The sequence below is a fragment of the Camelus bactrianus genome, chromosome 16 (genome assembly GCF_048773025.1).
Source record: "Camelus bactrianus isolate YW-2024 breed Bactrian camel chromosome 16, ASM4877302v1, whole genome shotgun sequence".
Lineage (NCBI taxonomy): Eukaryota > Metazoa > Chordata > Mammalia > Artiodactyla > Camelidae > Camelus > Camelus bactrianus.
In genome coordinates, this window is record NC_133554.1 from 11,807,366 (window position 1) to 11,874,380 (window position 67,015).

At 41.4% G+C, this 67,015-nt stretch overlaps 1 protein-coding gene, 2 long non-coding RNA genes and 1 pseudogene across 3 annotated transcripts in view; all 4 read left to right on the forward strand.

Moving 5' to 3' along the window:
- The first annotated feature begins 7,246 nt into the window (after positions 1–7,246).
- Positions 7,247–10,757, forward strand: LOC141573516 (uncharacterized). Its single transcript, XR_012499304.1, has 3 exons — positions 7,247–7,429; positions 9,377–9,477; positions 10,565–10,757. It is a non-coding gene; the product is annotated as an uncharacterized LOC141573516 (long non-coding RNA).
- A 3,418-nt stretch (positions 10,758–14,175) lies between these two features.
- On the forward strand, positions 14,176–50,084 carry HEATR6 (HEAT repeat containing 6). The gene is made up of 20 exons (XM_010949174.3): positions 14,176–14,401; positions 16,522–16,629; positions 18,792–18,932; positions 19,397–19,512; positions 20,330–20,444; positions 21,875–21,976; positions 22,947–23,084; positions 24,799–25,097; positions 25,892–26,069; positions 31,271–31,477; positions 31,886–31,985; positions 38,121–38,476; positions 39,514–39,636; positions 39,994–40,080; positions 42,319–42,453; positions 43,232–43,354; positions 44,042–44,166; positions 45,009–45,105; positions 46,139–46,343; positions 47,982–50,084. Exons 1-20 carry the CDS (start codon positions 14,183–14,185, stop codon positions 48,518–48,520), a joined length of 3,513 nt encoding a protein of 1,170 aa, XP_010947476.2. The 5' UTR covers positions 14,176–14,182; the 3' UTR covers positions 48,521–50,084.
- On the forward strand, positions 26,670–29,687 carry LOC141573507 (polypeptide N-acetylgalactosaminyltransferase 1 pseudogene; annotated as a pseudogene).
- A 13,132-nt stretch (positions 50,085–63,216) lies between the features above and the next one.
- LOC123615097 (uncharacterized) overlaps positions 63,217–67,015 on the forward strand; it is a 12,454-nt gene continuing 8,655 nt past the window's right edge. The window contains exon 1 of the long non-coding RNA XR_012499449.1: positions 63,217–67,015. This exon is cut by the window's right edge and continues 196 nt beyond it. This is a non-coding gene — a long non-coding RNA (uncharacterized LOC123615097).

A 67,015-nucleotide genomic window follows, 5' to 3' on the forward strand; every position in this document is an offset into this window, starting at 1 on the left:
ATGGAAAGCTGGCACATTGCACCACAAATGTTCTCAGGAGTTAGTAGAATAGCTCAGGGTCCTGTTGGGCCTCTGGAGGATGATGCCCAAGGTAATGACAACTCAACTGTGGTTCTTTTCACGGTACCAATGCTCCGTAGAGGTTGTGAAGAGCAGCCTCTTACCTTTAGGAGTTTAAAACCCAACTGAGGATAAGGGGAACATTTAGAGGAGAATAAAAATATTTTATCTGGTGTATTATTGGGTGTTAGATATTTTACCTACATTACTTCCTTGTCATTACAACAGCCCCATGAGTTGAGTATGCTGAGCCTCTGACTCTTGAAGAAGACATTCTTTTTTTTTAGATACACAATTTTATTTTATTTATTTTTAATGAAGTACATCGAATTACAATGTGCCAATTTCTGGTGTGCAGCACAATGTCCCAGTCTTGCATATACATACATATATTCATTTTTCATATTTTTTTGATTAAAGATTATTACAAGATATTGTGCACAGTTCCCTACGCTATACAAAAGAAACTTTTTTTTGAGATATAGTCAGTTTACAATGCTGTGTCAGTTTCTGGTGTACAGTGCAATGTCATACATGGATATACATATATTCATTTTCATATTCTTTTTCACCATAATCTACTACAAGATATTGAATATATTTCCCTGTGCTATAGAGTATAAAGTTGTTTATCTATTTTATATATATGAGTCAGTATCTGCAAGTCTTGAACTCCCAGGTTATCCCTTCCCACCTCCCTCCCCTCTGTCAACCACAAGTCTGTATTCTATGTCTGTAAGTCTGTTTCTGTTTTATATATAAGTTCATTTGTCTTTTTTCTTTTTTAGGTTCCACATATGAGTGATATCATATGGTATTTTTCTTTCTCTTTCTGGCTTACTTCACTTACAATGATAATCTCTAGGCCCATCCATGTTGCTGCAAATGGCATTATTTTATTATTTTTTTATGGCTGAGTAGTATTCCATTGTAGAAATATACCACAACTTCTTTATCCAGTCATCTGTCAGTGGACATTTAGGTTGCTTCCATGTCTTGGCTATTGTATATAGTGTTGCTATGAACATTGGGGTGCATGTATCTTTTTGCATTAGAGTTCCCTCCAGATATATACCCAGAAGTGGGATTGCTGGATCATATGGTAAGTCTATTTTTAGTTTTTTGAGAAATATTCATACTGTTTGCACCAAACTACATTCCCCACAGCAGTGTAGGAGGTTTCCCTTTCCTCCACACCCTCTCCAGCATTTATCATTTGTGGACTTTTGAATGACAGCCATTCTGACTGATCTGAGGTGATACCTCAGTGTAGTTTTGATTTGCATTTCTCTGATAATTAGTGATATTGATCATTTTTTCCTGTGTCTATTGGCCATTCGTATGTCTTGAAGAAGACGTTCTGGATGAAGAAACCTAGAGAGATTAATTGTCAAGGTCATATGGCCAGGATGTAGTAAAACCTGCATTGAAATCCAGACCTTATTGGCTCCAAAACTCCCTTTTTTTCTTATACTATGTCCCCTCCACAAATGAAAATGCAGGATGGATGTTTATCTGGAAGTTTGATTCCAGTCAACCACTTTGAAGGGTATTGTGCTCACCACTCTTCCATGGTGGGAAGCACTTGTAGTGTTGGGGCCTTAGGAATGGACACTGAAGGGTCTCCTAATACTTGGTTAGTGACTTGTTACAGGATCTTGGTTAACATTTGGGCAACTAAGAGCTTGAAAGACCTGGATCAATTACATAGTCTCTGTGCCAAGCTGATTAAACAGTGCCTAAGAGAGAGGCTATAAGTTCTAGGACCTCCTGAAATGCTGAGAGATAAAGAGAGGACCTCTGAGGTTGTGAGACTAGAACCCTCTCAACTGACACTGGCTCGCAGTATCCCTGGAGTCTAAAGGCCACATGATGCTACCTGGGGAAGCAGCTGCTTTCTGACTCCTATAATTGGATCTGTGCAATGGAAAGTCACTGGTGGCCCGGAAATCTGTACTTATTTCAAGCCTGTCCAGTTCCAAAATATTTGTCTACCCTACCCTTTTCTCCTCTCCGCTGAGCTTCACTTCCTCAATCTCATGCTGAAATCCCAGGGCTCACAAATATTCCCTTCCCTATGCCAATAAAATATACAGTGGCGTCACCCTAAAGTTCTTGAGCCTCACCGGCCTGTAAGGAAGGAAAGAAATTATGTCTGATTAAGAGCATTGGCTGGTACTCTTTAAACACAATATGACTGTAGTATTCTGTAACACCATTATTCAGAAAAAATTAATAGTGACTTTAAGAAATTGGAATTCCCCCCAAAAGGATAACCATTCTTTTTTTGGAGTGGAGTGGGTGGGTGGGTGTCTGGGGAGGGGTACAGAGGGGAGATTGGAGCAAGAGATCAAATGGACTTGCCAAAAGTGATGTGACTAATTAAAGATTTATGAATTAGCTGCTGCAACAAACCCCCAAATCTCACTGGCTTAATTCAATTAAGGTTTATTTGTCCCTGGTGTGAAATCCAAAATGAGTGTTCTTGAAAGGCAGGTAGCTTTCCTCCAAGTGGGGATTTGGGGACCAGGCTCCTTTTATCTTGCAATACTGACCAGCTTCAACACTTGGCTTCCAGGGTCACTTGCCTAAGTGCTTCAGGCTAGCAACAGGAAGGAGATGGGGGAGGATTGTGCATGGGTGGGGGCAGGGGAGTTAGGGGCCTGGCCCCAGAAGTGGTGCAGTCACTTCTGCTCACATCCCACTGCCTAGAACTGAGTCACATGGCCATGGGCAACTGCAAGGAAATCTGGGAGCTGTAATCTACCATGTTCTCAGGGAGGAGAAATGAGTTTAGTAAACACCCAGTCTGTCACTCCTAGACCTATCCTTAGTGATCAAATATTCTACAGAGCCACCTCTGCAAAATGAAGATTTTTCAAAATAGCTTTGCAAAAGGAAAAATGCAAAATGCATACATACAAACTGGAGCCACATTTCTGAGGACCTGCAATAAAAGGAGGCTTGAGGATTCTGTCCAAGGTGGAAGGAGGGGGAAAAATAGGATGATACTCAGATATGGGGTGTTCCTCACATCTGAACATGGCAGGAGGCTTATTTACCTAAGGAAATTTCAATTTATTAGCAGTTCAGGTAGTATGATCTAGTGAGGAGTTCTAGATAGTTCCATGGAGGTTGAGGGAAGAAGATGAGAGAATGCTAGTCCCCATAACTACCAAGCCCTGAGCCCTGTGATACTAACATTTGGATCTAAAATCAAATGAGTGCGAACACGTAAGGAAAAGGCATAAACTGTGTTGAGTGGAGGAGAGAGCTTGGGGTTTGGAGTCAGAAAGACTTGGGTGATTAAAAAGCTATGTGAACTGGGGAAGTTATTATCTCTTCAGGTGTGCAATGGAGATAACCCCTGAGTATTTTTGATCTTTCAGGAGTGTAGATAATGAATGTATATAATTATACATATTATTTAAAATTCATATACATATATTAGTGTCTGTATGTATTTGTAAAACCTGGCACACAGAAGGGCCCAATAAAAACCAGGTCTTTTTCTTCCCACCTCCTTTCCCTCTATTGCTCAGAGTGGCCTCCATTCTTTAGTTATCTTGATTATTAAGTGGAACAAGCTATTTCTTTTGGTACAGGGAGCTTATGGGAAAATACGACATTACTCAATGCTAAGCCCAGGTCTACGTCATCCAGAAAGGTCAGCTGTCTATTGGGGATTAAGTGTGCAATTACCTGTGTTTTGATCCAGGTTCCACATGCTGCCAAGCTCAGAGAGGAGAAGTATTGCTCTCAGCCCATCTCTGCCCACCTGCGTCATCATCAAAGGAGACTTCACTCAGCATGATGTGAGGGGCGTCTTCCTCCCCATCGTCCACACAGAGCTGCAGGAGCTGCCCTCAAAACTCGCAAGGTGGTTGGCAAATCCAGGTAGCAACTGTCTATTAGTGTTGGAAGGAGGAAGTCAGGCACATGGTGTGTACAAATACAAGAAGGGAAAGGGAGTGGGAAAGACAGGGGGCACAAGGCATTCTATATGACATAAAAGGGCAGGGGGACATCTCAAGTGCCACCTCTGCATCTGCTCACACGTTCGTCCCTCAGCTACACTCCCCACCCTTCCCATGGGCCTCCTCTGCTTCTGCACACACCTGTATTCACCATGGTGCCTTGCTGGGCACATACTGAATGCCCAGTAATACCAGGAATATGGTTCATTTCTTTTAAAGGAGAAACATTCATATCAGTGGAGTTTCCAACTAACAACTCTTCTCAGAGATGAGGAATCTGGAGTCCCATAGAGAGGGCATAACTTACCCAAGGTCACACAGTGGTGACTCAGAGACTTAATCCCCGGGTGCACTGCATTATAAGCAAGAATTCCTCTTTAAAAGAAACCTCTCATGAATCCTGGAAACAGCAACATTTGTTGGGTGGTTGCTGTCTTCCAGGCATTGTGCTGAGTCCTGAATATAACTAGCGAATTTAACTCACACCCCAACACTGTGGGGCAGGTACTATTCTTAAGATCATTCTATAGGGGAGGAAACAGAACTCACAGGGGTTCTATGATTTGCCCATGGTTACACAGCTACTAAATTGGAGTCAGAATCTGACCCAGGCAGTCAGGTTCCAGAGCTCAGACTCTTGCCTGATGCATGATCTCGATGTGGAGCAAAAAGAGGTTTAGGTGGGCGGACACGTGCTTAACATTTTCGTGAGGTCCAGATCTTACCCTGCAGTCCCTGCTGGTAATCTCAACCTTGGTCTCACGCTCTAATTTCAGAGCACAGGGAACAAATAGTGGAGCTGGTATTTGGAGCAGTCACTGCTGATAACAAACCCCTGGGATTGCTGATAACAATGTTTCAAATGCTCTCATTGGGAGCCGAACTCCTTGGGTGGGGACAGTACCTTTTAGACACTTGCAATGCTCTTTACCACCTTGTGGAGAAATGATACAAGATTATTTGTGACTTAAGGGACCCTCCTCTGGCTACTGACTCTGTAAACAGAAAATGGTCCCATGCTAAGCTTCCTGACCTCCATACGGGAATCATGAACCCATGCAGAGTCATCCAGTTGTCAGTGATACCAGCTTGAGCCCTGGAATTTCTTTATGGTTCAGTTAATAATTTCTAGCAGAATAAAATATGGGAAGGTTCTGATCCCTCTTTCTTTTGTAATATTTACTCCATGAGCTGATACAATTTTGCACACATGGTCTAAACTCTCATTCATTTCTCATTCTCTCCATCATGGGCTTATTTAATAATTACTGAGCACAATAAACAGCCATCATTCAGCATGGAAGACAAAAGATAAATAAGACCTTCCACCTCCCCCCCTCCATTCTAGCCATCAAGATATTCACAGGAGAGAAACATTTAAAAATAATAATAATTAATTAATTACAACATAGTGTGCTAAGTACAATGACCAGATAAGTACAAAAAGAAAGTTAATTCTCCCAGGGTAGAAGTTGAGGGAAGCTTCAGAAGTGACATTTGTGCTGACCCTTGTTAGATATGGCAGAGAAAGAAAGGAAAAAGGAATTCCAAGTTCAAGGAGCTGCCTGATCTGTTTCACAGGGGCGCGAAGCCCTTGGCAAGAGGCAGCAGCCAGAGCAGTCTGATGTGTCTGGGTGGTGAGAGATGGGGGGAAGAGGCAGGGGAGCAGAAGGGGCCCCATTACCAAGGCCCCTGAGTAACCCAAAGGACAGACTAAGCATGTGCTTAGGGCACCAGCAAAACAGAGAACCCTAGATAAAGTCAGAAAAGAGGACATCTTAAAAAGAAACAAATTTAATTTCAACATATCTTTGAGTTTTGTGTAATTTAAAAAATGCTTTAGCATTTAAAAAAACTTGGAGTTCCATACAGAGACTATCACTTTACAGTAATAGTCTTTTCAGGGTTTAGGATCTCTAGAAGTTTCTTTCTGTCTCTGACCCCAATTATAGAAATTAGATACCAACCAGTCTTAGCTTTGGGATAGGCAGGATTGAGTTAAGGCCATTTGCAAAACTGCCTTATGAATAACCCATAAATGTCCCCCTTAATCCACCTCAGGGCACTAACACTATATGAGCTCTGTCTTTTGCCCAAGGGACCTCTAACTGGTGCATTTCAGGAACTGTGACAAATGGAGCTCAACAGGGAGGATCTCTTCCTGTAGCCCAAGAATTAGGAACCAGGGCTCCTGGTGAAACATCAAACACTCCGCTTTCTAAAGAGAAGTCAGCCATCTTCCCAGGGCCTTATTAGGAGGCTACGAACTGGTCCTGCCATTACCAACCAGCCCAGGCATCCTTATCTCACATGAAGATAGACATCTTATGGGACACAGTGTTCACAGCCAAAAGTTATACAAGCCTCCTTCCATCCCTGCTGCCATGGGGGAAGGAAGAGAACACATCCCTCCAAAAAAAACAAGAGGAGAGTGTGTTTCAGAGAATCACTCCTCTCAATTAGAAGTGTCTACACAAAGCCAGGAAATGAAATCTCTCTCCCTAGCTGACTGGTTACTGCAGCCCCATCTCTTTCCCACACCAGTGCTTCCTGATGAGAAACTTTCTGGAAGAGTTGAACATGTATATTGGGCATTTGGGGGTCTCAGAAATGAAGGTGGACAAGATGAGGTGGAAATCCATCCCAAGAAAATTACATGTGATCATATAGGCAAAGACCACCGCACCTGCCTAGGTGCCCAGCAGTAGCGAGAATTAGACCAATCCAGAAGGAGATTAGAATCATCTCCTTACCACCAGGAGGGGGCCTAGGAGCACCCCTGCTGGCTGTCCTACTGCCCCACCCCCTGCCCTTGATACCAGAGATGCCGGGGCCCAGAACAGGGAGGGGTGAAACAAAAGAGCAGACTGCACTACACTAGCTGGCACCCAGTTCCTACACTATAATTACCATAAGGACATATTCCTTATGTCCAGCACGGGCCTGGCCCAGAAAAGACATGTGATACTTGTGTTGAAAAATGAATGAATGAATGAATGAATGAATGAAAGTATCCTCACCCCAATACACTCCGTTTCTCAGCCACTCACTGCTTTCCTGGTTTAGGAGTGTTAGTCAGAGGAGGGTGTTCCCTTGGCTCAGAGACTTGCTTAGGTAACAATGTGGCATTACCCAAGGTACACATGGTGTGTATTCTCCAGAAATGTCAGCTTCTGGGCAGGGCTTGGCCCTAGTCCCACCCCTGGCGTTTCATCTCAGCTCAGTGGGCAGAAGAGCATAAATTGCAGCTGCTCCCAGCCCTGCTGTATTTTTACCGAAGACCTCCAACGGCAACATGAAGTTGGCAGGCTTTCTCCTCCTCGTGACCCTAGCCATTCTCAGCTCAGAGGTACAGGAGCTTCAGGCTGCAGTGAGACCGTTGAAACTTTTGGGTGAGTCCGTGCGGAAGGCAAACCCATACTTCTTTGAATGAGTAAGCCAGAAAAATAAGCCATCAGGGACCAGCGAGTGCAGGAGCAGGAGGGGAAGAAAGGAGAGAGGGAAAGATATTCTCATCAGGGAGCCGTTTCTGGGACCTACCTTGCCTGCAGGATCTCTCTTCTGCTTTTACTCCCTCTCCTCTTTCCCCAGGTCACCCTCCATCTGGACTCTCTGAAAGGGGAGACTTTTGTCCCCTCATCAGCCACCCTCCATCACCCCAGCCTCTCTCTCTCCACCAGATTCTTTGTCTCTTGCTACAAATAAGTTGGATCGCCTAGAGAAAATATTTCCTTAATTATATGAAACAAATTATATAAATATTATATATTATTATATTAATATTTTATTATAATTATATTAATCATCTCAATCTCTTTGTTTCCTTTTACCACCAACATTCTCAAAGGAATAACCTTACTTCTCTGCCCTCTCTTCCTCATGGCTCATTCCTTAATCCCTTGAAGATGGACCATAGCCTCCGTTGCTGCTCCCATCACTCTCCCAGATCTTGACAAATCTCTTGACTCTCTTCAGTAGCCAAAGGCTGTAGCCTCTGCAGCATCTGAGGTCGTTTGCCTCTCCATGAGTCCTCCAACTTTCTTCTCTCTTGGATTATCTTCACTGTAACTTCTTCATCTCCCTAAATATCATTGGACTTAACTCTTACCCCTCTCTCTTCTTTGTTCTCCTTCCCCTATATTAAATTGGTTGCCAAATACCATTCGTTCTCTGAAATTGTTTTCTTACACATGTTCCTTCCTTTCCAACCCCCATTGCCACACTGTATTTCCAGGCCTGATTACTCGATGCTTGGGCCAGTGCGACAGCTTCCTAATAGCTCTCCCTGCCCCTCTCTTCCTTTTGAAGTTTGCTTGCCTGTTGAATCCTGGCACAGTCTATGCTCTGACACCAGAATAATCTTCGGAAGTAAACTGCCATCACATCACTCTCTTGGCCTAACCAATGAAATCCCAACTCCTCAGGTCCCCAAGGTCTGCCCTCAGTAACGTTGTCCCTTGCCTTTCTTTCCTGCATGATTTCCAGCTGCTCCCTAATACTTATCCAGCCTTCTATTTGCGATTCTTCCTGTGTTCCTTGTATTCCAGGGTGAAAAGTGAAGAGATAAGGCACCTGGGGTGCAAAATTAAGGAGCTGCTCACTCTTAGGGTTGTACAAGTGCCTTCTAATCTCTTGATAACAGCTGAGTAACCAACCAGAGTTCTGCACACATTTTGGTAGAAACCTTTATGGGATCTTAACCAGCTTCTTGGACCTGTTTCATTGGCCCTCAAAGAATAATCTTGAGGCTCTGGGAACATGGGGAACCTCCACTCAGGTCAGGAGTGACTCTTTGAAATCTGGAGACGTGTTCTTTGTATCAGGGTAGGTCTTGCCCCATGGGATGGCAGAGGGAGCTTCGCCTAGGGGCCAGGCAGGTCTGGGTTGGACCCCATATCCATACTTAACTGTAGGCAAGTCACCTCTGCTCGTTCCAGCTGTCACACCTGTAAAGTAGAGCCAGTCAGACTCACTGCTCAGATGACTGCAGGGCACCCTTGATGGTCTTCAGTAAATGTGTCTCCCCTTCTCTGCCCCTTTCCCTGCAGGGTGGAGACATGAGGACATTTAAGTGGGCTTCTTTGCACGTCCCCGCCACTAAAACAATTATCCTCTTCTTGAAAGGAGGGCTTGCTTTGTTGAGATTGTGTGAATGCCTTTTTTTTTTTAACGAAAGTATATAAGATGTAAATGAGTATTATTCTGCAAGGAATCATTTATAAACTATATTATGTATTGAACTAAAAGAAGAAAGTGAAATTGGCTCCTTAATCAAGGCCTGGCCTCTCTAGCGCTTGTGTCTAATGCACACAGTTTTCAGCTGGTCTGTTCTAACGTAGGCACCTGCGTTGAGCTCTGCAGTGGTGACTGGGACTGCAGTCCAGAGGCACGCTGTGTCAGCAATGGTTGTGGCCACGTCTGTGTTCCGGACTAAGGACAGGTAAAAACATCACTCCCTTCCCTGCTTCCTCAAACCTGGTCCAAGCCACGCAGGATGTACACTAAGCCCCGACTGGACTTTCCAGAAATAGATAGGACAGAAGCTTGTCTCTCTGTGGCCTCTCACTTTTCACCCACACTTCTCAAGAAGCAGAAGCATCTGTCACAGGATGGTGGTTTCCAAATCTTTAAAATAATTTCATTACACGGTATATCTTAGAGAAAAATCAGACTGTTTATTTGAACAAAAAAATAAAAATCACCCATAATCCCCCATCCCAAAATGATTTTGCATAACACTTTGGTGCATATTTTAAACACATACACACATGTACAATATTTATATAAAAATGAAATAATCTTGTACCTATTTTGATTTCTTGATTATTTCATTTAGAAATAGCTAGTGAACAAATTTTAATTCAACATTGATGCTTCTGTACCATCATCTTTAATAGCCTTTGTGAAAAAACTATAAAAAATTAATTAAAAATAAACAAATAAACCTAATTACCCCCCAAAAAACAAATAGTCCTCATGTCTGTTCCATATGTATGTTCATCATGTACGCTCATTTACTTAGCAACCTCCAATAATATGCATTTTATATATTTCTTTTTTTAATATCATTAACATGGCTATAGTGAATACTAAATTGGTATACATGCCCTTATTAATTTCTTTGGAAAAAATTGTAAGCAGTATAATTGATGATCAAGGAGTCTGCTTTTTTTTTTAAATGAATTCAGCAACACAGTTTTTTCTTTTAATTCTTATTTTTTATTGAAGCGTAGTCGATTTACAATGTCAGTTTCAGGTGTACAGCAAAGCAATTCAGTTACATATACACACAAGGAGTATGCTTCTTTTAAGTCTTGGAAACACATTGCCGTATTAAACTATAAGAACCCCTTTCTTATCAAAATATTTCAGGGGCCTCACTTGATAATTTATTTGCAGTAGCCATTGATGAAAAAAAAAAAGCATAATAAAAAGTGTTTGTATTATACTTGTATATAGCTGTTTTCTGTGGATCCAGGTCCGCCAAACAGCAGGTCTCATGCATAATTTTTTTGTCCCTCCCTCAGATGAAGACTTATACTAAGGGCCATCGTTCTCTAATAATTGTTCATCTTTTCCTGGAGTTCCTGTCTTCAAAAATGTGATCATTTGAAGCTCCTTGCCCAGGAAGACAGACGAAAATGAGGACGTGGGAATGGAGATGAGGGGTGTGGAGGGAAAGGGAAAATAGTTGTTTCTTTTAATAAATCATGATCATGAAAAGCACCCAGACTACTTGACTTATTTGGTGAGGAGTGATAAGGAGGAAGAGGAGACGGTGGGGGACAGATGACATTTGTGGAGCACTTGCTATGCAAGAAGGGCTGTGTTATATGCCCCACAAGTATCATCTAATTTATCTTTACAGCAGCCTTGTAACTATACTTGATATCAACACCATTTTACACATAAGGACACTGAGGTTCTGAGAAATAAGTATTTGCTCCAAGTCATAGAGCAGGTAAGTGTCAGGGCCTTGACTATATTTCCATGTCAAACTCTAAGGCCTATACATAATAGCATAGTGGTTAGGAAATCTTTGAATTTCAAACCCAGGCCCACCACACAACTGTGTGACCTTCAGCAAGTGTCCTAACCTCTCTTATGTTTCAGTTTCCTCATCTATATAACAGCATATACTTCATAGAGCTGCAGGGATAAAAGAGGTTAATTCATGTTAACTGCTTGGAATAGTGCTTGACACAAAGGAAATATTCAATAAATGTTAACTGAATGAGTATTATTACCAAATTGATGGGCTGACAATCCTTAGTCCTAATTTTCTAAGACTCTGAAACAGAACCCAAGACTCATCCTCCTTCCTAGCCTCTCTTGGCTCACCTGGACATTAAAAGCTGGTCCCTCTCTCCTGGGTTTCCCCCTTACAAAATGTGGGAGATTAAAATACTTACAATTTCTTGTCTATGTTTTTCACAGTCACAGACTTCAGATTTCACTGGCCCGGGTTGTAGCCTGATTTTGACTGACTACCTTCATCGTCTCTGACAAGCCATTTATACTATTTAAATGTTTTCTCTTTCAACCATTGAAACTTTCCTCAGATGTATAAAGGGAAAAATAATACTGTCTATCTAATTTAGATGCTAAGGTTTATCGAACTTTACAGTTTACAAAGCACTTTCATAAACACACCATTTGATTTTCACATCAACCAACAGATTGCAAATAGGAGGGCTCTAAATAAATAATAGTGGATTCATTCATTCTGTCAGCAGGTCTTGGGGGTTGCCTGTTACACCCCAGCTGTGTGCTAGCACTGGGGATATAATAGTGGACTAGCCAAATGGTATCTGTTCCTTCACAGAGCTCAGGAAGAAGAACTAGATAATAAATAAGTAAACAAATAAGATAACAATACATTATAGTCAGTGTTCTGAAGGGAATAAACAAGGACGTGAATTAGAAACTGGGGAGAGGGGTAAAGTAATGCCTACTTTAGTTAGAATGATCCAGGCTCTAACGAGTGATAAAAATGAAATCCTGACAGGGTTCCAAAACATGAAAGAAGTGAAATTCCAGAGTAAGGCCCCAGATCACCTTATGCAGAATTTATAAAAGAAAATATCTGTGAACTTACTTCCTTACATCCTTTTAAGGGCTCCAGTCACTGTAAGATTATGAAAATATTGAGAGTGAGGAAAAGTAAGGATGTGTGAGGAGTTTTTTCTTGGGAGAGCTTTTGTCAAGCTGTGAGTTTCCACAATTTAGGGTTTACTGTCAAAACATAAGCCAATGCAGGGGGCCGTCAAATTTCTCCCTGAGAGCTTGATATATGTTTCCTTCATTTGGTGATCACCATGGAGTAGGAATGTTCATTTTCTTGGGGAAACCACACTGCCATCCACAAGGGTATATTCCATCAGAACTCAACAGACTGGTATCATTTCCAATATCTGAGTCGTTCAGTCTTGAATAACACTAAGTGTGGGTCATTCACATTTCCACTTGAGATGAGCCACACCAAACCTGGTTCTTTCCCATGGTTTCTTTCACACCACCTTCACTGTGGTGATGACCAGGCTTCACATCCTTCTAGCCCAGTGTGTTGGACATCTCCTATGCACTGCTTCAAATATTCTTGGCCTTATACTCTTACTCAAATCATCGCTATAGAAACCAGTTTATCTCATTCATCTACTAGCTCAGCACAAGCTAATTTGTGAAGGTCTTGGCTCAGACTTGTACGAACCCTAGTAGCCCAAATCTCTCACTTTTGCCTCAGGACTTCTTTGTCTATGCAACAAGTCTCTGGCAGGAATCACTGCATACTGATGTGTGCTTAACTCAGATGCATTGGAGAATTAATGTCTGGTGGGGCAACACTTGACAACAGAGGTCAAAGGCTGGCAGATACATGCTTCCCCCTTCCATTCCTTGGAAGTGGAGGGGGGAGGGTTCTGAAAGCATTCCATAAGGCGTCTCAGAAAGTCCTTGAGGATTAAACACTCACTCACACCCTTACAATGGCCAACTCAATAGCACCTATTTGTATTAATTCTCCTTTCTTTCCTGTTCATTCCTGAATTAGTCATCCATATATCAACCTCATCTGAGGCTCTGCATTAGGAGAATTCAGACTAAAACATCAGTGACTGGTTCTCAGCTCCTGATCGTCTCTGAGCAAACATTTCAATATTACAAATATACACACATACCTATGTATACACGCATCCCAATAAGAAATAATATACAAGCATAATGAAATCTAAATTAATACATAATATAAGTATTTTCCCCCAAAGAATCCCAAAGTCTTCAGAGAAGTAGCTCTTCTAAAGCATATGCCCAATTTTCATTGCTAAAAGGAGGTGTTTTATTCTCAGGATAAAACATGTACATTTAGGTGACTTTAAGGGTTTCTCTAAGAGTCATGGGTGAGAATTTTCTTTATATTTGCATAACTCAAAGGCCCTAGGGATGGTTTACTGTCTGCCCGAATGTAAATTTCAAGCCTTCACTTCTGGGGCGACTGAAAACTGTTTACAGCTGTTTAAATGACTATTTTCTTTCCAGCTTCTTGCTTTGAAGGTTTCAGAAAATCGTAGGGTGTCCGATCTCAACCAAGTAACCCTTAACCAGGTTATAGTTTATATGATTCATTTTGAACTCCCAAACTGATTTTTGTGTGGTGATGTGCTTCAAGAGCCAAAGGATTCGTGGCCAGCTGCAAACAACACTGGGGAACACAGCCTTTATTCATGGTGGTTTTGTGCCTGGGGAAAAAAATCAGGGGCACTAATATGATGTAAAAAGAGGAGAAGGTTTTCGAACTAGCAGTTTCTGTCACTCCCATCCACAGCGCCCTCTCTACAACCCCAGTCCTAAGTTGAAACCCTTAGTACTAAACAAGAATGCCGGCCCTGCCCAGCAAAAAACTCTCTGCGAGAACAAATAAGACTCCTCGGTTTTCAGTCAGGGCTCAAGGAGGGGTGGGGGTGGGGGGGCGACAAAGTCTCCCAGATAATTTCTGATATGTATTCGCAGGACACTAATTTGAGAACGAGTCCTGCGCTCTCGAAACCCTTTCAGCTTCGGATTCTGGCCGGAAACAGTCATTTCCGGAACTGGAGAGCGGAGGCGGGGAATGCCCCGGAAGTATTTCCCTGTCCTCCTACGTAGGAAATATGGCGACTGCGCAAGTCAGGGGTTCCCTACCCGGCGGGCAGCAGCCGGAGGCGCCGCGGGAGCTACCCGTCGAGCAGGGCCATGGGTTCCGCCGCTTGTCGGCCAGGCTCTGCGCCTTGCGCCCGGATGACAGCAGCTCCGGCCGCACCGAGATTCACCTGCTCTTCGACCAGCTCATCTCCGAGAACTACAGCGAGGGCAGCGGCGTGGCCCCGGAGGTAGGTCCACTGGACGCGGCCGCCGCCTGCGGGGACTTTAGCTGGTGGCTCCCGCTCGCCTTTCCGGGCTTTTCTCACCTCCGCTTCACATTGCTTAGTTCTAGGCTCTCTCTCTCTCTCTCTCTTTTTTTTTTCCCCCTCCAACCGTGGCACATTCTCTGCCCTCTTTCTGGAAGACCCTGCAAGTGCCTGGCAAACTGGCATCGTTCAAAACCCAACTTGATGGCTTCTGCCCTCATTATACGTCGCAGGTGTCTTCTCTGGTGTGACCTTCCCGCCCTCTCCACTCCCCGCATCCAGAGCACTTTGTATATAAAATTCACTGCAGAAATTGTTGAGTACATGGTACACGGACTACGTACTGTACTTCACCGTGCACCGTTCCAGGGACCTTAGAACGTGGGTATTACTAGGTTTGTTTTACTGATAAACATACCAAGTCTCAACAAAGGTCCAATGTCATATTGCTGGCAAAAGGCAAAGCTAGAATTGAAACTAAGTCTCACTAAGCCTCAGTCATTTTCTGTTCCTCCATGCTAGCTCCGTCCTCTCTGCCTCCTCTTTAGAAGTGCTGTTTTTGACCCTAATATTTTTCACACACATCAGGCCTTGGATACTACTTACTGAATACCCTGAACTCTTGACCCAGTCATACCACTGTCTACAGGCACCTCAAACTTGACAGTTCCTAAAGATAGTTCATAATCTCTGTACACACACTCCACCCCCAATCTGTCCCACAACCTAGCGCATACAAATGTGCACAGTCAGCCTAGTCACACAGGCGCAGACACTGGTTCTTCCCCCTCCCAGCTCCTGTCCAATCTGGATTCTTCAGAATCTATCTTAGAAGTGTTTCTCACGCCATTCCCTCCTCTCTTCCCATTGCTAATGCCTTAGACCTCAGGCAAGATGACTCTTTCCTGGACTGTTCCCCTGGTCTTCTCTAATCTGCCTCCATTCGAGCCCTTTTCGAAACCATTCTATGCTCTGCTGCTAGAGTGATCTTTTCTTTTTCTGGAAAGAAATCTCATTAGAAAAGTAGAACTCGGATTTAGGAAGATCTTCAATACATATTGATAAAAGCATATTACATAAAAGTATGAAGGTTACAGTATGCAAAGAGTTCACAACAATGTATGTAAGAGTTTACAATAAAATAATAGTGTGTGTCACTAGGGAGCAGAGTGGAATTAAGGAAGGAGTTGGGGACTTTTGCTTTACTTGTATAATTTGTTATTTTTGCACCAAAAATATGTGCTTTTCCAGTTTTCTGACCCACCATTCCTGCTTTTGTGCTCTGTGTGCAGTCATTTAAAACTTGCTGTTCCTCAAGCGCGTACTGGTGTTTCACACCTACTGGTGTTTCAAGTCGGCCCACCCCACCCCCCTTTGCTTGCAGTGTCTTTCAGTGCCTTGTCTGTCTGGCAGAGTTCTACTCATCCTTCAAATCATTCCAGATTCTGCTTAAAAATAACCTCCACAAAACCTCCCTAGTTACTATTCCTTCCCAGAGTTTGTACTTAACTCTTTCAGCGCTTAATTCACTTTAATTGTTTGTGAGTAGTATTTCTGTCTCCCTCACTGAACTGTGAGCTCTTTGAGGTTCAGGAATATGTTTGCTCACATTTGGAGCCCAAAGACCTGGCACATAGCAGGTGCTCAGAGCCTTTTAATTCAGTAAACATCAGTGGATGAATGAATAGTGTGATTTGCAAATAGGTTCCTCCTTTTTTTTTTTTTTAAAGCATTCCTAACTTTACAGTAAATTTGTACAAGTGTCATTTCTAGTTTTCCGAGTGGCATTGAAAATTTGGTTTGCTTACTTTGTGGTATTTTTAATTCATTGTGTCCTTTTACATTCTGGACTCCTTCCTTTGGTTATTTGTACTCTATGTATGTAGAGGCTTTGGAGTCTTGAGCCTGACAAAAATCGTATTGATTCTTTTCCTTTTGAGCACATGCAATTTTTATGCTGCCATCCTACTTTCTGCCTCCAATTTCATCATTCCTATTTTGAGTGTGAGTGTTCACTTTGTTTTCCCATATGGCTGTGTTTGGGGGTGGGCCTCACTTGACTTAAGGTATATCACCTTTTCACTGTCTTTATTTTTTTGTAGGATGTCAGTTCTCTTCTTGTTCAAGCTTGCCGACTGGTGCCTCTTAATCAGAATCATCTTGTCAGCAAACTGTCTCAGCTTATCCACCATTTGCTTAACACATTACAGGTAATCATGTAGGCAACTTTAGAATTCAGATCATGAATTTTGACAATAAGTAAGTACCTTTGAAATACTACATCTGTGGTAGGTATGATAGGCCAGTCTTTTGGGAAGATGTGTAAATACAGAAAGCAAATGCCTTTCTAAGAATGATATTAAAACAAATATAACTCTGACCAAAAAAAAAAAAAAAAAAAAAAAATACTCCACAGGTTTGTTTGTTAGTGCTATTTGGTTTGGTCCAAGAAACCAGTATCATAAACCCCCAGGTCTTAGAATTTTTCAGGGAAGATGTGTTTGACTAAGATATATCTTAAGAATAAATTGAAATAACTTTTACCCCTTTTCTACCAATGTTTTTTCCTCTTTCCCAATGCTCCCATTTTTGTTGTCTACTTTTGGTTTTCGTAAAACATAAGAAGTAGCTTGGGGGCAGGGGGACACTAGATAAAAAGATCCCTGCTGTTTATACTAAGGTCTGTACCATAGCTCCTCGCTCTTCAGAATCTTTTCCAGCTTGCTAAATAAATGCAGTTATTTTTTAAGGAACAGTCCAAAAATTGAGGCTGTTAACATGAGATACCACATGAGCATGTGAATATAGTTAGCACAAAATTTGTCAATTAGCATTATGTAATCTAAGATGCTTTGGGCTATAAGAAACAAAGGGGCCACCCCAGAATAGCTAAACAAACAAACAAAGAAAAAATATATTATCTTACATCACAAGCCCCAAGGGAGGCAGTTTGAGGGGCACTTAATAATTAAGAGGCTTTCTGGTATCTTTCCATTTTGCCATCTTCAGTGGTTCGGCTGTCCTTTGCTAGCATTTCTCACAGTCATAAGATGCCTAAATTCCAGGCATCTCATACAAAATAAATAACACCCAGCAGAAGCAAAAAAACTATTTATTTTGTGTCTCTTTTAGTGAGGAATGAGGAAGCTAGACTCCAGCAGACCTTCCCTAATATCAGGCTAGAGAGATGTAGGTCATATTAGAACTCCTCTACACCAGTCTGATCAGGGGAATGATATTACCATGAATGGCTTAAACCAGGGATTTCAGCCTTTACTACACATTGGAATCACCTGGAGGACTTAAGCCCCCTAGATGATTACCATATGCAGCTCAGCCCTTACATCGGGATTTCTCAACCTTGGCTCTACTGATATTTTGGATCGGATAATCCTGTGTTGTTGGGGGGGGGGGGGTCCTGTGTACTAGAGGATGTTCAGCAGCATCTTAGCCTCTACCCACTAGATGCTGGTGGCATCCCTCCAGTTGTGACAATCAAATATGTCTACAGGCATTGCCAGGTGTTCCCTGGGGAGCAGAATTGCCCCTGGTGGAGAACCACTGTCTTAGCAGAATTAGGATTTACCTTCAGGTCTCACGTGGAAAAGGTGGGCACTCAAACAAGATTAGTGCTCTGCCAGCAAGGAAAGAGGGGATGAATGCTGGAGGTAACCAGCAGTGTCTTCTGCGTGTGACTTTCTAAATGAAATAAGGCTATTTTCAAGTTTAGGATGTTTCAAACTGTGGTGGCTTCTGAATGTTTACTGTTCTCAGCTGTATCATCCTTGTAATGCTGGCAGTTGGAAAAGTTCCTGATTACATATGACACCTACAGCCCTTAACCAACCTTCTAGCGTTTGATGACAGTTTGTTTCAGTTGTTCATGAATTGATACTTGGATTAGCCTACTTTAACCCAATAAGATTATAAGCTCCCTGAGGACAGGAATATGCTGTCTCTTCCTGTTACAGTCCCCATTTGGTGGCAGAGACATAGTAGCTATTTAGCAGACATATTTGGCCACAGTGTATTTGTTGAGCATTTACTGTGTATAAGGCAATTGAGTTGAATTTAAAATTTTCAGTGGATTGAGTTTCACATATCTGGGTATTTACAGCTGCCAGTGTCTGGTTAGTTCAAGGAAAAGTTACAAGGACTTTGCCAGGTTCTACTTTGAGTGGAGGGAGTAAAGGAAGAAGTGAGCAAGGCCCTGGGGCAAGAGAAGGTCATGTCTCAATCAGACTTTCAGGGTCTTTAAAGCTGATCTTTTTGACACAAAAAAGATGGACACATGCTCTCTGTCACACACACAGCTTAATTCAGGTGAGCATTCATGTCTGAAAAGGATTAAATTTTTTTCTTCTATCGATAGGTGATCGTTGATGAGCAGAACTTGGATTTCCTGTTGGCATATACTATTTCTGCTATTCAGCAGTGCAGTTCCTGGACACACATGCAGATTCTTCAAGCCCTGGCAGCTCTGGTTTACGGCAATGGCTCAAAGTGTCAAAAGGTAGTTTAAACTGTGTTCTGTCTTTCCTTTGAAAGGGTGGGCGCACAGGCTCTGAACCAGCAGGCCTGGGTTCAGGTTTCTATCCTGCCATTAATCAGATGCGTAACTTTGAGTAACACTTACTGAGTCACTCCGAACCTAGTTTCCTCATGTGTAAAATAGTTCCTCTGAGGATGAAGTCTCGCTTGTAAAGTGCGTGGTAAATATTAAGCATGGTTGTCATTGTCTTTAGCCTCCATCTGTGCTGCCAAGATGAAAGAGCTTCAGCCACAACCTCGGCTGGGAGTGCTGAGCCTTACTGCTGGTTTTTGGCATATTTTTGCATGCCTGTCTGAAATATTTACCTCGCAGCTGATCTTGTGGTACTCGAATGCCCTTTAGTTAAAAAAAAAATGTAATCTGTCTAAAAAGTAATATTTTCCCAGAAGCTTTTCTTCAGCCAACATTAAGTTATTTTGTTTTAGTACCTCCCAGACTTGCTAGGCAAGAGTGGACTCTTGATGAAGTTGAGTGACTTGGCTCAGTCAGACCCTGAAGTTAGGAGAGCTGCAGTGCACTGTATGGCAAACTTATGTCTCAGGTATGTGGATTCAATCAGATTTCCCTGTCATAGTAAGATAAGGCCTCTCCTGGGCCCTTTGTGGGTGGTTCAGTCTGTCCGAAGCTAGAGCCAACTTAGAAAAATAACCTACTTTGCATTTCATTTCTCATGGTCTTTGCTAATGAGATCATCTTATATTGTTTATTTTTAATTTTAACATTTCTTGCAAAGAAAGCTCATACAGAGGTGAAGGAAAAATAGACTAGGATCTTATTTCTAAAATATGGTCAAAGTGATATATGTACAATATGTCAGGGTTTTGTTTTCTATTGGTATAAATTCTAACTGTATGGAGTCTTCTAGAAGGGTATATTCATATGAATTTAAGCTGTGGTGATATACATCTGTCAAGGCTAGTTTCTTCTAAGAAAATGGAACCAGTCCCAGCGCCTGGTTCTAGATTCATGTAATAGAAAATGAGCATCACAGACTTGAACTGATGTGTGGTATCCTGTCTCTGCATTGCAGTGTTGTCCAGTGGTTAGGAAGGCAGGTTCAGTGGTGTGGGTCTAGCTTGACGGGACCTGTCTGCATTATTTCCCTCTAAGAACTGAAAAGCAGAATAAAAACGATTTCTCTCTCTGCATCCTAGGTTCACTACAGAGTTCTCTAACTTTTCCCTGTGGAAACCATTCTTCCTATTCATTCCAGCCTTGTGCCTGTCCACAGCAATAATAGTTAATTAGCCAAAAAGTACACCACATTCTATGATGCAGTTCTTTCAAGGGTATATTCTAATTCAAGCTCCATTTCAAATGAGACTGAGCGTGAGTTGCTTTCTCTGTGTGTGTTTTAGTGTGCCAGGACAGCCATACTTGGAGGAGCCCTACCAAAATATCTGCTTCCAAGCTTTCTTGACCATTTTACAGTCTCCAAAAGCACTTGATATGGATGATATCACGTTTTGCATGGTAGGTGAGACTACCACTAATCTTGGGATTGTTACGGATGTGTCCAGAGGCAACCGTAGAACAAAAGCTGTTATTAAAGAGTTTAACTTGGTTGCTGTATTAGTTTTGTCCAGAGTTACAGACATAAGTGGATCGTTTATCACCTAAAAAGGCTGAAATCATATCTTCCTGTTTTAAATTGCAAGAAATTGTTTTTGTTTGTTTTGTTTTGCCATTGTTTTTGTTTTGCAATTCTAGAGTCTTAAAGAAAACTGTTTTTTTCCTCCTGACTATGAAAGCAGTATGATTTCAGACTAGTGACTGTCTTTTAGATGGAAGGGAAAGGAGTGGATTTCAACAATATCTGCAATACTTTTTTTTTTTAATCTGATGCAAATATGACAATTTATTAAATACACATTTCAAAAATTACAGATCTAGATGGTGAAACTTACTTACAGTCCTCTGCTTAGGTAAAAACACTGGGAACAATTTGTCCCATGTGCCCTTAGATTTTTTTTCTATATAAAAATGAGCATATTTATAATTTTTAAGTGGAATCATATTTAAGACACTGTTTTGCAACTCTCTCTCCTTTTTAAACTTAATATACTTTGGACATCTTTTCAGTACTGTTGACATACCTCATGCTTTCTGACTGCTGTACCTGGGAGATCTTGGCAAGTTCCTTAACTTCTTGAGCTACGTGTTCCTCATCTCTGAAATGAGACAGATGTTATAACTGCCTTATAGAGGCTTTATAAGGTGTATGTATGTAAGCTAAAGGCATTTAAAATGCCTGGAAAAATGCTTGCTATTATTGTTGCGTTTCACACATAGCAGAGTTAGCTTCTTAAATAACCTTTGTCCTAATTTATGGGAATTGAAAGTGTTTGTGGTGTTTCCATTGTTTCAAACAAGGCTGCGTTTCACATCTTTTCCATCTCAATATTTCTTAAGGACAGAGTCCTGGAAATGAGATTGCTGTCCAGAAAATCAATCTTGATCAGATCTGCCCTCCAGAAACATGCTCTAGCACACATTCCTTTGCCTTTAAGAGCTGCTGAGTTTACCACATTGTAGAGGTTCCCTGTTTCTGATCTCTGCTGCCCCAGCTTTATTCCTATCACATCCTTCCTACTAAATGTCTCTTCTTTGTTTTTCTTGCTCACCATTTCTGCAGGCTGGTTTTATAAACATGTATGAAAAGACTGTTCTTATTCAGTAAAGAGCACTCTATTCCTCTAGAAAATAATTAGTAGTAGCTCATTAGCTCTCTTCTCTGGATCCTTATCTCTGCATTTTTTTTTTTTTTTTTTTGCTTCCGTGTCCAAAGATTTTTTTCATCATCTAAAGACTTTTTCTTCTTCATCCTGAGTTGTGCTAGAAAGTTGATCCCTGGACAACCAAATTTCATTTACCTTTTAACTTGGTCTCCTTTTTCCCCCTAGTTGTTACAAAATGCATTGAAAGGTATACAGTCTCTTCTAAATGGTGGGAAGATGAAACTGACACAGACGGATGAACTTGGAGCTCTTCTAGCTGTGCTAAAGGTAAGGTTTAAACCCCAAGTCCCTGTTGTTGTTAATGTCTTTCCTGTTCACACCCCAGGCATAAGGACCACTTTACATCATTATTCCAAGGCTAGCTGTAGGGTATTATATTTTAAGAGAGAAGAATAAATGGTCATGTACAAACATACTTAAAATTAAGAACTGAAAACAGTAAATCTTGCTTTAGTAAGTTTATCAAAATTCTAAAATTTTATCTATGAATCTTAAGTTGGGAAGGGAATAGGTTATGAATTATCTGTAGATAATGTAATTTTAGGTTATCTTGAACCTATTTGTACTTGAAAGAAGGACCTGGGCTTCTCCTTGGCTCTCACTCCCATGTAGTAAGCAGGCCCATGAACACATGCATCAGCAGGCTGTCATCCTTTGGTGTCTGAGCCTCCCTGTCAGTAGGAAGGTCAGGTCAGCCTCTCTGGGACCCAACTTCCTTCAGTTCAACCAGGAACTAGAAGCAGCTTTGTGCTAGCCTCAGATCAGAGCTGTGTATGATAACTTGGCTTTATCATGACCTAAATTGTAATTCTTTTCATGTACCATCTTCCCTACTCCTAAATACAGACAGCTAGATTTGGAGATGGATATGCTGCATAAAAATGATAGATTGGTTAAAGAAACTTCAAGGTAGATAAAATAATTGGATAAAACTGATTAGATAAATTTTTTTAAATTAAGTAAAAGTAGTAAGTAAGTAAATAAATAAATAAATAAATAAACTAAAATCCAAAATCAGACCTAACTTGATCTGGCCAAGTTAGATCCGTTGGGTCTACATGAGATTAAGTTCTTCTGTAAGCTCTAAGCCTTCAGAGTATCTATTTTCTGACCCACTTTTGTTTCCTTAATAAAGCTTTTAAACATTTATATGTTCATCTCTGTGGCGCAGAACATGGTGAATAATTCTGTTTTATGATGTGTTTTGTGTGTGTGTTTCCTTAATTGTCATTTTTAGAAATCCATGTTCCATGGGCTCCCTGGACTAAACATAGAGATGCCCACGGTGCTGTACCCAACTCCACTCCCTCAGTATGATGGACGCCCACCCATCAAGCCGCAGCAGCCGGAAGCCAGTGCTTCTCAACCACCTGTGGTACATTTGTGTCTGTTTAGATTTGAGTTGTGGATTGTTTCTGACTGTTTGCTGTATGTGTTTTCTATATTTTGCATCACTCCTATGCCAAAGGCTCACCTTGAATTTGATTTCAACTTAGGATTTTTAGCATAGTAAGTTTAAATTCATCAGACTGCTAAAAATACCAATTATAACATCTTATACTTCTAAGAAGTGTAGGCAATGTAACAGCTGTAAAAATGGACATTCACTTCACACCCAAGGCCAAGCATCCTCATCCCCCAAATGCTCAACACCACAGGGCGACAGACGTTTTCTGTAAAACGCTAGCTGGTAAATATTACAGGTCTCTGTTGCCAGATACCCCAGGCTTTCCAAATAGCTGTCTTCTCCCTTGTGTTTCTGTTGGAAAACCTAGAGCATACAGATACGGTGCCAAGATATTGCATCTAGAAATGTAATACCTGATAAAAATGCTTATAATTAGAAAGTCTTTAACTTATTTACTTTCTGAACATTTACTGAGCTTCTGCTATATTCCAAGTATTGTGCTGAGCATTAGGAACATAGACTCGGGAATTTTAGGAATTTGGGGGAGAAGGCGAAGATGGATAAATAAACGCTGCACTGCAGTGTTATAGTTCCTTTCATTTGAATATTCACAGGGAACTCTAGGAGCACATTCAAAGCACCCAATAGAGGGGAAAGGGGTGCTTTTTAACAGATACGGTGGCTAACCAGAAACTCAAGAATGAGTAATAGTACAGAGAAGAAAGGAGAAAGTTTTATTCGGAGGCAACAAGGTACACAAACATAGGGAACGTAAGTTCACGTGGCCCATTTGTTAACCAGTAGGGCTGGAGTGTCAGGTGTGTGGAGAGGAAGTTGGGGCAAGTATGTAGCAGAGGCCAGATTATAAGGGTCTAATACATGCTGAAGAGTCTGGGTTTTTATCTTGTAGGTGGTGAAAGTGAAGATACGGGGGAGTGATATGATTAGATTTGCATTTTAGAAAAATCAATGGGTAGAAAGTAAAAAGGCATTAAGTCTGGAGCCACATTAATAATCCAACATAGAAGTGATGAGGAGCTTCCTTCCTTAAGGTCAGGGACCCCAAGAATGCGAGGAAGGCTCAGATTCCGAAGATCTTTGGATGTCAAAAAAGAAGGAAGTAGGAGAAAAGAGAGAAATTGGCTTTTATGTTATATCTACAAAGCCCCAATGCCCTAAAACATTGGATTGTATGTAATGGATTGACTTCTTCCCTGTACATCTAGAGTGGTGCTGGCTGGGTATCCTGTTGGGAGAATTGAGAAAATAGTCACTCAAGTCATTTTCTGTAGACCTTAATCTCTTGCAGAACCCCAGCTGAGAAAGCTGAATGCTTTCACAACGGTGCAAGGAAGGTGGCATTAGCCTATGCTTAAACAGATGAGGAAGGGCAAGCTCAGAGAGGCTAAACGATTTGCCCAGGGCCAAGAGAATTTAAACCCAGGCCATGAGTTTTGCTATGTCCTGTGTATTTCATGCCTTGTTTCCACTGGTCCGGGAGGGTGTGCATAAGCACTTGGCCTAGTGCCTAACACACAGAGTATTGATTAAGTGCTGCTTTTTTCTCTTCTCCTCTTTTCTTCTTTATTCAAACTACATGTCAGAGACACATTTAGTAATTATCAAACGAGAAGTTACCAATAGCTATCATATATATGTTTTCGTTTACTCCTAAAATCAGAGTAAAAAGAAAAAATCAAAAGTAAAACCGAAGAAACTCCAGCAAGGAGAGGAGGAGGAGGAAGAATCCAGTGGTGAAAGAGAAGTAGCCCCAGCCCCTGGCTCAGGTAGAGTGAACCTGCCTGGAGGGGACACTCGGTGCTCCCCCTCCCTGGATGCTCAGACTTTGCCAGTAGCTGGAAGTGGAGCCGCAGGAAAGGACCGAGTCTCCTCACCCTTCAGTTCTGCCAGTTGGAAAAGGGTCAGCAGTAGTGAGTCAGACTATTCTGATGCTGAAGGAGGCATGCAGAGTAAAGTGAGGTAGTAGTATTTTGTTATGTTTTTATGCCTTGTATTCTAAGTTGTGTGTCTAAGTTTATATCCTCGCTTAAAAGTCTGCCTGTCGCCTGTGATTTAACTTGAAGAGTCTCATTTATGTGGGACTTTGCGTTACTCTGCATTTTGCCTTGTCCTCTCCATCTGCCTTTGTACATGGGGTTCCTCTGCCTGAAATGTTCTTTCTTTCACTTTTTTTGCCTTTGCCTTGTTAACCACTCCTCCTCTTCAATATGAGCTCAACAACTGTGTGGTTTGAGAACCCTTTTCTGACACCCTCTTTCAGCTTAGGTACCCTTCCTGTGTGACCCTGTGACTTATCTCTGCCTTACTGCGTTGTAGTTACCTCTTAACCGTCCGTCTCTGCCATTAAAAGCTTGTCAAGGGCAGGGGCTTAGTTGGTGTCTACCAGCCTCAGCACAGTGCCTGGCACTCGCATAAGGATATTCAGTACCTGTTTTTTGGATGAGTGTATACACTGCAGTATCTCATTTAACACGGGTTTCCTAAAATCAAAATGTTGCCCTCTTATTCTCTATCTAGTTGGTTTTTTTTTAATTGTTGACTTTATTAACTTGTTATATAAACAAATGGATTTAACATGTTTTGATTGCATTTTGAAATAATTTTTAAAATATCATGTTGATGTATTTCAGACTTATTTGGAATGTTGAATTTCTCACTGTATCATTTGAGTTGGCTGGCATAAATAGCATTTCATGCTTACATTTTTAAAAGCAATTAAAAGACTTTTTTCTTCCTTCTTTTGCTTATCAAAGGTCTTACCAAGCCAAGGTTCGCCAAGGAGCACTAGCTTGTTTTCTTTCTACTATAAAATCCATAGAAAAAAAAGTTCTTTATGGCTACTGGTCAGCCTTTGTTCCTGATACACCTGAGCTCGGGACCCCACAGTCTGTGTCCTTGATGACTCTTACGTTAAAAGATCCTTCTCCAAAGGTAAGAGCACTTAAATTCTAAGTGTTGTACTAGGGAGAAAACTTTACAAGTCTTCGTTGTTTTCTCTGCCCTATCCGATTTTATCTGAACAAGGCTCTTACCCAAGTCCTGATTTGAGAACCGGTAGTTGGGTAGGGCTATAGGAAATGGGCTTATGTGAATAACAGGTTGAGGGAGAGCATAGTGAGGTCACCTCCTGCCCCAGGCTTGCTTGAAGCTCGAGCCCACTTGAGTCCTGGCTTCAGTGTCCTCTTTGAGCTGCAATGAAGCAGCAATGCTTCTTCCCCTTCTGGGAAAATGTTGATTGCCTTGGTATAAACACCAAATAGGAAAAAATTACAAATGGCTTAAATACTCATCGGAATATCACAGTATGTAATGGTTATGAAAGACGTGTAAGACTTAGGGAAACGCCAGTGAAGTTTTACCAAAATCTAGGATATGAAATTATGATCCCAACAGTGGTTTTTTTCTTCCAACTTTTCCATATTTTCCAAATCACGTGTAATAAACAGTAATACATAGTTTAATAAGAAAAACCGATTTTTAAAAAAGAAGACAAAAAAATTGGCAGTCATAGAAAGCTACAGCAAGGTAGCTATGGCTGATCAAGTAGTTTGCCTCTTCTTGGGTATGTTAGCTCCTCTTACCTAAGGAAAACAGTGCTATTTAGAGTCCCCTTACAATCATGAATGTTATAAAGTCATGCCGAATGGCGTCTGATGTCCTTAGGTAACCAACCTACCCTCTCAAAGTGAATGATTTTAACTAGGCCAATAGTAGTAGTTTTCTTTTTTCAAGATTTTCCCTTAAAAGTAAGGAGGAGGGCTGGCAACCCATAATACATTGGAACTGCCTTTGATCATCTCCTTGAATAGCTGATTCCTAAATAAGAAAACTTCTAAATGACCCTTCAACACTTTTACAGGGGAGAGAAAAATAAACTAGCCTGTCCATTAGACACACAAAAAATGCCTTGTAGGGTATTTCAAGTACTCAGTATCCTAAGTAATTCAACCAATAGAAATCTTTCAAATTGCCTGAATCGGTAGAGAATGAGAACCTGGGAGAAAAATGGAAAAGAATGGTGGCAAATAGATAAATGATGAGGCTATTCTAGTAATTGGAAGGGAAACTGTTATAAAGGTTAAAATATATATATGTATTTGTGTTTTTGAAGCCCCTCCAGCTGAGGGGAGGAGCCATAAGTAGTTAAGGAGATGGTGCCATGGCGCAAGTAGCAGATAAGTAAACCACCTGGGCTGTGACTGCCCAGCTAAGGGGATGTGGGACACGTGCGTTTGTGACGTGAGTACAAAGAGGTTATGAGATCATATCCGATGAAAGTAGAGAGAAATAATTTTCATGTTTGTATCTTTATATTTTTCAAATGTTTACATTTGACTTAGAGTGCCATGATAGGTTTTACATATTACAGAGTGGTCCTCCTTGATTTGGGTACCTTTTAGATACGTTCTTGCTCTTTATCTTCTATGAATGCAAGAAATGTGATGAGTGAAATAAAAACATAGAACTTCCTTCTGGAGATGTCCTAGGGCCAGCACAAAAGCCACGGAGGTCCTGGAGAAATGGAAAACCGGTCATCATTCTTAAACAGGATTTTTAAAAGATCAAATTAATGATTAAAATTTGTCAGTTCAGTGTAATGGCAAGTGACATGATTATACTCAGCAGCAGATACCGGGTTTAGGAGAGTATCAGTAAGTACAGTGACAGTTGTCCACAACGAGACTTGGAGCACACCTCTGCACACTCTCCATAGTGTAGTTAATTGTGAACCAAGGCCCATGCTAGAGGAAAGTGTTTTAGTAGATGATGTCAGTGAGAGATGCTGTTCTAGAAAGTCTGCTAGAAAATTATTTGCACAAATTAAAACTGCTAGTTCATGTACTTGGAATGGAACAGCATTCTGGATTGATGAGAGCTAGGTTAAAAGGCTCAGCCATGTGTAAAAGCTGCGTGATCATCTTCTCAGGTGCTCACTGAGTGTAGAGTTGGACAGTATAGACTGAGGTTTGTCTTAGCCAGGATGAAGATGACAAGACAGTAACAGTGTATCTTCTCATTGAAGAATGGTTCTTTGAGAAGGAGAAAACTTAGAAATCCCCTTTAGGATTTGGCAGTGTGGCGGTACTTGGGAAATTGTCACATGTTGACATGCCAGAAATGCGCTTTAGAAAGCACATCCTATGTTTTCGGACAGCACAGAGCAACCAATGTAATAACATGACTGATTTATAAATTGCTTCTATATGGTTTCCTCAGGTGTTATAGAGGTAGATTATGTATATCAGCAAGACTTCATCTAAGGGACAAACTGTAGGGCAGGCCTTCTTGGTACCTTGAGAATTATCCTGATTTTCAGATTCCAGGATGATTCTTTATTTCCCTTTTGGAGAGCTATGAAATACAGAAACAAATTAAAATCTAGATAACAGGTAACATAACTAGGAAAGAGAATAAAGGGTTGGAATTTTTAACTGTCATGGAATGGTAGATAATCAGGTGTCTCTTATATGGCCAGCCAAGAACAGGTGACCTTTGCTTGGATGTCTCCAAATCTAGAGATCCTGGCATAGTGTTGAAGTGCCTCCACGTAAAAGGCACCCAGCTTTGGGGGTGTGATCAAATGAAATTAATCTTGGGCATATGTGGAGAATAATCAGTACTTGGACAAAGCCAAAGGTAAGCACAGCCAGGTGCCCTGCGTTGAAACCTCAGTGGTACCCACTCCCAGCAGTGACTTCTTCATCACCCTCCCAGAAATATTCTGGGACCAAACATACATAAAAAAAGGAAAAAATAAGGGTTGACTGAGCTACCTCAGCAAACATTTCTACTCTATTCTAAGAAGCAAAAAAGGAAAAGTGCTTTCTTGTTTCATTACTTTTGAACAAGCCTTTGTGCCCAGGGAGGTAAAAGTACCGTCTAGTGCAACTGAGCATACTGATGTTTATAAGATTAAAAAGTCTTACCCACCACTGTAAATATTCAGACAATAAAAACTTAACAGAATGAGCTCTCTGGAGAGCTACATCTCTTATGGTTTGCTTGTACGTCAGTAGCTTCTGCTGAAAGTGCTGATTAGAATGATAAACAGTATATTAAATATTGATAATAAGAATAAATGAAGCAGAACTTGAGCCAGATTCAGTGTTATAAATAGCATTTTTATAGCAACAAAGATATATTAAACAGCATTTAAAGGAAATAAATTAGAACTATGAGAAGTATAATTTGATCTAGTATATTTCCATTTAGATTTTGTACCTTGATGATGAAAAATAACAAATTTTAGTGACATTCCGTTCGTTTTCATCTGTGATAGTTACGAATGCATTTTTCCCTCTTAGGGTACCAAAGTTAATTGGACTGAAAATTTTTTACTTTTGAGTATTAGTTCATTGCTTTCTACAGCATGGCTTTTAATTTTATTTGTTTTGTGAGCTGTTGGATTTGTGATTTTTAATTATGCTCTAAAGTTTAGAAGTTTAGCATAACATCTACCTCTTTCAGTTAAGATCAGCCAGCCATCTAATCAGAGTTTGGCAGACTACGGCCTGTGGGCCAGTTGTGGCCCACTGCCAGTTTGTATGACCCATGAACCAGGAATGGTCTTTATACTTTTAAATGTTTTTTTTAAGTCAAAAGAATAATATTTTGTGATGTAAAAATTATATGCTATTCCTATTTCACTGTCCATAAGTGGATTTTTATTGGAACACACATTTATTCCTTTATACAGTGTCTGTGCTACTGTAGCAGAGCTGAGTGTTTACAACAAAGACTCAGTATGTGAAATTTGTACTGCTGGCCCTTTACAGAAGAGATTTGCTAGCCCCTGATTTGAGTTCTTGGATCAGCTGACTTGTGCGCAAACTCTTTCCCTCCCTCTCCCCCACAATTTTCTAATACTATTTTGTCAACTTCCTAACTTAAGTGATTATGCTTAATTCCAAAGACTCATACTGCTATACTACAAATTTATTCTCAAAACAATTAAATCTTTAATTTTTTGTTTATGATTCCAGTCCATAAAAGGCATGCAGAATTAATTTATTTCTTGGAGATAATGTAGTTGAAGATTTTCTGGAAAACTTTTTTCACACCAAACTCAGATATGCTTCATATTTAGTAAATAATGTAAATCATATCCTAGAATTATTATTGATTCCTTGCTTTTAACAAATCTGACTGAAAGGTTTGATTGGCATTTGGGGGCCTTCTGGCCAGAGGGTACAGTATTATTTCATATTACTAATCCTGAACTTATCACCTACATTCCATATTGGTTAAATTGGCTTTTTTCTTTTTCATTTCTTTTTTCTCCTTTATAATTTTTAATACCACAAAATCACCAGAGTACCAATTGAAAATAATCTTTTAACCTTATAAAGAAACCCTTGACGCACTTTTCCTGACAAATACCGTAGTCCATTGACAAAGGGGCACACATTTTATTTTCCATCTGTAAGATTGTATTTAGTATTTCTTTGATTATCAAAGATTCTTGTTGTAAGCAGTGTTATTTCCTGCACCTTAGAATGTTTCTAAAAGTTGGCTCACTAACAGTTCCTGCCAAGATGAGTTTGCACACATTTCCTAATAGCCCATTTAATTAACATTGAGAGCTCACGGATGCTTTAGGGCAGATTGCAAAGCAGAATGTCCTCAGGAACTCTAGAGAAGCAGACTGTAGATGCCTTTATTTTTTTCTGCCCAATAGGCTTTCAGTTTCTCTTTTCAGTGGGCTTTTTTTTTTTCCACTTTTTTTTAAAAATTGAGTTATAGTCAGTTTACAATGTTGTGTCAATTTCTGATGTACAGCACAGTTTTTCAGTCATATTCAGTGGGCTTTATGCTTGAATAAACTAGGCTTCTCATCTTTAAGTTATTTTCATGCTCATGATTTCAGGTTGTATACTATGGTGCACTCTAGACTTAGAGTAAGAAAACTAACAACAATGTGATTTAAGTAGTTTTTGTTTTTTAAGTGTGAAGGTGGGGATGCAGGTGGCTCAGTTCACAGCTACTTTTGGGACCTGACAGGTAATCCCATTGCCTTTATCCTTCTAATTAAAATGATTCTAAGTACTTTGATTATTAAAAATATACATAGGACAAAGGGGATTTGACTCCTGATTTTTAACTAACTGATGTGAATCATCCTGAAATTTCAGACGCGTGCCTGTGCTCTGCAAGTTTTATCTGCCATCTTGGAAGGCTCAAAGCAGTTTCTTTCTGTTGCTGAAGATACCAGTGACCACAGAAGGGCCTTTACGCCCTTTTCTGTGATGATCGCTTCCAGCATTAAAGAGCTGCACAGATGTCTTTTGTTAGCTTTGGTGGCTGAATCATCCTCACAGACCCTCACTCAGATAATTAAGGTAAATGTCCAGGTTATTCAGTGAGTTCCAGAGGTGGTTATTCTGTTTGTTTTGTATAATGTTTATATCACTCAAAAATAAATTGACTTAAGAATATAACTAAGTAGTAATTTTCTTAAAAATATCCCATTTCGAAGTCTGTTCCTACTTGTCTGATCTTGCCTACAACCTCTGTATGTCTAAATAAATGATTTACTAAAAATACTTCTTTATCTTAAGGATTAAATTGTACCAATGAGAATACAGGTGCTATCCCCTACCCCCTCCAGAAAAAAAAGACAAAAAAGAGAAGGACTGATTTGCAAATAAGTGTAAAGATTTTTGTTTTTAATGAAATGCTCTAAAATTTTGTCTCCTATGCATTGGCTTAATCAGGCCTATTGATGAGCTGTTGTTTGTGTTTTGCAGTGCCTTGCAAATTTAGTATCAAATTCACCTTATAACCGTCTGAAACTCAGCCTGCTGACCAAAGTCTGGAACCAGATAAAGCCTTATATCCGCCACAAAGGTTGGTGATAGTTTAAAACTGATTGCTTCTTTATATCAATCAAATCTAGATTATTAGTTAAAAAAATATTCAGAGCACTTTTAAAGCTCTAAGGTAGTTCTGTTTATTCTCCTCAAGTTTTGTGGGATCCAACTATTGCTAGAACCCCACGTTTGATCCCTGAAGCCCCAGTGGGCACCACTGGAAAGAAGTGAGCTGGAGAATTACCGGTAAAGTTTAATGTGTCTTCAGTACGTTAGTGCAGTGACCAGAGTATTCCTTTAGAATTAGGATTGAGTGAGTGCTAGGGGTCCTACTCTACTGTATGGTAGTTCTTTCCTTTAGGTGTAAGTAGAGGGTGGATGGGCAGTCAGGTAGACATCAACCTCTTTTTGGAAAGGAAAAGTGGAATATGAAACCTAACTTCTTTAACGTTATCGCCTCTGAAGTTCATATAAAATTCTAGGACTTCAAATCTCCACTAACTACAGTCTTATTTCTTATTTTATGACTTACTCTCACATATAATGTATACGTGCTTGCCTTTAGAACATTTGTTTTTGTTTTGTTTGCAAGCTTCAGCTCAGACAACATTCTAATAAGTTGAATTTTTAGTCAGAATTACAGAACTTGAAGGAGGCATGGGTGTTTGTGACATCGTGGCAGAGGTAGGACCCGGCGTCAGTCCACGGGTCTGCAACCCGCTCCCATTTCTGCCATCTCATAGCCATGACCTCAACTTTAACTTCCTGTTACCAGAAAGACCTGTGCCTACCTCATAAAATTTTTATGAGGCTTAAATGAGATACTGATGTGTAAACTAAGTCCAACTCACTCCTTTCACCATTGTGTAAGAGGGGACCCAGAAAGATGAATTTTGCCTTAAGGTCTCTCATTACGTTAGTTGTGGAATGAAGATTAAAACAACCCACGTCTTCTGGCTCAGTTCCCTGCTCATTCCACTGCGCTGGCTTTTCTTCATTTGCAATCTGAGGGGAGTGGACCAAGTACTAAAAGTCCTTTCAAGTGTCTGCCTTTGTCCTCCAGCAACCTTTTATTATTAAAATGTTCAGACCCACAGAAAACTTGTACAGTGAGCACCTGTTACCTCTACGTAGACTTAACAGTTGTAAACATTGTCATATTTGCTTCCTCTCTTTCTACATGTACGTATCAGTATATATGTATACATATATGTGTTTATGTGTATATTTTTGTGTGTATGTACATATTTATATACTCTTTTCCCTTGAGCCATTTAAAAGTAAACTGTAGACATATTTCACCCTAAATACCGCAGCATGCATCTCCCAGAAATAAAGATAATCTCCTAAAAACACACACCATTCTCACACCTAAGAAAGTAACATTGATTCCATAATATCATCTAATATTTAGTCCATATTCAGAGTTCCTCATGTGTCCCCAAAAGTCTTTAAAAAAAAAAAAAAGTCAGCTTATTGAAGGTTTATGCATTACATTTCATTTTTATGTATCTTTAGCCTTTTAAATTTTTCTTTCTTTTTTTTAAATTGAAATTACAGTTAACATAAGACCCATGACCAAGAGTGTACTACCAATGTTTTCTTGTGGAAGTTTTATGGTTTCAGGCCTTACATTTAAGTCTTTAGTCCATTTTGAGTTTATCTTTGTATGTGATGTAAGAAAATGGTCCAGCTTCATTCTTTTGTATGTAGCTATCCACGTTTCCTAATATTGTTTACCGAAGAGGCTGTCTTTTCCCCATTACATATTTTTGCCTCCTTTGTTGTAGATAAATTGACCATGTAAGAATGGGTTTATTTCTTAGCTTTCTATTCTGCTCCATTGATCTGTGTGTCTATTTTTGTGCCAGTACCACACTGTGATTACTACTGCTTTGCATTATAGTTTGAAACCAGGGAGCATGGTATCTCCAGCTTTGTTCTTTTTTCTCAAGTTTGCTTTGGCTATTTGGAGTCTTGTGCTTCCATACAAATTCTAGGATTATTTGTTCTAGTTCTGCGAAAAATGCCATTGGTATTTTGACAGAGATTGCATTAAACCTGTGGATTGCTTTGGGTAGTATGGACATTTTAACAGTAGTGATTCTTTCAGCCCACAAACATGGTATATCTTTCCACATATTTGGAGTAGTTTGAGGATTGATATTAAGTCTTCTTTATATGTTTGGTAGAATTCACCTGTGAAGCCATCTAGTCCTGGACTTTTATTTCTGGGGAGTTTTTTGTTTGTTTGTTTGCTTTTACTGATTTGATTTCATTACTAATAATTGGTCTGTTCAGGTTTTCTATTTCTTCTAATTAAGTCTTGGAAGATCGTGTTTTTAGAAATTTATCCATCTTTTGTAGGTTGTCCAGTTTGTTGGCTTATAACTGTTTATAGTAATCTCTTATGATCCTTTGTACTTCTGTGGTGTCAGTTCTAACTTCTCTTTCATTTCCAGTTTTATTGATTTGGGCATTCCCTTTTTCTTAATGAGTCTGCCTGAAGGTTTATCAATTTTGTTTATCTTTCCAGGGAACCAACTTATAGTTTCATTTATCTTTTCTGTTGTTTTTAGTATGTGTTTCATTTATTTTCACTCTGATCTTTTTTTCCCCTTCCTTCACTAACTGAGTTTTGTTTGTTTTTCTTTTTTTAGTTCCTTTAGTTGTAAGATCAGATTGTTTGAGATTTTTCTTGTTTCCTGGGATAGGCCTGTATTGCTATGAACTTCCCTCTTAGAACAGCCTTTCCTCTGCCATACAGATTTTGGAACACTGTTTCCATTTTTATTTGTCTCCAGGTATTTTTTGATTTCCTCTTTGATTTTCATCGATGACCTATTAGTTGTTCAGTAGCATATTGTTTAAATTCCACTTGTTTGTGTTTTTTCCAGTTTTTCATCTTGTAGCTGATTTCTAGTCTCTTTGGATTGTGGTCTGAAAAGTTCCTTGATAAAATTTTAATTTTCTTAAATTTATTGAGACTTGTTTTGTGTCCTAACATGTGGTCTATCCTGGAGAATGAATGTTTCATGTGCATTTGAAAAGACTGTGTCTTCTGCTGTTTTGGGATGGATTCTAATGTGTCATTTAAGGCTAGTGTTTGTTTACTGATTTTCTGTCTGGATGATCTATCCATTGATGTAAGTGGGGTGTTACTAATATTATATTACTGTCAATGTCTCCCCTTATGTCTGTTAATATTTGCTTTATGTACTTAGGTGCTCCTATGTGCACATATATTTACAAGTGCTATATGTTCTTGTTAGACTGATCTCTTTATTGTTATGTATGTAATGCATTTCTTTGTCTTATTAGTCTTTGATTTAAAGTCTACTTTGTCTGATATAAATATTGTTGGCCCTGCTTTCTTTTCATTTCCATTTGCATGGAATTTTTTTTTCTCTATCATCTCATTTTTGGTCTACATGTGTCTTTAGATCTGATTTGAGTCTCTTATAGGTAGCATATATACAGGTCTTATTTTTTTATGCAGTCAGCCACCTTATGTCTTTTGTTTGGAGCATTTGGTCCATTTACATTTAAAGTAATTATTGATAGGTATGTACTACTTATCATTTTGTTAATTTTTTCTAGTTATATTTGTTGTTCTTCTCTGCTCCTGTCCTCTTGCTGTCTTCCCTTGTGATTTAACGGCTTTCTTGAGTGTTATGTTTGTATTCCTTTCTCTTTATTTTTTGCGTTTATTATTGGTTTTTGGTTTGTGGTAACATGAGGTTCTTATATAACAACCTGTGTATTTAAAATCTATTTTAAGTCACTTAAGTTCAAGCACTTTCCAAATGCACTACATTTTTATTCCCCCCTCTCCATGTTTTATGTTTTTGATGTCATCTTTAACATCTTTTTATCTTGTGCATCTCTTAACTAATTATTGTAGATATATATGATTTTACTAGTTTTGTCTTTTAAACTTCATGCTGCCTATATAAGTGGTTGATCCACTATCTTCACTATATGTTTGCCTTTACCAGTGAGACTTTTTTTTTCTTTCATAATTTTTATATTTCTACTTATGGTCTTGTCTTTTCTGTTTAAAGAAGTCCTTTAGCATTTCCTGTAAGGTCAATTTAGTGGCGATGAATTCTTTTAGCTTTTTCTTGTCTGAGAAATATCCTTCAATTCTGAATGATAGCCTTGCCAGAGAAAATATTCTTGGTTGTAAGGTTTTGTTTTTTTTTTTTTTTTAGAACTTTGAATACCTTGTGCCATTTCCTTCTGGCATGTGAAGTTTCTGCTGAAAAGTCAGCTGATAGTCTTATGTGGGCTCTTCTATGTGTAACTAGTTTTTCTCTTGCTGCTTTTAATATTCTTTCTTAACTTTTGACTTTATTTATAATGTATCTTGGTGCAGGTTGTTTTGGATTCAATCTTGTGGACTCTCTGTGCTTCCTGGACTTGGATGTCTGTTTCCTTTGTCAGGTTAGGGAAGTTTTCAGCCATTATTTCTTCAAATAGATTTTCTGTCCTTTTCTCACTCCTCCTTCTGGGACCTCTATAATGTGAATGTTAGTACACTTGATGTTGTCACAAATGTCCCTTAAACTATCCTCATTTTTCCTGTTTTTCTTTTTGCTATTCCAATTAGGTCATTTTTCACTAGGCGGTCTTCCAGATTGCTGATCTGTTTTTCTGTATTGTCTAATCTGCATTTGATTTCCTCTAGTATGTTTCTCATTTTTGTTATTTTATTCAGCTATTTTATTGTTTGATTGGTTTTTTGGGTTTTTTTTTTTTTTTTTTGTCTCTTTGTTGAAGTTCTCATTGTGTTTCCTTTATTTGTCTCCTGATTTCAGCAAGCATTTTTATGACTATTAGTTTAGACTCTTTATCTGGAAGATTGCTTATCTCCATTTTGTTTAGTAGTTTTTCTGAGGTTTTGTGCTGTTCTTTCATTTGAAACATATTTCTTTGCCTTCTCATTTTGCCTAACCCTTACATTTGTTTCTATGTATTAGGTAGATATATCTCCTGTAGAAGGTGTCTGGGGCCCAGATGTATGGTCCCCCTGGTCACCAGAGCCAGGGGCTCCAGGAGTGTCCCCTGTGTGGGTTGCACTTGCCCTTCTGTTCTGTCTGGGCTGCCCTTCTACAGGCCTGCTAGTGTGTGGAGCTGGCCCCCGGTGCAGCTGGCTGTAAGAGGGTCTGCTCTGGAGGAGCGCTGGCTAGCTGGTTTCTGCAGGTGAATACTGGGTGGGCTGAGTGGTGCCAGTCCATTAGATGCGGAGAGTCAGAGATGGCGCCTGGAGGTACCTGGCCAGCTAGGTAGAGAGGGAGCCAAAGGAAAAAAAATTTTTAGGAGCACTCATCAGCCCATCAGCGCCTGAAGTTCCCTTCAGGCACATGCCTTAAAATTAGTCAGTGACTCTCCACATACGATCAGGCACTTTTCAAGCTGCAGCTTGTGCACTGATACCTGGAGTGAGTGTTTTGTGCGCAGCCTTTCAGAGTGGATCCCCGATTCCCTGCAGCCTTCCAGCTCTCTCAGACATCAGCCCTGCTGGTTTTCAAAGCTAGGTATTAGGAAGGCTTGTCTTCCTGATGCAGGTCCCCCCTGGCCTGGGGACCCCAGTGTGGGTTCCGAGCCCTTGCTCCTCAGGGAGGACCTCTGAGGCTGTGACATCGCTCCTGCCAGTGCTTCGCAGCCCTGGAGGTGTAGGCCAGACTGTGTCTCCACCCTCCTGCTTGTCTCAGCGTGGCTTTTGTTTATCCTTAGTTGTGGAAAATCTTCTCTGCTAGTCTTCAAGTCATTCTCAGAGAGAGTTGCTCTATATATAGTCTTAATTTTTGTGTCTGTGGGGCTAGGCGAGGCCAGCATCTTCCTACTGTGCCATCTTGTCCTGACTTCTCACTTTAGCCTTTTTGACTCTAGAACAGCCTGCCACCCTTTTTTTTTTTCCTTTCATCCTGTTGATTTTGGAAGGGTCTAAGTCAGTTGTCTCATAGTATGTCTCACATTCTCGATTTGTTGGATTTTTCTTTATAGGGTTATTTAACTTATACTTCTGTCCCATGTGTTTCCTACAAACTGGAAGTTAGGGCTAGAGGTTTAATTTGATTCAGGTGAAACAAGGACGCCATAATTCTTAATCATGATCCTTATGGTAACTGTTCCTGTGGTGATAGGTTCTTACTGTCTCCTTTGATAGATGTTAACGTTCGTGTGTCAAGTCTCACTCTCTTGGGAGCCATAGTGTCCACTCACGCGCCTTTACCTGAAGTCCAGCTGCTTTTACAACAGCCCTGTTCTTCTGGACTCAGCAATAGCAATTCAGCAACTCCTCGCCTCAGTCCTCCTGACTGGTGGAAAAAAGCCCCTTCTGGACCCTTTCTGGAAGAAGCGTCGGTTAGCTCACCTAAGACGTCTTCAGAACCCTGCTGGCTCATTCGACTTTGCATTTCCATTGTTGTTCTGCCCAAGGAGGATTCCTGCTCAGGTAGTGATGCTGGCTCCGCAGGAGGAAGCACCTATGAACCGTTCCCCATGCGCCTGGAGGCCTTACAGGTAGGAGGTTTCATTTCCTCATCTCTGAAATGGAAGTAATCATTCTTCATGGGGTGATTACCTCATGAGGAGCGAGTCTGTGAAAGTAATATAAAACCAAGCCAAGTGTTTACATTGGTTTTAGTGGGAGTTGCATTTTAGGTGTGAATGCTTTGTTTGTTGCTTTGTTTTGGGGGATAGGTGGAGAAGCTTGGTTGTAAAATGTCAGATTCATCCTTTTTTGTTGCAAGGCATTTTAGTCACCGCGGGCATTATATGGCAAGTGGGTGTAATAGATTACATAACAATTCTGAAAGGAATGGTAGAGTTAATCCTTGATTTCTGCATCTGAAAGTATATAAGTAATTTTCTATAAACTTCTCTTTGGTCTTATAGATGTTTAGAGACAACAAAATACTTGCTTCTTTAAGGGGAGAAAATCACTCTAATAACGTATTTGTTTTTTCTGTACTCAAATATGAGCTAAGACACAGGTTTGGTTCTGGGGTCTGCTGGTCTGCTGCTAATTATCTGGCTAATATTAAACATGTTCTTTGCCCTCTTTAACCTCTAACTTTTTCAGTCTTAGGTTTTTTAGCTGACATATTCAGTTAATACCTTCCTCAAAAAATTTTTCTTAAGCTTAAGTGATAATTTTAATGAAACACATTTTGTAAATTATAAAGCACTTAAAATCAGAGGGTAAGGTGTAACTCAGTGATAGAGTGCATGCTTAGCGTGCACGAGGTCCTAGGTTCAATCCCTAGTTCTTCCATTAAAATAAACAAACAAACCAACCTAATTACCTGCCCCCAAACAACAACCAAAAAAAGTGCAAAAAATGTTAAAAAAAAAACTTTCAAAAAAATAATAAAGCAGCACATAAAATCATATGACATACTTAATTGATTTTCATCATAAAATAAAGATTATGATTGTTCTTCATTTCGTTCAACATCTGATTTCAGCTCCTTGTTGAATGTGAGTGATTTCTGAAGTATTGAACTACTTTTCTGGATATTGCTATCCTGAGGGTTAATCCCCTGTTTTCTTTGCAGGTATTGGCTCATCTGGCAAGGGGCTACTTTTCAATGACTCAAGTCTACTTGATGGAGCTCGGAGAGGTGATTTGCAAGTGCATGGGGGAGGCAGATCCATCCGTCCAGCTTCATGGAGCCAAGGTCATTTTCATTAAAAGCCATATGCTTTATTCTCTTTCTTTTATGTTCTTCCCTCTGCTACATGTCCATCAATTCCAAGTTTCTTTGAGAGATTTCAGGTAGGGAAGTGATACATTCTTCTATTTTCAGCTCTACTTATGAACCCAAAGAATTGATTTGGTAATAAATGAGCAATATGTAGCTGGTGATTTTGCTCCTGGAAAGAATGCCTCTGTGATAGGAGTTACTGACAAAAGAAAGCAAATTAGTTGGAAATTATTCTTCCCCTTGATTTGAAGTGATCTCCGACTGAAGTGGTTTTTTACCTCCATAGTTCTAATACTTATCTCTGGTAATCTATTTCTTTTATCTTGGCAGCTTTTGGAAGAACTGGGTACAGGCTTAATACAGCAGTATAAACCAGATTCCACCAAAGCACCTGATCAGAGAGTGCCAGTCAGCTTGGTAAGTGTCAGTTCATGGATTTCTTTGTTCTTCGTGCTTCAGTCAGTTTTATTTTGAGGCTCAATGATAAAGTGGAGTAGAGAGTATGGTTTCTTCCAGTGTCCAAAATTATGGTTTATAATCTAGGATGGATAGGTTTCATGTGCATTTCAGTTTACTTGCAATTCAATATGTGGTAGGATTATGTGTAACACACAACCAGTAATGGAAAAAAAGAGGTTTTTTTGTTTTGTTTTGTTTTATTTTGTTTTTGCACAAAACCTAGTTTGGTTTCTCAGTATGCCCAAGAGGCAGACTGGAGTGGTGGGAAGAGAAAAGTGTTTGGAATCAGAAGGCATGGAACTAAACACTTAATATGTAATTGTGAGCATAGTTTCCTTGTAAAGAGGAATGAAAATCCGTAACTCACAGGACTATGGGAAGATTGAATGAGATGTGAAGATGCTGGTAAATAGTAGCTGCTCAGTGAATCTTACTCCCCTTGACTCCCTCACTGCTGGGCCCCTCCCCCATTATTCCCATCCAGTTCTGTGGTCTTAGGTTGTTTTTGGTGCCCCTACACTGTGTCAGTCAGTCTTTGGAGGAGGAGCACGTGAGTCCACCAAAGAAGGCTTCTACTTAGTGCCAGAAGCAAAATCAACTCAACGTTAGTGCTGTTTTCTCCCTCTGCCCTCCCCATCCTGCCTGTTCTTTTTCCCTTCACAATTTCCGTCATCTTTGCAATGAATTAAGATTCTCCAGCCCTAGTCCCTTCCTCTGACTGCCACTGAAGCTGAAATGTCACCATTTGGAGGGGGATGAGTTGAGCTTTGCTATCAGACAGACCTGGGTTTAATCCAAACTTCTCCCCTTGCCCCAAGTGACTTTGAACAAGACTCTTAACTGTTCACACTTAGGTGTTGTTTCATATGTAAAAAAGGGATATACTTTCTGTATGACTTAACTATTGTTGAGTGATAGATTATCCTAAATACTTAGCAGCTTAGAACCATATCCTGCATTCATCCTCTCATACAGTTTCTGTGGCTAGAAATTGAGAGCGAGAATTGAGGCTCAGGTCTCATGAGGCTGCAGTCAGGATGCTGGCTGGGGCTGCAGTCAGCCGAACTTGTCGGGGGTTAGAGGATCTCCTTCCAGGACAGCTCACTCACGTACCTTGCAAGTTCGTGCTGGCTGCCGGCAGCCGGCCTCGCTTAGTGCCGCCCCACGAGGCCCTCTCCGGAGGGCTGCTTGAGTGTTCTCTTGACACGGCAGCTGGCCTCCCCGACAGCAAATGAATCAAGAATTGGGGGTGCAGGACAGAGCTGCAGGAGTTTTATAACCCAGCTTCGGAAGTTCCACACTGTCGTTCCCACCACAGCCTGTTAGTTACACAGGTCAGCCCTAGTCAGTGGGAGGGCGGCCTCCAAAACATTAGGGGGTGAGAATCATTGTGGGCCATCGGGAGGCTGGCGGCCACACACGGCCACATTCTTCTGGTTTGGGGCTGGGAGGGCCCAGGCTGGGTGTCCGGGAGCTCAGATTGTGGGGGCGAATGAACTGGTGTGTGGAACCCTCAACAAAACTCAGGGCTAAATCCGTGGGGCAGGAAATGGAGACACCAAAACCACAGAGGGATTTGTACGTGGACTTGAACTCCCAGGGTTTTTATAAAGGTTGAGAAGGAAACCGTTAAAGGTACTCTGCGGACGCCTGCCTTGAGGGGCTGTGGAGGGAGATAATTCTTCAGAGTGCCTAAAGCAGCGCCTGTGCTCAGTTAAGAATCTCCGCTGCACCAGGCACCGCGCTAGGCGCTTCACACACAGTCTCCATTTTATTGTCACACACACTGCCGGACGGTTGTCTTTGCCCTGTTTTCCTGACGAGGAGCCATGGCCCAGAGAAACTGGACAAGGCCACAGGGACTGGAAGTTCTCTGAAAAACACTCACTGCTGCCACCGCCACTGTTGTTGTGTCCTCATCCTCATCCTCGTCTCCCTCCCCATTGCTGCCATCACTCTTGCTGCAACTGTAGCGGACGGTATGTAGTTTCCCAGTGAATGAAGTGGAAGGATTCAGTTAGTTGTTTTCTAAAGTTCTTTTCATGGCTGTGGAAGAAGAACCAGTAGAAGCGTTCACAGTAAGCTGCTGCTTCCAGGAGAAACCCTTCATGACTGTGGTCACTTGTGGCAGTCTTAGTGTCCAGCTGGTTCACTGTTGTCTCTTGGGCTGCAGTGGTAACCTTGCCCCTGTTCCAGGTGGTGATGTTCTGGACTATGATGCTCAACGGCCCTCTACCCAGAGCCCTGCAGAACTCAGAGCACCCGACTCTGCAGGCGAGCGCCTGTGATGCCCTGTCTTCCATCTTGCCGGAAGCCTTCAGCAGTCTGCCGGTAACCTGAGGGGTGTTTTCTCGTCTTTAATTGGTGACCCTGAGCATCAGAGCTTGAGTTTGATTTTGGTTGTTTCACTTTGAACCAGTATTGAACATCATCGAAGAAAAGGTGCTTGTTCTCCTTGAGCGTGGGGTGAGGCAGTGGGGAACAGCACTAAAACCTTCATGTCTCAGCAGAGTTTTCCCTCCCTGTGCTTAGAAGGCAGGCGGTAGGAGCGAGCAGAGGCTGTAAAGTCAGATTTCAGAAAGATTTCACATCTCAAAGTTAGAAAGACCTGGTTTAAATTCTAGTTGTTCTACTTTCTAGCTCTGGTTATCTTAACTTCTCTAAAAATTAATTTTGTCACCTATAAACTGGAAATGATGTGAACAGTAGCATGAGGCATGTGGAAATACTTAGCTTGGTGCCCAACACACACAGTATTCAAACTGCTGCTTTTCTTTAGTCCTTAGTGGCATTTACATCTGTTCTTATTTCTATAAGTTAGCTTTTATAAAGAAGGCAGCTTGAATAAAGTAGAATAAATGACCCAATTCACCTAATGGTAAGGGGTCAACGTAACCACGGTGCTGCATGTCCCCTGAGGCTAGTGGGTACTCAATTGACAACTGGATCTGAGTTGAACCTCTGTTCTCTGCCAAGTTAGCCTCAAGATCTCAGTTGTATTCAACTCCTGAATGTGGACTCAGAGACAGATGTGTCACGGTCACTCGTTGAAGGCATTGGCTCAGTTATTTCATTTGCGCTTTTTCCTGGCCACCCTTTCCCCTTGCAGGGCGACAGGCAGATCCTGTGCATCACGATGCTGCTGGGGCTGAACGACAGCGCGAACCGTTTAGTGAAAGCGGCGACCTCGCGGGCCCTTGGGGTCTACGTGCTTTTCCCGTGTCTCCGACAGGTCAGAGCAGGCACACGCAGCTCGGCTGAGCCTCTTTGTGGTCCATTTTGTTACTCTTTTTGGTTGATATAGAGCTCCTGAGTTGGGCAGTAAAGGAAGATAAATTGCTTTGTAATCTGGTTTCCTGAGTTGCTAATAAATACGGGAATGCCTACAGTTCATTTATTTTTCATTATTTTGCACACTGCCCAGGACCCTAGGCCAATAAATGTTCAAATTAATGGATAATTGAAGCAAATGAAATGGGACGTTACCATACAATAGTAATAATTTAGAAAACTGATGTAGTTTTTACTAAGAAGGAAATAAATTTCTCCTCTACTCTTATCTCACTGAGAAGTGTGTGAGTGAACAGGATGTGTTTCGGAAATGTGTTTCATTGTCAGCATCTCTTCCTGGGGTGGAAATAAGCCAAGCACAGACTTCAGAAGAGCAAAATCTGTAGGCTCCTCAAGTGTGCATGACACATACCAGAATCACTGGAGATTCCCCTGGGGCTTTGATGGGTATCCAAAGTGTAATATATAAGAAGAACAGTAAATTGACTGAGTAAATGAATTTTGATTTCCAAATAGAAATTTGTGGTAAAGACTTACTAGCTTTATCTGAAAATAAATTTGAGAATTTTCAAGATAGCATTGTGAACTCCTGAAGCAACTATAGTGTTTTGTTTTGTTTCTCTTGCAGGATGTCATATTTGTTGCAGACACAGCAAATGCAATATTGATGTCACTTCAAGACAAATCTCTTAATGTCCGGGCAAAAGCAGCCTGGTCCCTAGGCAACCTGACAGACACTCTGATTGTCAACATGTAGGTGATTCAGCTCAGTTCCCCTGGGTGACCTCCGAGGCTAAGGTCCAAGCGCATATCTTTGATCCCTACCATAAAAGAATTAGCAGTAATTCCCCTATATTGTGTTATCAGTCTTCCTGCTTCATTTTGTTTTATATTCCTTCAAGTAATAAGATTAGTAAGCTAGTTTTAATACATAGATACAAAAAATACTGTATACTAATGTAAGTAATATATCCACATTATAGAAAATGTGGAAAATATAAAGGTAAAAAACCCAAACCTTAGTAATGGGTATCCTACATTTTAAATATTGTATTTGTATTTTTTTAAAGTAATGTAGTCACAGGTTAAAAAATTCAAACAGTATAAAGGGGTATGCAGTGTAAAGCCTCTCTCCTACCTTACTCCCATCGCTTCCCTCCCCAGAGGCAACTGCTCTTACTCATACACCAGTGTCTTGTTTTTTGTCACTTAACTCGAACATATAACATGTATTAGCATTCTCCTGACTTCTGCTGACTCTTTATAAATTGTTATTTATTATTACTGTCATCACTGTGGTGGTTATTTAACCATTCCCCTATAATTGAACATTGTGTTGTTTTCGGCTTTTATATACGTTGAACATTTGGTACATGAAATCTCTATTATGAGATACTCTTTTTGGTTACATCCCTAGATGTGGACCTCCTGGGTCAAAATGTATAAACTCTTAAAATTCTTGGTAAAATCTAAACAGACTTATGGAGCTGTTTTCCTAAAGTTTTTATAGTTACACTGAGTGAATATATTTGTGTATGTATATATTTAATTGGGTTTTACCTTTTAATATGTTTTGTCTGCTTTGGGTGGAACAGGGAAACACCAGACCCAAGTTTCCAGGACGAGTTCTCTGGCCTCCTGCTCTTGAAGATGTTGAGATCAGCTATAGAGGCATCCAAGGATAAAGACAAGGTAGACTGACAGCAAAAGCTAGTATTTCTCAGTTAGATAAAATAGTATTATAGTTTCATTCCACCAAGTTCATCCCTGTTCAAGGGAGATTGAGTGTGTACTCAGGGGTATAGTGTACACTCCACACTTGTACCATTCCTTTTCCCATCTCGGAAAAAGTTTCAGTGCCATTTGTAGGACTACTCCATGATGTGTCCACTTGGCTGGTTTTTTTCCAAAAATCTTTTAAGTAGAATTGACAAGTCAGAAGATGAGTAGCTTGGCTTTGAATATTCCCTGTTACACTGTTAAGTTTAAAAAGTGTAGAGCTGGGCTTTGGGGTGAGGCAAACATGGTGCAAATCCTGGCTTGCCCTTCAGTAGCTGAGTGACCTTTGGTGCGTTATTTAACTTCTCTGAAGGTGAGTTTCCTCATCTGTAACATGGAAGTTGTTACATACACCTCACTGGACTCCAAGATGCCTTTCGTTATAGCACCTAGCACAGAACCTAACGCATACCAAGTGCTTGATGTAGGTAGGTGGTTCTGAAGACCTGGAAAGCCCTACCTCAGACTAATTCAATCAGCATTTCTGGGGTTAGGGCCTGAGAATTGGTTTTCAAAAAAGAAAGCTCCCCAGGTGGTTCTGGTATGCTGCTAAGGTTGAGACTAGTCTAGCAGGAAAGTATTGGGCCGAAATTAATGAAACCGACCTTCTCCAATTCTTGCTGTGAACCAGCACTGTCCTATTGCCCCTGGGCCTTACACACCTTCTTTGCAAAACAAGAAGACTGACCTCTCTGAAGTCTAATCTAACATTTAAAAAATCAGGGCAAGGAGCTCTATAGAACTTCACCTCTCTGATGGCTCAGAATGTGAACCACACAAGACCTTGCTGAGTTCTAAGAACTTGCACCTTTATGGGCTGCATTTTTCATTAGCTCTCTTGCTTTAAGATGCCTTGGGCCTCCTGGGTTTGTTTAAGCAGAAATTATACTTTCTGACACATCTCTTTAGCAAAACAGATTTCTAATGCTTTTACATTTTATTCTAGGTAAAAAGCAATGCAGTCCGAGCCCTTGGAAATTTGCTTCATTTTCTACAACCATCTCACATAGAAAAACCCAGATTTGCTGAAATCATCGAGGAGGCTATCCAGGCCCTAATTTCTACTGTTCTAATTGAGGCTGCTATGAAAGTCCGATGGAATGCTTGTTATGCAATGGGAAATGTATTTAAAAATCCTGCTCTTCCCTTAGGTAAGAAGGGAGGGCCCTTCTCTCTGGTGGAGGGTCTCTTTGGACAGTACACTCCAGGCTACGTTGTTACTGAAGATGTTCACAATATTATTTATCATAGTATTTTAAAAAATGGAAACATACTGAACACCTCAGTTTAGAGGAATGGTGAGATAAATCATGGTATATTATATTCAAAGGGATACATTGTGGCCATTTAAAATTATGTTTACAAGAAGTTTTTGATAATCTGAGAAAATACTTCTGATGTTAAGCAAATTATAACAGGATATGAAAAAATTGTTCCTACAGTACAATCTCCATAAATGTATAGAAAGAAAACTGAAAGAAAATTAGCCTATTTATCAACAGTGGTCTCCTATAGATTGGATGATGGGTAGGATTTTTTTCTGCTTTTCATTTTCTGAATTTTCTACAATGAGTATATATTGTCTTAACAATCAGGAAAAAGTGAAGGGGACAACTGGCATGGGAGAAAGAGGGTATAAATTGGAAATCCCATGTGAGCGCTCGGTGCTGAAGTGGAGTGCTGCAGCTAAGGAGGGGTCTGCCTGAGTGATGACACGCCGTGCACCTTGACAGGTCATCAGTGGCTGATAGCTGCTTAGCTGTTGGAATCCCCAGCCTCCAGATCCCATTCAGCTTAATTGCCAGCATTTGCCTTATACATTTGTCCCTGTGACAAGATTGGAAACATAAGGGTGTGTTACTGGAGAGGTGAAACCATGCTGGACCAGCAGAGCAAGCATCAAGTTAGGGAAAGCTGGCTCCGCTCCGCTCTGTTGCCAAGAGCACCCAGGCGGACCAGTCAGCCGGGAATCATAGAGATAGAGTGACCTTTGTGGTTGGAGCTCATTGAACTGAGTGCTGCCTGTCCAGGGCAGCAGAGAAGTCGGGAAGGGCTAAGAGAGCTCGGGAAGCTGCATTCTACTCTGATGCCCATCCTGAGGAATAAGAACTCCCAAAATTGAGTGGGAAATGGTAGCTCTGATGAGGGATAAATAAAGCCGGCTAATTTCCTGGGTCCAATAAGAAGGGAGAGAAGACAGAAATCTAGGCATCATCTTCTCAAAATTAGAAAATTGAGCCTTCAGTTTATTTGAGTGCCCTGTTCCCTAGTCACTGCCTCGACAGTATTTTCTTTTTCTTTGCAATAACAAGCGTGACTTGCCTTGTCCGGAGCAGGGTCTAGATGCTAATCTGGGTGATGAACTATTTTTTTGCCGGCATGAGCAGGGCTGAGCATACAGTTGTGCCCTTGCACGCTGCTCGGAAGCACCTAACTGAGAGGACAGGTGGGGCTGCAATTCAGCCCATGTTCCTCCCACCAAGCCTTACAGCCTCAGACCAGCATCTTCCCAGAGAGAAAGCCTCTTTCCAAGTCACCAAAGTCCCTGAGCACGTGGCAGCTCATTTAGGCAAAGAGGGAGCTCTGGGAGTCAGTACTTGGCCACTTACCTAGGATCTTGCAGTCAGTCACTCACCACCCTGATCTTACAGGATGATTGTGACAATTAGAGAAGACGTAATAGATGACTAACTTGAATGCTAGTGTGGGTGCTTCCTTCTGCCCCTCTTCCTCTTGCCCCACTTATTTTTAAACGTTCGTTTGTTTTAATGACCGTGGATCCTTTCTAGGACTGGCCCCATGGACCTCCCAGGCCTACAGTGCCCTGACTTCGGTTGTGACGTCATGCAAGAACTTCAAAGTGCGCATCAGATCTGCTGCTGCCCTTTCCATCCCAAGTGAGCGAGAGCGCTATGGGTCTACTGACCAGTACGCTCACATCTGGAACGCACTGGTCACTGCCTTACAGAAGAGCGAAGACACCACAGACTTCTTGGAATTCAAGTACTGTGCCAGCCTACGGACCCAAATCTGCCAGGCGCTGATTCACCTCTTGAGCTTGGCCAGTGCCTCAGACCTGTCCTGCATCAAAGAAACCCTTGAACTGAATGGGGACATGGTCCAGTCCTATATCCTGCAGTTTTTAAAATCAGGAACAGAGAGAGATGACAGTGGAGCACCCCACAGCCAGCAGGAAAGAGACCAGGTGGTCAGAACAGCCCTGGACCACATAAGCAACGTCCAGGCACCGGCTGGGGACACAGCCAAAAGGGCCGTCGTGGACTTCTTAGAAGATATTCTGACTATTTATTTTGACTCATCTGGATGACAAGTAGCACTCCTAGGATTAACAAATCGGTGAATATTCTACCATACTTTCCAGGTGTCAGGTGATAACAGGAAGAGCTGAGCTGAGCGTAAGATATGTGGGATTTAAGCTGAGGGGCAGAAACAGTTCATCCACTATTTATTTAAAATGAGTTAGCAGCTATTTGCGTTTTTCTCAAAGGGCTCAGCCACTTTAGAGGGTGGGAGCCAAGGAATTGGGTTGTCATGTGGCCTGAGCACACTGGGGGGTTGTGAAGGGTGTTTAGTCTCAGAAGAGTTTGAAAAAAAAAAAGGCAGAAGCGTTTAAGAATTAGAGTGTTGTGTACTGTGTCTCTGGGAATTGCTTTTCTTTTATAATAAACTAATGTAAAGCAGTGTGCCCATAATCTGCTGTTTGTATCAAGCTGCATTTACAGAAAGCCACTAGCGGAGCTGGTGTTCGGCCGGTTTGCACTGGTGCGGCTGCATCGGGTGCTGAAATACTGAAGCGCTTCCTTGCAGGTTGATAAATTGCTGCACTGGGCTCCCCAGGTGGCAACCCTGGAAGACCCCTCCACGCCTTCCCGCAGCCCTGTAAGCAAGAGTGAACGGGCAGGCAGGGGCCGCTGGCCCGGCCCGTGTCCATTTCCCCCTGGCCACAGCAGCAGCTTCCATCTGAATTTCCTAGCGCCCTTCAGAGTGTGGTCCCATATGCTGCATCTGTGGTGGTTTTGCCACCTTTGAAGTTGTGCCTTGAAAAAGGATTATCTGTTCAATTTAGAAGATTACAGAGAGATTTTTAAATTGTACTTTGATAATGCTCAAGCAGTTATAAAAGTAATTTCTCGCTGAAAAAAAATGTTTACATTTAAATTTTGCATTCACCTCTTGACCACCAACAATTTATTGGAAGTGATTTCAGTTGGGAATTTAGAGCTAAGAATCAATTAAAAGATTACATGCTTGTATTTGATGTGGGATAAACAAGAGTCAAGATAGATAGAACGGGTTTGAACTATGTATTAACTGTTGATACTTAGCTTACAATGCATCTTTAAGAGCATATATATGGCTGCAGTTTTTCTCCTTTGCCCTTAGGTTACTCTTTTTTCTTTAATATGTTGCTGATTGTTCAGAAAATACTGTATAGACAGAGACCAGGGAACAGAGGACTCAGATGGCTGACGGCTCACTCTTCTGTCGGTAGAGTACCAGTTTCCAAAGAAACAGACTGCAGGCCCAGGAGCAGCACCCACACAGAGCACGCTTTAAACGTGCTCTTCTTTGGGATGATTCTGGACATGAGTTGTTACAGAGGCTGGGGAACTGAGTTGAACCTGTTCTGACCCTGTGATGAATCTTCGAACTTCCTTCTCTTGAAGGAATGTATTTTTAGCAGCAGCTTGATTACTTGTTTTCATAAAAGTAAAAATGTGTCGTAGATAGCTTATTGCTGGTTCTTTGGGCTTTCACTGCACTGGTGGGTTTCTTGATAAAATATCTGTGAAATGACTTTGGTTTCATTTGATGATTCTTATCCTTTGCTTATCATGAATAAAATCTTATTTTTTTTTCTAAACCTTTCACTTCTGTAAAGGTTTCCAGGTTTCTTTCTTTCTTTTTTTTTTAGGTATGTTATATATTTTTTATTGAAGTATAGTCAGTTTACAATATTGTGTCAGTTTCTGGTGTACAGCATAATGCTTCAGTCATACATGAACATACATATATTCATTTTCTTTATCCAGTGATCTGTCGATGGACATTTAGGTTGTTTCTATGTCTTGGCTGTTGTAAATAGTGCTGCTATGAACATGGGGTGCATGTCTCTTTTTGAATTAAGTTTCCCTCTGGATATATGCCCAGGGTGTGATTGCTGGATCATATGGTAAGTATTTTTAGTTTTTTGAGGAATCTCCATACTGTTTTCCATAATGGCTGCACCAAACTACATTCCCTTTTCTCCACACCCTCTCCAGCATTTATCGTTTGTGGACTTTTGAATGATGGCCATTCTGACTGGTGTGAGGTGATACCTCACTGTAGTTTTGAATGGCATTTCTCTGATAATTAGAGATACTGAGCATTTTTTCATGTGCCAATTAGTCATTTGTATGTCTTCTTTGGAGAATTGCTTGTTTAGGTCTTCTGCCCATTTTTGGATTGGGTTGTTTTGTTTTTTTCTTATTAAGTTATATGAGCTGTTTATATATTCTGGAAATTAAGCCCTTGTCAGTCTCATCTTTTGCAAATATCTTCTCCCATTCCGTAGGTTGTCTTTTTGTTTTGCCTATAGTTTCCTTTGCTGTGCAAGAGCTTATAAGTTTAATTAGTTCCCATTTGTTTATTTTTGCTTTTATTTCTATTGCCAGGGTAGACTGCCCTAGGAGAACATTGCTAAGATGTATGTCAGGTAATGTTTTGCCTGTGTTTTCTTCTAAGAGGTTTATAGTGTTTTGTCTTATGTTGAAGTCTTTAAGCAATTTTGAGTTTATTTTTGTGTATGGTGTGAGGGAGTATTCTGAATTCATTGGTTTACATGCAGCTGTCCGGTTTTTCCAACAACATTTGCTGAAGAGACTGTCTTTACTCCATTGTATGTTCTTGCCTCCTTTGCAAAGATTAATTGACCAAAAGTTTGTGGGTTTATTTCTGGGCGCTCTGTTCCATTGATCCATATGTCTGTTTTTGTGCCAATACTATTCTGTTTTGATTCCTATAGCTCTATATAGTATTTTCTGAAGTCTGAGGGTTATTCCTCCAGCTTCCTTCTTTTTCTTCAATATTGCTTTGGCAATTCTGGGTCTTTTGGGATTCCATATAAATTTTAGGATTATTTGTTCTAGTTCAGTGAAAAATGTCCTGGGTAATTTGACAGAAATTGCATTAAATCTGTAGATCGCTTTGGGTAGTATGGCCGTTTTAAAATTGCGTCCAAAAAAATAAAATACTTAGGAATAAATCTGACCAAGGAAGTGAAAGACTTATACACAGAGAACTATAAAACATTGACTAAAGAAATTAAAGATGACCTAAAAAAATGGAAAGCTATCCCATGCTCTTGGATTGGAAGAATTAATATTGTTAAAATGGCCACACTACCCAAAGCAATCTACAGATTTAATGCAATCCCTATGAAATTACCCAGGACATTTTTCATAGAACTAGAACAAATAATCCTAAAGTTTATATGGTTTCCAGGTTTCTGAAAACAGATGTTAATTGTTCGTATACAGGGAAAGACTAAGGGTAAGCACTCCTAGAAATCCCAGTAGGAATTCCACGAGTGCGGGGTGAGGCCGTCTGTCCTGATGGGATTGCTGCTTCTGTTAGCACTGCGGCTTTGTGGGTGACACCCGGGCCAGGAGCTCTGCTCAGACATCTGGACTGGGACCTCAGTAAAGCTGCTATCATAAAAGGAACCCATGCAGAAGCATAAAGGGCCAGACTTATTTGATGCAGAAACAATAGAAAGTCCGGCTCTAATTCAGAATGCCAAATTCTGAACTTTCTTCTGATATTTAAAAGGAAAAATTTGGAAGTAGGGTCAGCTTGTCACAGAAGGCTAGAGCCTTTGTTCATTAAACTGACAGCATTAGGACACATCACGTATCTTCCTCTTTGAACCTTTCCTATGGCCACTGAAAGAAAGCCATAATTCCTGCCCACTTCTAGAACTTGAGGAAGGCACACATTGTAACCTCTTTTGTAGAATTAGTTAGTGGTAGAGCTGGTCCCCTGAGGTGATTTGAGTGCAGACAGAAACCTCCCATAGAACACTGGGGCAACAACTTCCCTAATTTTCATATTTGTACATGAATCCAGACCAGGAGCAGAGCCTTGCCATCTTTCTAGCGTAAAAGCTAAGTGAGTCCTAGTTACTATGGTTCATTCGGCCTTCACCTCATTAGTATAGTGCAGTGTTTAAGAGCCCAGGCTTAAATTCAGGCTCTGCTGTTCTAGCTGTGAACGTTACTTGACCTCTCTTGTGCCTAATTTTCTCATCTGCGAAATGGGGATAATGGTGCCTACTCAGAAGACATTTCACTAACAGTAAAATTTAATACGTAGAAAGTTCTTAGAACAGCTTCTGGCACTCAGTAAATGTCAGATATCTGTTTTCCTTGAATTTTCAGGGCACTAGGCAGAAATACTGTCAACACACCATGAGCTTTGGTGATGCCAGTTAAACTGCCAGATTTCCTTGACTGCACTGTTAGGTGAGGTGCTAAGCATGGATGCCTTGGGAATCTGGATCCAGCAGTGTTGGGGAGGTGCTGCCCCCGGACCCCTGCTGGAACAGCCCTCCATCTGTCTTGCCCCTACAGGTCCCTGACGGGCAAGGGGAAGTCTAGAAGTGTGAGAGGCCACACACTTACCAGGGGAGTAGTGACCCCTTTCCTGGTTCTGCCTTACGACCCATCCCTGAGGGCCAGTCTTCAGAAATTACAGATCCAATTTACACAAGCTTTGGAATCACACCCGGGTTTTTAAAGAACAACTATTCAACTTAAAAGTGATGTCTTTGGACAAGTTAGTTACTTGACCTGTAATCTGTAAGTAAAATGGGGACCTCATAGAGTTTCAGGAGTAGGTCACATAATGTGTGTAAAGCATCTGGCTCAGAGCTGGCGCAGAACAGCCTCTCAATAAATGGTGCCATTGTTAACATTTCTCTTTAGTGTCCTCCCTGGGCTTGAATGTATCTGCCTCCTCGTTAGGGGAAGATCATTGGAGTGGGATCTTGGGAAGGAGTATCCGTCTGCTTCTAATACGGACCTTGAGTCTAAACTAAAGGGCTCCTCAGCTCCAGGGGACAAGGAGACTTTATTAGGGTTGGGGCCAGAGTCTCATTCATTTGCCATTTCCATCCAGCACACTCAAGGACTGTCACACCATTATCAGTAACAGCAGCTCACACTAGTGGGGCCAGGAGGGAGATGGTTGTGGTACAGCCCCTCTGAGGACATAATTCAAAACAGGACCAGCTTGTGTCAGTGGAAAAAGCCCTTCCTTGAGAATTATTGCCCTGCAATCCATTCGATGACCAGCTAGGATTGACTGTAGAAACACAGGCATTCTTTAAATTACAAGTTCTGTTTAACAAGATGTTATCACATTAGTAGGTCAAAAAAGAAAATTCAAAGGTCATCTCTATGGATGCTGAAACAATATCTGATTAAGCTCAATGTCGTTTTCTGATGAAAATATCTTAAAAAAAAAAAAGAATTAAAAAAGATACTTCATTAACATCATGAAATACTTCTATCTTGACAGTGACTTAGCTTTTTTAAAAAGCCACAACCAAAATAAGTAAGCCTGTCATTACCGCTGTTACCAAACATTGTGTAAGATTTGATGGGCAATGTGATTAAATAAACCAAAAGTTGAATTTTTAAAAAATTTTCCTCCAAGCTATCATTATTTGTAAAACACCAGTCTGAGAGGCTGAATTCACAAATTTATTTGCAAAAAGTCAAGAAAATCAACTCAGAAAATAATAAGAGTAAAAGTTCTGTAAGGTAGCTGGTTACAAAGTAAATGTGCCAGTCAGTTCTGCTACACAACAACAATAAGAAATAAGTATTTATGTTAAAAAAAGATCCCGTCAAAAATAGTAACTAAAGTAATAAAATACCTGGGAATAATTTAACCAAAGCCTATGCAAGGATTGGTGAAAAAATAAAAAATTGAAGGTCGTTGAAGAAGATATTTTAAAAAATGAAAAGATATACCATGTTCCTAAGTAGGATTCAGTACTGTTAAAAGACTATGTCTCTCTGAATCTATAAATTTAAAATCCCTATCAAAATAAAAAATTTTAATGACAAAATCATTCTAAATTTCGTCTGGTGGAAAATGAATGTAAAAATTCAAACCAAGGAATTGGGCTTTTATCCACCACACTGTGGGGGAAAGATCATTTCTCCCTCATTTAGGGTGGCCCAAGGGAGCACTTTTCAGCCTTGTAAATCCACAGCCCTAGTTGTGATATAAAAGTCCATCTCTCATTCTCGTTCCAGTCCCAGCCCACCCTGCCCCTCCCACTGAATGCAACTCTAGGCCTGGCCTCAGTGCGGGAGCAGCTATCTCAGGAAAACACGGCAGGAAGATCAGGGCAGGAAGGAGAACTCGGAGCACCACCAAACTGGCAGTAAGTTTACCGTCTCTTCCCCTCTGGTGTCTCCTGGCCCGACTTCCAAGCAAACAGAGACCTGGGCCTGCGGACCAGGCAGACAAAGAGCTCCCAGAGAAGCGCTCTGTTTCTGGTCCTAGGAAGAGGCAGGAGGGCCCCTGCAGGTCAGAGAGTGGGGGAAAGCCCTGTTTGTTGCCTCTCTCCTCTCCCCACTGCAGCAGTGGCCGCTGCAGCCAGGCAGGTGCCTAGAACTTCAGGGAGGGGAGCCCTTCTCTCTGACCAGAGAAAGGTGGTCCCGACAGCAAGAGAGTGATGCCCATTGCTTTCTCTCATTCTCTGGGTTTTCTCTTTTGACTTCTTAATGTAATAATATTTTGTTAATAGAACTCTGACATCAGAGGGAAATTTGAAACTTTGGGAATGAAGGAAGAGCACCAGAAATGGGAAATATTTGGATAGACTATTTTTCTCATCTTAAGCTTTTAGTAATATGTATAATCAGTTATAACAAAACTTATTGCCTGACAGCGTCTTCAATGAGTGTAGATGTAATACACATAAAAATTACTGCATACAGAGGAAGTAAAGAGATCTGTATGGTAGTAAGATGTCTACATTTTACTTGAAGTGATAAAATGGTAATCCCAAAAAACCTGTGAAAAGTTAAGTATTTTGTAATCCATACAGAAACCACATCCACATTACACAAAAAGATAAATTACTCAGTAGATAAATTAAAATGGAATACCAGAAATATTCCAATAATCCAAAAGAAGACAGGCGAGGGAAAACAGGAATGAAAATCATAGGGAACAGGTAGAAAACAAAAATTAGTAGACCTAAATCCAAACTTACCAATAATTACATTAAATTTAAAAGGTCTAACTACACTTTTAAAAGACAGAGATTGTCAGAATGTAAAAATATCCAAGAATCAACTATATGCTCTTTATAAGAAACCCATTTTAAGTAAACACTATACGTTAAAAATAAAAGGAAAAAAGAAAAATACACCATGCAAATACTAATCAAAAAGAAATTTGGAGTAGCTATCTACTACAAAATAGACTTCAGAACAAGAAAGTTTACCATGATGATAAGAATGTGAAGTCACGAGAAGGCATAACAATCCCGAATGGCTACGCACCTAACAACACATCTTCACAATACATGAAGCAAGAACTGATAGAACCGAAAGGAGAAATGGTGAGCCAGCAATTATAGTTTGAAACTTCAACCCTCGCTCCTTTCTCAGTAGCCAACAGAACAGATAGACCATCCTCTGGATCGTGAAACAAATCTGAACTTTAAAGAACAGAAATCATACGAAGTATGATTTCTGACCATAATGAAATTAAGCCAGAAATCAATCACTGGAAAAAAATCTCTGAATACTTGAAATTAAATAACATACTTCTAAGTAATCCATAGGTCAAAGTGGGGATTCTCAAAGGATACTGGAAAATTAGAACTTAGAAAATACTTTGAACTGAACAAAAATGAAAATACAGCATATCAAAATGTATAGGTGAAGCTAAAGTAAGTCTTAGATGGAAATTTATAATATTTGGTACTTATTTTAGAAAAGAAGAAAAATCTCAGATCAGTTACCTAAGGCAAGCAGAAAGAAGTAAATTTTGCTGAGTAAAAGAGGCAACTCTCAAGAATGTAACAAACTGTGATTCCATTTACATGACATTATGGAAAAGGCAAAACTGTAGGAATGAAACGAATCAGTGATTGCCAGGGGTTGGGATGGGGCAGGATTCGACTACAGGGAAGCATGAGGGGGTTTGGGGGAGATGATAGAAATGTTTGGAATCCTGACTGGGGTGGTAATTACATAAATCTGTATATGTGACAAAACTCACAGAACAAGATACTCCCCCAAAAGTCTATAATTTTTAAAAATCTCTTTCTCTCTCACACACACATCCCCACACGCATGCAATCTCCTGATCTTTGTTTCTCACTGTACACACTGTTTACCGTTGGGTACCCATAGCCAACAGCGTGCCAGATACAGTAGCACTAAATGTATTTTTAAAGATGAGGATCTATCTTATGCCTAATTATAATGGTAATAATCAACATTTATTGGCCACTTTTATTTGCCAAGCATATAAATGATCCTAGATACAGTATCTTAATGCATTTCTGACATTTAGACCATCCTATTATAAACAATAACACATTTTGTAGCTATTTTTATTATTACTTGAAAAATCTTAACTCTTCTTGGTTCTTTTTGATTCTTTTGGCAAACATTCTTTTTTTATTGAGTATAGTTGATGTACAATATTATGTAAGTTTCAGGTGTACAACATAGTAATTTACAATTTTTAAAGGTTATACTCCCTTTATAGTTATTATAAAATGTTGGCTATTCTCTGTGCTATACTATTTATCTTCGTGGCTTATTTATTTTATGCATAGTAGTTTGTACATCTTAATCCCCTATCCCTATCTTGCCCCTCCTCTCTCCCTCTTCCTACTGGTAACAACTAGTTAGTTCTTTATATATGTAAGTCTGTTTCTTTTTCATTATATTCACTATCTGGCAAACATTCTTAAAAGTACAAGAAGCAGCCAGCATGTCTTGGAAACTCAAGTTGTAGAAGTAAATGATAGCAATGTGGAAGGATGGCCAGCAGATGGAGACAGAGAACCCAAAATGAGTCACACTCTGGTCTTCCCAAAACTGTTTCTCAGGCTGAGGCACTGCAGCACCTGGATTTCACATTGCTCTCATTAGACCAATGGTTCTCAACCCAGACTGCACATTGGAATTACCTGGGAAACTTAGAAAATATATAGATTCTGAGTTTAGTGGTCTGGGGTGTAGTTTTGCCATTGGGAGCTTTAAAAACTGCACAGATGATTCTAATTACAGCAGAGTTTAAGACCCACTACTTTAGAACAGGCACCAGTAGGAGATCTCAAGCTGGTGTGTTTCAGAATCACCAGGAGAACTTGTGGAAAACAGAGACCCAGGCTTTTGTTAGTCTTCATTCTTTTGAGAACCCTTACATACGGAAATATTGGTGTATCAACTTAAGATGGTTAAATACATAATCAGGACTAAATCTAATACAGTCTCAAACTAGATTCTAATATATCAGAGTAACTTCAGGCATCAAATGTTTGAGAAAATTTTGTAGGAGAAAAATTTTTACTGAGAAAATGCTAACCGTGAACTTAATTTTTCCCCTGGAAAGGGAGAGACCCGCTGGGCCACCCTGGACTATCTTGTGTTAACACAAAAGCAGGTTCCCAATGCCGGGCCAGCAGATTCCCTCCTCAGAAACATACAGCCTACACACGGTGTCCAGTTCCAGAAGCTGATAGTCACATTTGGTCATTCTGTGGCAGGGCACCAGGAAAAAGCAGAACTTCTCAGACAACTGGATTCCCAGCCTTCGTGAGGTAGGGTCCCCCGGCTGTTTTCCACTTTCCTTCAACACAGCATTTAAATCATTTTAATGTTAGAGCCATCATAGATTAATTTTCAAAATAATGTGTATTGGTTTTTCCATATTATACAAGTAATGAATCTTCATTGTGGAACTTTAGGAAAGAACAAAACTGTAAGTACTGTGTAAGTAAAACTGATTTGAGATAATTAATGTTATTTTGATATGTTTCATCTCAGATTTTTTTCATGACACATGGTTATGTATGAGTATACACTATATTTGTGGACTCACACGCACTTCAAATATGTGTGTGTGCACCTGAACATGCTTCCATATATATTGTGGGAAACTAGTCTACAAAATTATGATCATAACCTGTATACTTTCTCGAAGTGTTTTTTCCCAATTTTTTTTTACTGGAGTTGATTTACAATGTTGTGTTAGTTTCTAGCATACAGCAAAGTGATTCAGTCACATATATATGTATATTCTTTTTGAGACTCTTTTCCATAATGGGTTATTACAAGATACTGAATATAGTTCCCTGTGCTATATAGTAGGACTTTGCTTTTTCAGTCTATTTTATATATAGTAGTATGTATCTATTAATCTCAAGCTCCTAAATTATCCCTCCCCCTCCCTTTCCCCTTTGGTAACTATAAGTTTGTTTTGTATGTCTGTGAATCTATTTCTGTTTTGTAAATAAGGTCATTTATATCATTTTTTTTAGATTCCACATATCAGTGATATCATGATATTTGTCTTTGTCTGACTTACTTCACTTAGTATGGTAATTCTGTATGTCCAACCATGTTGCTGCAAATGGCATTATTCCGTTCTTTTTTATGGCTGAGTAGTATTCCATTATATAAATATACCACATCTTCTTCATCCAGTCATCTATTGATGGACACATAGGTTGCTTCTAAGTCTAGGCTATTGTAAATAGTGCTGCTATGAACATTGGGGTGTATGTATCTTATCAAATTAGTTTTCTCCAGACATATGCCCAGGAGTGGGATTGCTGGATCATATGGTAACTCTGTTTTTAGTTCTTTAAGGAACCTCCATACTGTTCTCCATAGGTAGCCTGCTATTTTACTTAATAATATATCATGAACACTAAATATTCTGAAACATGACTTCAGTGATTTGATAATAGTCTATAGGATCAGTATCCCACAATTTATCCAGTTCTCTATTGGACATTGTTTCCCATCGATTTCTATGCACTCTTTAATAGATGTTAGAGCTTTATTGGGATGTGCGATGTGCAGCAGAGTTGGAGCTCTGTGCCTCGCGGAGCAGTCAGCCCACTGTGTCTGCACCACTGACTGAATAATCACGCCGTCCTCCCCCCCCCCGGGGTGGACGTGCCTCCTTGCTCAGACACTCCGTTCGTATATTCCTGCAGGACTGAGGGTGGGCTTCCTAGTCTCTTCATCCCCCTGCTCCTCGATCCTGTGCTAGTCCCTAACTTCTTTACCTGTCAGGCTTTGTAGCAGGCAGTTCAGTAGCCAGATGACCGACCAGACAAGACCGGTTCTGCCCTTGGGTCCCTGACTGGACAGGGCTTAACTCCACCTTTCACTTGGGAATCTCAGATGCAGCTCATTGTTACTGAACACTTAGTGCTGACATTTAAAACGAACACCTTCTGTTTAAGAGGAAATGAATATAAGCGGTAAGAGGAAGAGGAGAGGATTTTTCCATTTACCAAGTGTCCATAAAGTGTCTTTTCTATAAAGCCATGGAACTTCCTCAGGCCTGGCCTCTGGCTATCTTCGTTCTGCGGGGTCCTTGGTGGGCCAGGAAGGCCCGATCCTCCGTCGTCACCTCTGGGTCACTCCCAGCGGGGTGACAGCTGAGATAGCGAGGGTGGGGTCAGTGGTCATTCTGGGAGTGGACCTGAGGCATGTGGGCTGATGTGCCAACATGGGCTGTCCCTTCCCAGGGGCCGCCTGGCCCGTGATCTCACTGGCCTTGACCACACTCTACCCCCATGGCCCACAGTCACCAGCTCTGGCCATCCGCCCCCTCTGACCTCCAGCCCCTCAGCCCAGGCCTTGCCTCCACCCACAACTACAGCAGTTCCCAAGAGGGTCCTGGCTGCTGGCAGATCTGTGGGCTCCAGGCTCCGTTCTCACCCCACCAATCCTTTCTGCACACTGCTGCCGGCCACCCAGCTGATTCTCCGGGGCCTTCACTTCCCCCTGCACATGGTTGACAGTTGCCTTCCTGGCTGCGCCCCACCTCTCTGGCATCACCAGCCCCACAACACCCACCCAGCCCCACCGTGGGCCCCACCTATGGGCTCTGCGCACCCTGGCTGCTCCCTTCCCACCCTCAGACTGCACCTGACGGCCCCTGCACACACCGCACATCTCAGCGGACACACACGCACGCCTCCGCCTCTGGGCTGCCTTTCCTGAGCACCCTGACATGGGGATGTTTGCGGTGTTGGCTCACAGGGTCGGGGCGGGACTGAATGCCATGAGCAAGCCTGAGCAGAGTGCCGAGCGCTGAGAAGCCTAACTAAATGCCCGCCCTTGTCATCCTTTTTATTTCGTTCTTACGCTGCTCGCCACACTGGATCACAACCACCTGATTCAGTGACTGTCTTCCTGCAGGACTGGGAGCTCCATGAGAGTTAGCATCACACCTCACCCACCTTTCTATCTCCCCTGCCCGGCGCCGGGCCAGGCCTGTAGCAGGCTCTCAGTCTGTGGAATGAACTGTGGAGGTATTAAATATGCCCATTTCACAGTGAGAAGACTGAGACCTGTGGAGGGGAAAGAGACTCACCCCAGATAGTGCTGACCAGCAGCAGGGTGGGAACTGAATGCGGGTCTGGGAGACCCCTTCGTCCAGTGCTGTCCCCACCACACTGCTCTCCCTTTCTGTCCCCTTGAGTATGCAGAGGACAGATGGAGAAGAAATGAAAACACAGAGGGGTTATTTTCAAGTTTGTTATTTTTTTGCTGTGTTTGGCTCTGATCTTCCCAGCGATGGGTTTCCTGATAACTCAGGCCCTAAGAGGAAGACTTGGCGCAGCCTGGCTCTCAGGTGGGGCAAGCTGTGACACGAGCTGACAGCTGCCTTCAGGGTCTTCCAGGCCACCCCACCCTACTCTTTCCCTCAAACGGAACCACGAGCCCAAGACGTTGACACGTGGCTGACAGCGGGGCCGGACCCCCTCCTCAGTGCTCCTTAGAGCGGCGTCCGTGTGGGCCAGGCAGCGGAAGGGAGCCCGTATTCACAGGGCACATGCTCCCCGGAAGCCTCCAGCACCAGCAGCCAAGCCCTGCAGCCTGCAGCAGGTCCCCCCAGAGGCAGCGCAGCCCATGCCCGGAGGGGAGGGCCGGGGAAGCTGAGTGGGCATAGGGCCGCCTTCCAGGCCCCATCCAGAGGGACATGTCAGTCTGTGCTCTTTGCCGATGGTGGATGTACATGCCCTTTATAGCTGCTCAGGAGGGCAAGTGACTTCTCCAGCCTGGAAGTTTATGGCTAAAGAAGGGACAATGGACATTCCGCCCCACTGGGGCCCTTTGAAAGTGGATTTATATGAGTTACCTCTGTATTGGTGTACTTTGCCTTTGGCTGCAGAAGGACCATCCCACCCCGTCTCCCTTTTCCTGCTGGCACCAGGCCCATGGCTAGAGAAAGGAAACACAACAAGGCTCAAGACGGGAATGCAGTTGGATGTCGCCATGGTGTGGAAGGCGTGTGGACTCACTGGCCCAGGTGGGGTGGTGAGTGGGGCCTGCTGGCTGCTCCAGGCTTACTGCTGGGATTCAGGAGAGTGTGCTGGGCAGCTGGTGGGATTGCCTCCCTGGTCCCTGCTCCTACGTGGACCAGCAGGCTTTCACTCCTTCATACCTTCGTTCATCGCCCTTCCCACCAAAACAGACAGACACCACCTACTGCCTGTCAGGCAGCTACAGGCTGAGGATACAGAGATGAAGAACACACTGGCCCTGGCCTTGAGGAGCTCAGGGACGCGAGGCCAGTGATCACGAGGTTACCGTCAGAGTAGGAAGGGAAGGCTGCCCGGTGAGAGACTTGCTCAGCGCCGAGCCAGCCTCCCATGGAAGCGGTGAGGGAAGACTTCCCAGAGGAGGATGAAAAAATGGGGGAAGGCCCTCGGGAAGAGGCATGGAAGTGTGGCGAGAGGAAAGTACGGGCGGCGGCTCAGCATGGCCAGACGTGCCAGCAGCAGGAGTCAGGGAGGGGAAGGGGGCGAGACGGGGAGGCAGGTAGATGGAGGGCACAGAGGCCTGTCTGCATCCTGGGGAGTTCAGGCTTTATTGGGAGGGAGCCAGAGGAGGGTTTCAGGAAGAGTGCAGGTGGCACGATCCGATTTGCTTGAGAAACAGCACTCGGGTGGCAGGGTGACCGTGGGTGGGAGGAACGGAGTCTCTGTGGCTCTCCCACTTGGCGGTCCCTGGTCATCACCTGGGGAGCTTCAGAAAGGCTGCTGCCTGGGTCGCCCTCCAGAGAGGCCACAGTAAGTAGCCTGGGGTGTGGCCTGGGCAGCGGGATCGTGTGACTCCTTCTCCCCGTGACTCTGAGTGCAGCTGAGGGTGACCCACAGCAAGGGATTCCAGCTGGGAGGCACCGAGGCCGTCCAGGTGAGATGTGGAGAGGCAGTCTCCGGACATCCGTGGTGGTTGATCGGGTGTGGATCCTTAGAGGACAGTCCGGCAGCTCCTCAAAAGGTCACCATAGAGTTACTGTATGACCCAGCAATTTAGATATACACCCCAGAGAAATGGAAACATGCTCACCAGAAAACGTGTATACAAATGTTCATGCAGCAGCGTTCGTGATGGCCAAAAAGAAACAACCCAAACATCCATCAACTGATGAAGGGATAAATGAGACGTAGTAAATCATTACAATAGTGTTATTCCATTAAAAAAGGAATGATGTACTGAGACACACTACAACATGAATGAATCTTGAAAACACTATGCTAAGTGAAAGATGTCAGTAACAAAAGAATGGTGCAAACACATAATGTATGAGTCCGGTTACATGAAAAGTCCGGAACAGGCAAATCTATAGAGACAAAGTAAGTTAGTGGTTGCCTCGGACTGGGAGGGGAGGGGAGACAGAATTGATGGCTAGGGGGTGTGGGTGGGTTTTGGGGGAGAAATAATGAAAGTATTCTAAAACTGATGGCGGTGATGGATATACGCTGATTACTAAAAGCCATGAATCTTAGACTTTAGAAGGATGGATTTTATGGCGTGTGGATTATAACCTCAATAAAGCTGTCAGAGAGAAATGGGACGTGTGAGGACTGCTGCTCTGACCCTGGGGATAATTCCTTGTCACGGAGACTGTCCTGTGCACGTGGGACGTTAGCAGCATCCCTGACCTCCGTTGGTACTGTAGGACCCCCTCCATTCTTGTGTGACAACGAGAAACATCTCCAGACACTGCCAAATGTCCACTGCAGTCACATTGTCTCATTTAATCTTTAAAAAACAAAGCTGTGAAGTAAATATCCACCAACCCCACCAACTTTTTTTTTTTTTTTTACAGATTAGGAAACTGAGGCTCAGAAAGGCTGAGTAACATATTCACGGTCACCCTGTGGGGGCTAGAGCCGGAGTTTGAACACAGGCTGTTGAATGCCAAAGCCCAATGCTGGCTTCCTGAGCTTCTAGGAGGGGCAACTTGAGCACTGCAGACTTTGTCGGGCAGCATGGGGTGAAGCGGGACAGTGAAACCCTAGCAGGCAGAGGTGGCTGCTTGGGCAAGGTCTGGAAGGGGAATGGGGGACAGAGATTTGGGGATAGGAGGTTTTCTCAGAACACAGAGCTGGTTTTAGTGGAAAAGTGTTCCAGAACAGAGCACAGGAAAGCTAGGACATGGACAGTATGAAAGGGAGGGGCTGTGATATTGTGGTGAGCAGTTTTGCATTTTATTCTGGTGGCACTGAACTGAGGAGACAAATAACGAGAACTTTGACTTAGGAGAAAAGGTTAAAGAACAACTTATCTCAAGTATGTCTTGCTCTTAAGTTTGGGGCTGCTATGTCCCATCCTACTGACAAGACACAAACACCTCCCCAAGTCAGGCACAGAGAACCCCAAGAAGGGTCACCTGGTGTCAAGAGATGCACCCACGGAGGTGACTGACGATACAGTGAAACCCAGGACTTTTACAAAAAGTTTTCATCAAATTATATTCACTGATATGTAATGACAATGATCAGTACTAAACCATATTCCAGAAGGCATCTGGTTGTGATCATGAGGTGTTCTTGATCATAAGGTATTCATAAAAATCTAGAAAGTAAACCTAGAAACACTTCATGGAAGCTAGACCTTTAATCTTATCTGATTTTCTACAATAAATCACGAGCTGCTTATTGCAGTTTCTGCGATTCTGCAAAGAAGTGATCGCTGTTCTGTTTCCCAGACAAACCATGGTGTTGGGTGGGGGCGGGAGGCAGCCAGTGCACAGAGCATTTCTCAGCCTCCTTGACAGCTCAGGAGCCACCTCCTCCAGGAAGCCTTTCTTAGCCAGTCCTGTAAAAGAATCCATTTAACTTTTGATGAACACAGCCTTTCCCAAGCAGCAAAATCCTTTTTGCAAGGAACACAGAATAGCAACCTGTGGAGTCAGTGTTCTGTGTCATGGACTTTGAGAAAAGCTGTTTGAGAGGATTAAATGAGATGCTAAACCCAGGGCTCTCAGCACAGCTCCCGGCATGTGATTGGTGGGCACCCAGCAAGTGTGGGTACCTTTTACGCTTCTTCCCCAAAGTCAGGATGTTTAGTCAAACCTTTCCTAGCTCAGCTGCAAAGAAGCATGTTAAGCCGTTGTGACTAGTGATTTTCCAGAAAACTTGTTGATCCTTTTACATGAAGGGGGAATCACATAAGGTGAAGTTCATGACATGTGTGGTTTTGAAGCTGAAATACGAGCCTAGTTGTGAGGAGCACTGGCTCTCAGACTACGGGGACTGGACCTGTCCGACCTGCACCAACAGGAGGTGGGGAAGTTGGGCAACTTGTCCAAAGTGGCAAATCTGAGCTCTTTCCAATAACAACCGTGCCTGCCCTACACAAACCAGTGTGTCCCGTCACGTGGGTTCAGATCTGAGCACCTTCAGGTCCCATGCTTTTGGAAAGTTTGGCAATCTGTATCCCAAAAGCCTTAAAAGTATTCCTACCTAAGAATGCCACTTTTGGAAGGACTGTAAGAAAACCATCCATAATGCAGGCAAACAGAAAAATACCATATGATAGCACTCATATGTGGAACCAAAAAAAAAAAAAAAAGAAAAGAAAAGAAAAAAGAGGACACTAACGAACTCATCTACAAAACAGAAATAGACTCTCAGGTGGTGAACAATGTTTCACTGGGGGAAAGGGATACATTTGACAGTTTGATATTTGCAAATGTTAGCCACTATATATAAAAATAGATAAAAAACAAAATTTCTACTGTATAACAGAGGGAACTATATTCAATGTCTTGTAATAACCTTTAATGAAAAAGAATATGAAAATGAATATATGTATATATAGTCATGACTGGGACATTGTGCTGTGCACCAGAAACTGACACATTGTAACTGACTGTACTTCAAAAAAAAAAAAATGCAAGCAAAGCCAGATGCATGATGATATCCATCACAACATTTTAATGGACAAAACTGGAAATAACCAGGGGCCCACCAGCTGGGGAATGGTTAAATCTGCTCGGAGGCTTCTCTGTGTTAAAGACCTGACAGCCGTTTAAAATATTCATGAAGAGTTTTGAACGGTATGAAGACACACTTATGATATAACATTAAGGAAATAAAATAGGCTACAAAAATTAAATACATACATTATAATAACAGCTACGTTTGTGCACTGAGGAAGAAAAACTTCTCAATGTATTAGGAGTGATTATTTCTGAATAGAGAGACAAAGTGATTTTTCATTCTATTCCATATATTTTTTAAAAATTTCTCCTTTTATTTTACATGTTTTCATGTAGTTCCAAGTTTTATACAGTAGTGATCAGGAAAAGGCAAACATTTATTTTTAAAAAAAAACAAAAACGGAGGGGTGGGTGTAGCTCAGTGGTACAGTATGTTCTTAGCACACACGAGGTCCTGGGTTCAGTCCCCGGTACCTCCATTAAAAATAAATGAATGAGGGGAGGGTATAGTTCAATGGTAGAGTGCATGCCTAGCATGCATGAGGTCCTGGGTTCAATCCCCAGTTCCTCCATTAAAAAATAAATAAATGAACCTAGTTACCTCCCCTCCCAAATAAACTAGTTAATTAAATAATAAAGATAAAATATTTTTTTAAAAAATGAATAAATAAATAAACAGTTACCTTCTCCCTCCCCTCCAAAAAATAATTAAAAATTTAATAAATTAAAAATTACATTAAAAAGACTCCAGAACAATAGTTCTGTTCTAGAATTCTTAAAAAAGAAAGAAAAAGAAAAAAGAAAAAGAAAAAAAAGACCAAAAGCTGAGTATCTCCAGCAGGTCTAAATGGCATTATAAGCACTATTGTAATGTCCAGGGGACATCCCCTATCTGAATGGTGCCCGATTGGGCTGGGCAATGCCACCCACCAAACCCCAGGGACCATCTACCGTATGTTGTCATATCTGTGTAGAACACACACTCTTATTTAATAATTTTAATAGACATCAACTCAGGTTCTTAACTTAAATACATGTATTTTAAGATAAAATTTTAATTTCTCTAAATGGAAAAATAGTATCACTTTCCACTAATGGGAAGTAACCACAAAAATAAATGCAATAAAGCAAAACACGATTATCAAATTCTAGACTAGTAGGGATTCTGAGCTTGAGCCCTTCTTTCTCTCTGTTTAATAAAAAGTGAGGGCAGAGGGGACATTGTTGTCAGAGAGAAGGGGACAGATTAGTAAAGCTTTGAGAGTTATTAAAGCATCCTAGTCCAACAAGCCCTTAA

Bases quoted from the DNA above. Each gene is read 5' to 3' on its own strand.
- HEATR6 (XM_010949174.3), top strand. From the start codon at position 14,183: ATGGCGACTGCGCAAGTCAGGGGTTCCCTACCCGGCGGGCAGCAGCCG. The intron at 14,402-16,521 runs GTAGGTCCACTG...ATTTTTTTGTAG, and splicing joins GCAGCGGCGTGGCCCCGGAG to GATGTCAGTTCTCTTCTTGT. The intron at 43,355-44,041 runs GTCAGAGCAGGC...TTTCTCTTGCAG, and splicing joins TTTTCCCGTGTCTCCGACAG to GATGTCATATTTGTTGCAGA.